The sequence below is a fragment of the Panicum virgatum genome, chromosome 5N (assembly GCF_016808335.1).
Source record: "Panicum virgatum strain AP13 chromosome 5N, P.virgatum_v5, whole genome shotgun sequence".
Taxonomy (NCBI): Eukaryota; Viridiplantae; Streptophyta; class Magnoliopsida; order Poales; family Poaceae; genus Panicum; species Panicum virgatum.
Window position 1 is genome coordinate 36,456,366 of NC_053149.1, and position 71,147 is coordinate 36,527,512.

The window sequence follows — 71,147 nt, forward strand, 5'->3', positions numbered from 1 at the left end:
AGGCTATGGGCATTAAGGAAAGACAATGAGTTTCTCTGGATCGTTAAGAAGGCTGCAAACATATAATTATACTATCATGTTCCTAAGCCCTAATAGCATTGTTATATAATATTATTTTGTGCCTATGTGATTTTGTATCTCAAACACACCAATCATGGAAGAACAGTGATTAAAACCTGAAAAGTATATGGCTAAGCTAATTATACATATGCCTAAAGCATTTTGTGTTCACCATAGGACATGTCACTTTCAATGAACATAGCAGCAATTAGATTCTTGTCTCCAGACATGAAATGTCATTTCAAGTGAACTCGATATCAATTGGCTTCTACAAGTGAATAGTAATATCAAATGTTCATGTAGTGACATATCAGTGACATCTCGAGAGGTGTTGGAGCTGTCTCTTGATAACTCGCTATAAAAATGGCCGGCACTAATGTCATTATAGTTATCTACCTAATAGGGAAGTTGTCTCTTCTAAAGGTTAGCATCACTTTCGAAAAAGAAATGTTGTCCTAGCATTTCAAGTACCAATACATCTAGGTGGGCATGGTTTTCATTTTCCCACATTATTAATAATCATAAATATGTGCCTCAGAAACACTATATTGTTTCGCATTAGTATGTGCCTCTTAGATATATAAACACTATTCTGCTACACATTTTTTTTAGCATACTATTCTGCTACACATTAGTAAATGCCTCAAACAAATTGTCCTGCTAAAAGTTTCGCCTTTTAAACATTAATTCTTATAATGTTGCTGCCATATATGTTGCTTTCGGAGCAAAATGAGCAGGGAAGCATTGATACATCAGTTCCAATATGCATTCGCAATATTGTTTAGTCTATGCTTGGAGCAAAGAGGTGCATGATAAGTCATTGTCAGCACACAGGAAAGAAAAGCAGCACTAGGATCTAAGCTATACACACCATATCAGACGGAGTCAACAGAATAGACTAACGTGATCATGCGGAGAGGCCGCGGAGATGGTGCGGCCTTATACTTTTAGTTGTATTTTGATATCACAGATTAAAAAGGAAGTGAAAAAATCTTGCCATGAAGAAAATGTCAAGGGATTTTATTTCGGTGAAATATGAAACATGCTCATGATTTGTATGACTCGAACCAGTAACCTAATTCTTCAAATGAAGCCTCGGTACCGTGTCTCCTAACAACATTGCTGATGCAGTGCAAGCTGTTGCAGTAGGCTGCTACAGCCGTTCCAGGCAGCCTGCAGCCAACAACGGGAGGCTGCTGCTGCATCAATCGAACTGCTGTCTAGCTTCAGCCTAAGCAGCTGCAAGAAGCACAAGCAGCGGCGGATCCAACGGCCGGGCTAGGGGCTGGAGCCCCCCTAGAGCAGCAAATCTTCATGCAAATCACTGTAGCAAGATTTTAAAATCACCATTGAATCTTCGTGCAAATCAATATCTCTATTGTTTTAGCTCCCATTGTCCCTAATCCTGCATGTGCCACTGAGCACAAGCAAATATGTTTGTATAAACATGCAAACCAACATGTTCCATTGACGCAAGGGATCGGATCCCGCGTCAGGAACTTAAATTCGAAGGAACTGACGTCAGAAGATATTTCTGTCAACACGAACACACGTCATCATCATCAAGCCTTTTTAATAATGCTAACGGTAACAAACGTTTAAACCAGTTGTAAAAATGCCAATGGCTCAAAATGTAAACTAATGGATAAGCCTCAATCTACGGACAGAAATGCAGGGTGCCACTAGTTTTGCTGATGACTCCAAACGAAGTGGAAAAAGCTGGAGACCACGAAACGAAATCACGTCAACATTGTTTCACGTCTTCTTTTGAAAATAAGGCGTTCCCCCTTTGACAAAACGCAACCGAGTCTTGATGTGATTGTAAACTCGTGACGCTAGGCGATGCATTCTTTCTTTTCGACAAGACAATGAATTCCGTCGCGTCTCAATGACTCAATCGATTTGCTTTTTCTAACCCAGCGCAAAAAACTTCCGCCCACCAGAAATATTGGTCTTAGTTCCCAAAAATTTTCAAGATTCACCGTCATATCAAATTTTTGGACACATGCATGAAGTATTAAATGTAGTTTTAAAAAATAAACTAATTGCACAGTTTAGCTGGAAATGATGAGATGAATCTTTTGAGTCTAATTAGTACATGATTGGACACTAATTACCAAATAAAAATGAAAATGCTACAGTAACAAAACCTAAAATTTTTCACCAACTAAACACACTCATAATCGATTTATATATATTTCCCGATTCAGTTCCCTGCTTTTTCCTCGCAAAAGTTTTTTTCCCCAAAAAGAAGCGGGCCGTACGAACGCACCTAGACCGCGAAAGGCGAAAACACCCCTCCGCCCTCGGATTTTCCTCCGAAAGCCAAGTCATCTCAACTCCCACTAGAAAACTTCAAGGGTACCAGCTGCCTTCCTGCCTGCCCACAGAAATTGGAAATTCCCCATTCAGAAAGGAGGCTGCTCCGCTTCACACGCGGGCTTTGCTCTGCCCGAAATCTCTCGCTCCCATCAATGGCGTCGCCGACGGCCTGAGCAGCTCCCCAGCTCCGTCGGCGGCGGCGCGACTCCGCACCGGGCTCGCTAGTCTTCGCCGCAGGGAGGAGGAAGTGGAGGAGGAAGGGAGGCCGCGGAGATGGTGGGGGGAGGCGGCGGCGGCGGCGGGGCGCTGCGGCGGGTGGGCAAGTACGAGGTCGGCCGGACCATTGGGGAGGGCACCTTCGCCAAGGTCAAGTTCGCGCAGAACACCGAGACCGGGGAGAGCGTCGCCATGAAGGTGCTCGACCGCTCCTCCATCCTCAAGCACAAGATGGCCGAACAGGTGACCCACCCGAGCTCCATTCAGTTGTATTCCCTCGTGCTCTAGGTCCGGTGTCGGATTATTCGGTCCCCATCACTAGCCTTATCCAGTTGATTGGGGGTTGGTCGAGGATAAGGAGCTCCTGCTCTTGATTCCCCAAAAATGTTGTCGGGATGGCTCGGCATTCCGTTGCTCGGTGGTTCCGCGCTCGGTAGGTTCGTGTTGTGGATTTGGTTAGCGTTTAAGACGTCCAATTCGTTTTTCTTCTGTATCAAAGGATAATAGCTCAATGGATCGAGTTATTGCTAGGTTGATCCTTGCCATTCCATTTACATGGATGAATTTCTCCTTTGCGTTCAAAGGATGTGCGATCCAAGCTTCGTTAACTGTTTCTACCATGGCTTCTTCTTTCAATGAATAAATAAATAAATAAATTGCTGTGCCAAGTTTCATGTTTTGGAAACATGCAATAGTTGTACTAGCTTTGTGATGTACAGCTGCACAGGCTAGCTGAAATGATAGATATCCTTGGGTGACTAACCTGCGTACACATAATCCTTTTTTGCAGATTAAAAGGGAGATATCCATAATGAAGCTTGTCAGGCATCCCAATGTTGTTAGGCTACACGAGGCGCGCTTATCTTTCTCTTCCTATAAACCACTGTTTAACTTCTTTCCTCACCACTTGTCGTCTTTAAAGTACCCGTGCTGTTCATTCTGTTATGTGCAGGTTCTGGCAAGCCGGAAGAAGATATTTATAATCCTGGAGTTCATCACTGGTGGTGAACTATTTGATAAAATTGTAAGACTGCTGTTGTTATTGATAACTGTCTTTTTCACACTTTGACTTTCGGATATGACATATGCAAAATAAACATGATCCATATGTTTGCTGTTTAGATTATATGCCTGTCACATTCCTTCTTGGATGTTCAATCAGTCCCTTGTGCTTTCTCTGTAAGACTAAGAGGAGTACATGTCTTGGACACGGGGAAAAAACATCAAGATGACATGCATTTCCCTTAAGAATCTTTGTATTTTAATTTATAATTGCAGAAAAGAACATGTCATTGTAGTTCACTATGTCCATCGATTCTGGATGGTATTTATGGCTTCAGTTCTAATTCCATTTGAATGTGTTACCCGTACCCTTACATATATGTAGTAATCTAAGGAGTTCGATTTGTATGCACACTTTCTGTATGTACTTTAATCTCAGGTTCAGGTGAAACAATACATTTACATGAAACAGAAACCTAATGATACTGAAAACATACCGTTTCCAGATTCGTCATGGGAGACTTAATGAAGCAGATGCACGCAGATACTTTCAGCAGCTTATTGATGGTGTCGATTTTTGTCACAACAAAGGAGTCTACCATCGAGATCTGAAGGTGATCATTCAATTGGAAAAATGATTAACTCTTCATTTTTCTAACTCATGGACTTGTTAATCACATTTTGCACACATGCAGCCCGAAAATCTCCTCCTTGATTCCCAGGGCAATCTTAAAATTTCAGACTTTGGATTGAGTGCATGGCCTGCCCAGGTGTATATCTTTCTGAAGCTTCATCATACCTTCTCTTTTTGATCACTTCTTAAGCTGCTTTTTTGGTCAACTGCAGGGATCTTCCCTCCTACGTACGACATGTGGAACGCCGAATTATGTTGCCCCAGAGGTACATTATCTGAATTATACAGTTTGAGTTCTTTTGACAATTGCTAAACTTACCCTTGCAACGAAGTGGTAGCTTTGAGATATAACTTCTCTGTCTTAGATGTTTGTAGCTCTCATGCGTGGATACTGAATGCTAATAGTGAAAAACCTTCATTATGCATTTCATTACACACACAAAAAAAGGAAAAAAACTATGGCACTTGAATTGAATACTCAAACATTTAAGGACCATGCATGATGAAATGCCATTCTGCTTTGTAACATGTCATGATAGTTTTATTTCAATCATATCACCTGCAAGTATGGAGTTCCAGTGATGATTCACCGAAATAACAAAAGCCATACCTGTATCTATATACTGAACTAACCAAATAAAGGAGAGCATGAGAATTTCTATTCCGCTGGCAATTTCTGTGTAGAACTTGTACCTTTGCTCAATTGCACATGCCTTTGCACCAAACTTGACTCTTTCAAATATGAATAACTAATTACTTTTTACCCTTTTCATGATAAACTCAGCTCCTATACATGACAAACATTCCCTTGTGTATTTACGGTGCCAACATGTTCATTTCATCTATTGGACCAGGTTCTCAGTCATAAAGGATATAATGGAGCACTTGCTGATACATGGTCATGTGGAGTTATTTTATATGTACTGTTAGCAGGTTTTCTTCCATTCGATGAAGTGGACTTGACTACCCTTTATGGAAAGGTTTGGCCCAAATCAACAACTCTCTTGAGATGAAATACATATGGGTTAGGAACTACAAACAGGAATTGTATACATTCTTTTTGTTAATGCTGCATGGAATCTTTATATGCCAAATCTCATGATGTTTTCTTTTAGTTTTCTCTTTATGCTCTTTAGAAGAGATGCTTTTATAAGAGTATTTGTTGCCTTTTGAAGCTGAACTGTATATTGCCATTTGTTACTTTCATCCTTTGTAGTTTGTATTCAGTTCCAGATATATATTTCGGTCGTGGTTATAACAAGAAATTTCTTAGGTAATTGGCAGTTTGTGGAATGGAATTCCTATATCTTACTGTCTTCTTTTCTTAACACAGATTGAGAGTGCAGAATATTCATTCCCACCCTGGTTTACAGGTGGTGCAAAGTCACTGATTCGTAGAATTCTTGATCCAAATCCAGATATAGTAAGTTGAGCTTGACAATTATTTAGATCTCTGTTCTCAAGGCGTCGCCTAGGCGTCCATGCGCAGTCCACCGATTTGCGCCTTGCTCGCCTAGGCGCCCGCCTTGCTCGCCTAGGCGTCCAGCCGCCCCACCTTGCTAGGCGTCCGCCTTACCGCCTTGAGAACAGAGATTTAGATGGAAGAAACTTTGCTGAGACTGCAGTGCTCTAATATATCCCTTCAGATGTTAAAATATAAAGTTGTAAATATAACAATTCTATGTTAAAGTTGTAATTTTTTACATGTTAGCACTGTGGCATAAGGTTTGCTCAAGTAAATGTGCAACTGCAGTTTGGTATGTCATATGCTGCCAATTTTTTTTCAAATCAGGCATTTATAGAGTTCACATCATTAAAGATACATATTTATGTACTCCATTTATAGAGTAGTTGACAAACTGAACTACTAACCAAATTCTTGGTTTTTCGTACTACTGTTAAGCTAGATCTAATTGACAGATATTGTTCGGTACTTCATCTTAATTGTGTCAATTTATAATTGCTTCGGTTTCATTCCACTAAAGATATGTAATATGTTTTTACTGGATTCAGTTAAGATAGCGGTTGGGAGATATATAAAAGAGAACTATAAGTTAAATGAAAAGGGATGATGTTCCATATAACATACAACTATACAAGTACACCAAATCTTTGATAGTTGCTATCATCATTGGTGTTTGTTGACTAGATATGCTTTCTGACTTGGAACAGCGAATCAGGATAGAAGAGATCAGAAATGACGAATGGTTTCAGAAGAATTACGAGCCTATCAAAGAAATAGAAAGTGAAGAAGTCAACCTTGATGATGTTAATGCAGCTTTTGATAATCCTGAGGTATATACCTTCACCTCGAATTCATTTGGCTGGGAATAGATTTCATTTAGGCATAGTATGCAGTGTACTCAAATATCATCACTTGGTTCCAGTAGTACCCTGGCAAAATGTTTCACTTGCAATCCTACTCATAAGATAAAGGCTATATGATACAATACATATTTATCCTTTCGCTCCAGTGCTTTCTTGAGATCTCTGTACTTATGTACTTTATTTAGTCATAGAGAATTATTAGATGATGCAGTAATCAATCAGATAGTTGTTTTGTGTTTGTTGTTCACAATTATTGAGTTAGAAGACCAAAATACATTGTCAGATATTCTGCCCACAGGCTGTCATCCTTGTCACAATATATATTGCTAAAAGAATGGAAGATAACCTTGAAAGAGAAACAGTTTGAGACAAATTGGGCTTATTTTTAGCAACCCTACCTGTGCAGAAATGTGTCTTTGCTCTGTCTTGCTCATAAAGAAATAAACCTCAATACCCTTAATTTCTGATTATTCAGTAGTTGGTATATTCCATTATCGATAAGCCTTTATATAGCCTCTTTTCATTAGTTTTTTTTATGAGAAGTGTAGCGGTTTTAACTTTTTGTCTAATGTCTATATGTTATGCTTGGGTAAGGAATAGCTTTCATTTTCTGGTAAATTATTGCAGAATATTTTTGTCCTATGCCCAGCTGCCATTCATATGTCTAAGTAGTCATCTCTCTTTCTTTCTTATTTCCATATGTCATTAGCAAATATGCGTAATAGTTCTACCATCTGCAATGTCAGCTCCCTCCCATCCCATTCATTTCTTAAATTGATATTTTCTGGGGACAGAGTCAAAATCTTGAGTTCATAAGCTAAGTAACTGGAGCAGTGTTTTAAAGGCATCGCCAAGGCGTCCAGGCGTACCCAGCTCGCCTTGGGCAACAGCACGCCTTGTCGCCTAGGTGCCGCCTAGGCGTCCAGGCCTACCCGCCTTAGATCGCCTTGTCGCCTTTAAAACAATGACTGGAGGAAGTAACACCTAAACGACATCTTCATTTCTTTACCATGGTGTAGTTGTTCGTAATAGCATTTTGAAACAAGGCTTTGTGTTTCCATACACATGTCACAATTAATAGCCCTCCTCTACCCCTCAAAGCAGCCAAATGGAACACCCAATCACACTGCAAAAGAAAGATCCCATGTAGGGGAAAACTTCCTACTCCATCTGAGCATATATGTGTGTTTGGAATCACCTTGCACATTATTGACTGTAATCTTCCTTGCCTGGTTTGCCACTGTCATCCTGATAGCTACGGTAGGCAGAATTCCTGTCAGAACTTGCCAGATCATTCTTTCCCGTTGTTTAGTTATGGATAAATTATCTGATTGAAATACAAATGTGGGGTGACTTTACTACTGGAATTATGTTCCATTTTGCTACTTAGTAAACTGATAAGAAAGCAGTGTTTTGAGGTTAACTCTGGTGTACTTTGTACTTATTAGTACATATTTATATCTTTTTGCCAATTTGTTTTCTATGATTTCAGGAGGATAATGAGGATGCTTTTGATGATGAAGCAGGTCCTCTAACACTTAATGCATTTGACCTAATCATTCTTTCACGAGGATTGAATCTTGCAGCCCTCTTTGATCGCAGACAGGTAGGATGCTTATTTTATGCTGATTAATGTTTTGACAAAGAAATATTAGTTGTCATATAAAGTGTTGGAGTGTGTGTGTGTTGGCCCATACAGGAGGCCCAGGCCCATCTATGAGGCCCATGTATTGTATACTATATACCCACCCTTCTAGGGTTTGGAGGAATTAATGGAGTTTATTCCTCTAGCATGGTATCAGCCTAGGTTTAGCTTCTCTCCCCTCCTCCTGCCGTCGCCGCCGCCGCCGCCGCCATGGCCGGCCGGCCGTCGACGCCCCTCCCCTCTCCTCTTTCCCTCCTCTCTCCTCTCCCGCCGCTGCCCCTGCCCCTGCAGGCGCGCGAGGCCCCTGGCGGCCCACCGCCGCCCTTGCTGCTGCCGCAGGGGCGCCGGGCCTCGGCGCCGCAGCGGAGGGCGGGCTGGCCCCGACCGCCGCCATCGCGGATCCGCCGCCGCACCCGCCGTCCTGCCCGCCGCCGCGGCTGCAGCCGGCTTGGCCGCTGCGGGCGCCGCCGGCCTGGCCGCCGAAGGCGCCGCGGGCGTGGCCGGCCCGGCCGCCGCGGGCGCCTTGCCCACCGCCGCTGCCCTGCCTGGCGCGGCCGGCCTGAGCGTCGCCCCCCTTCCCCACGCTGGCGCCGCTCCTTCTCGCGGTGGCCCCTTCCTCCGGGATGCCCACCAGGCCGCTGCCATCGTTGCGGGCAAGCAGCCCCTTCCCGCCGGGGTCGCTACGGCCGACTCCGCCATTGCGCAGCCCTCCTCGCCGCCAAGACTGAGGCTGCAACGGCCTATGATACGCGGATACTTCGCAAAACTCACGTACCGGTATCGGATACCGTATCGGATATCCGTACTCCACGGATACTCCCGGATACGTATCCCGTAAGTATCGGACTATTTAGGTATTTTCAAATAATAAAAATAAATCGGATACTCGTGGGATACCTATGGATATCTGTCCGATACCTTCAAACCCTAACAACACCACTCAATCGCTTTGTATAAAGGTCCTCTGTTCAGTTGTGCCACCCTCTCATCCCCACCCGCGCAGCCGCAGGCCCGCAGCAGCCTCGCACGGCTCCCTTGCTGTCACCGCCGCTCGGCCACCCGCCCACGCCTCCTCCTGCTCCTTCCCCGCTGCTCATCGCTCCTTTGCCGTCACCGCCGCCCGGCCACCCGCTCGTGCCTCCTCCTGCTCCTTCCCCATCGCTCGTCGCTCCCTTGCCGTCACCTCCACACGCCCACCCGTCCGTGCCTCCTACTGCTCCAGCGGCTGCGCGGCCTGTCCAGACAGAGGCCCGCACATCTGTTAAATCACTATTTATGGTGGTGCTGCGCTGCTGGAGCTCGCCGCTGGCGAGCCGCCACGACCGCCGGAGCGCGTCCCTGGACGGCCCGCGCGGCCGCCAGAGAGGGAGAGGATGAGCCGCGGCCTCCGGAGAGGGAGAGGAGGAGCCGCGGTAGCCGGAGTTGGCCGCTACACAGAGAAAGAGAGAGAGTGTGCCGGAGGTTGGGGAAGAAGACGACCGACATCCATTCGTGGAACAGACGAACAGATAAGAATAAGATAAGGTTGGTTCTTTTTTACTTTGCCCCTTTCCTTTTTTAATAATTATAGAACATATGAATATATGAGTTTATGACGCATTATAGTCCCTGGAGCTTCTATTTTCTCACATTCTAGTTCCTGAAACTTTTATTTATTTTTATTTTTTATATATATTGGCGTATCCCCGTATCCTTGTTTTTGGAAAAATGGCGTATCGGAGTATCCCCGTATCGCGTACCGGTATCCGCGTATCCGGGCAACATATGCAGCGGCCCAGGAGCGTGTACGCGCGGCCGCACTCGCTTGGGAACGTGAGCGTGCTGCGGCAGATGCTCTTGCTCACCAGGTCGCCGAGGCGGAGAACTACCTCTTCGTCTCCTCCGACCGGCAGCCGATCGTCGACTTCACCGACACTGTCGCCTCCTCCCACCAGGCCCCGTCAGCTATGACAGGCCCTCGGCCCGACCCGACCGATTCGATGGTCGCCCAGCTCCACCTCCAGGCCGCTGGGGTCCAGAACATCCGGGCCCTGATTTCCGTCGTCCTTGACCTTGCGTCGTCCTCCTATGGGCGCTGGTGGGATCAGGTCCTCCTCAGCCTCCGTCGCTACGCCCTCGACGATCACATCCTCCTCGACACGCCGGTTGCGGTGCGGGACACGGCGTGGCTACGCCGCGACAGTGTTGTCATGTCTTGGATCTTTGGGACCCTCTCCCTAGATCTCCAGGACATTGTCAGGACTCACGGCGGCACCGCGCGCCAGGCCTGGCTGGCACTCGAGGGCTAGTTCCTTGGCAACGCCGAGGCCCGCGCTCTTCAGGTCGATGCGTCCTTCCGCACCTTCGAGCAAGGGGACCTCTCCGTTGGTGAGTACTGCCGGCGGATGAAGGGTATGGCTGATGCCCTTCATGACCTCGGCTGCCCGATGGGAGACGCATCTTGGTGCTCAATGTCCTGCGGGGTCTCAACGACACCTATGGCCACCTGCGGACATGGATCACCAGGCAGCGGCCTTTCCCCTCCTTCCTGCAGGTTCGGGACGACCTCGTCCTGGAGGAGATCACAAAGGGGCCCATGACAGGATCGTCCTCCTCCGCCTCCTCCACTGCGCTCGTTGCTACTCCACCGAGCTCCTCTGCCCCGCCTGCCACCTCTTTTGGTGCTCCCCCTCGGGCCAAGCGGGGGTGGGGGGGGGGTGTCGTCGGCGAGAGGGGCGTGGTGGTGGTACCGGTCATTGGAGCACACCCACACCTCCTGCTCCTGCTAGTGTGCCCTAGCCATCCATCAACAACCCATGGTCAGGGCGCATCTCGATGTGGCCATTCCAGGGCCAGGGGGGCTCCTCGTCCTCAGCACCAGCCAGCGGCCATGTTCACGGGCGCCGCTCCGCTCATGCCGCCCTGGACTCCACCCGCGCAGCCCAGCCCGTCTCAGCCCTGGTCTGGCGGATGGGACTAGGCTGCTCTGGCACAGTCCTTCAGTACCATGGGGCTGACACCGCCAGTCAGTACCGACTGGATTGCTGACTTGGGGGCTTCGTTCCACACCACGCCTGATGTTGGTATTCTTTTTTCTGTCCGACTCATCCTTCTTGCCCCTCTTCTATCATGGTTGGTGATGAGTCTTGTCTTCCTGTCACCTCCGTGGGTACTGCTCCTGGTTCTTTTCGTATTCCTTGTTCTTGTTGCTCCCAACATGGTCCATAATTTTCTTTCCATTCGCCAATTTACAGCTGACAATTGCTGTTCTGTCGAATTTGACTCTTTTGGTCTTACTGTGAAGGATTTGGCTTCCCGGCGTCCACTTCTCCGATGTGACAGCACGGGGTCCCTTTACACCCTCCGTCTTCCTGCTTCCGCTCCCCCACCTTCGACTTCCCCTTCGTCAGCTGCATTCACCGCGACTTCATCTTCTACTACTTGGCATCGCCGGCTTAGTCATCTCGGCTGCGACGTTTTTGCTCGCCTCAGTTGTAGTGCAGATGTGCCTTGTACTAGGGCTCCTGATGAGCATCTTTATCATGCGTGCCAGTTAGGTCGTCATGTTAGATTTTCTTTTTATACTTCTCATGTAGCTCATGCTTTTGATCTTGTTCACTGTGACCTGTGGACCTCTCCTGTACTCAGTATTTTTGGCTATAAGTACTATTTGGTGGTGGCTGATGATTTTTCTCACTATTCATGGACTTTTCCTTTGCGCACTAAGTCTGAGACGTTTCCCACCCTCCTCCACTTCTTTGCCTGGGTGTCCACCCAGTTCGGCCTCACCATTAAGGCCGTCCAGTGCGACAATGGCTGTGAGTTCGATAACAACACCTCTCGTTCCTTCTTCCTCTCTCGAGGTGTTCAGCTGCGTATGTCTTGTCCGTATGCCTCTCCTCAGAACGGCAAGACTGAGCGGATGATTTGCACCACTAATGATGTCATGCGCACCCTTCTGCTCCAGCCTCTCTTCCTCCACGCTTTTGGGCTGAGAGCCTTCACACTGCCACCTACTTGCTCAATCGCCTTCCTTCCACTGCTTCCCCTGCTCCCACTCCGCATCACGCTCTTTTCGGTACCCCTCCTCGATATGACCACCTTCGTGTCTTCGGGTGTGCGTGTTACCCTAACCTCTCCGCCACTGCTTCTCATAAGTTGGCGCCTCGGTCGACTCGTTTTGTGTTTTTTGGTTACTCCCCGGACCACAAGGGGTACTGCTGCTTTGACCTCACCTCCCGCCGGATCATTATCTCCCGACACGTGTTTGACGAGTCGGATTTCCCTTTCTCCACCTCCTCTACACCCACCTCCGACCACGAGTTGGACTCCATGTTTCCGACTGACCTGGTGGTTGAGCCACCTTTGCTTGCTTGTCCGTGTCCAGTAGGTTTCCCAGGTGCACCGGCACCGTTTCCGACGGTCTCTGCTGTGCCACGCGCGGCACCGGAGTCCCCCGCTGCGCCACGCGCGGCCCCGGAGTCCCCTACTGCGCCACGCGCGGCACCGGCGCCGTTAGTCGCGTCTGGCGCGGCTCTGGCGGGGCCGGTTTGAAAGAGCATCTAGGCCCCTAGTGGGTTTTGGTGTATTGATTGACAATACGATTAAAGGACTAACTTGTTTGCATGAGATTATGAGCAAGTATTTAATTTGTGGAATGATATAGCTCATGTATTGCAAGCAAATGTGTATGTCCCATTGACAATCATTATATGTGACAAGCTAGAATGAGAAAGAAAAATGGAGGAACAAGATATTCATGTTTGATATGAAAGGCTCTAAAATATTGTTGAAGTTTTGTTAGTTAATATGGGACTCAAAGTGGCAAGCAAAGTTGTAAAAGAAAATTGAGAGCAAGGTACTCATGATTGACATGAAGGCTCCAATATCAATTAAAGGCTTGTTCGACTTTTGATGGAATTCATATGACAAGTAAAGGTTATGAGAATGAGACATAATATGTTGTTGCATAGTCTCAAATTAGAAAGAATTGTCATATGAGATGAATAATTATTGTCAAGGGAAGCAAGCAAGAAGAAAGTGAACGAAACATGAGTTGATGTGCATATGTTGTCTCAAATTGGAAAGCTTACATATGAAAATTAAATGGTGAATTTATTTTGGTAAAGAAGATTTCATGCATGACACAAATCAATGTGAAGTTCAAAATGAACGGCTAGGATGAAGGTAGAGAGGACCGAAAGGCGTGTTTCAAGAGGCTACGCAAGCGTTGGCTTGGGGGGAGCAAGGAAACCGATACGGGTCAAAATACCGGAGATCCTAGAGTCATGGAGAGCTCTATGTTGAAGAGTGTCATTATTAAAGAAAAGAAGGTGACTTGTGAATCAAGGTGGATTCCATTCCTATGCAATACAAAGATTCAAAGTCACTAGCTCAAAGCGGGTATGCTCAAAAGAAAGAAGATGTTGATGCCCTCATGATCTTGATCGAAGAAAAGTCGGCATGATCATATTATGAAGAAGCTCAAGTAATTGTGGAAATTGTATATTTCTTTTATGCACTTGAGTATAGGTATGCCGTACTATTAAGAGGGATGCAACATCAGTAGGTTAGACAATACCAATAGTGCTCAAACCAGTCCCTAGAGAGTTTAGCCTAAGGAGTGAGAGCTAACTGCAGAAAACATAGTGGGACCGGTCTGACCGGTCCAGGGGACCGGTCTGACCGGTCTGAGCAGGGTGAGCCTCCAACGGCTAGTTTTCAAAACCGACCGGCCTGACCGGTCTAACACTGACAGGGCAACGGCTAGTTTTGTGAGAAGGGGTATTTATACCCCATGACTTCATCCATTCGTGGGTGCTGATGCTAGAACATTTCAGAACATCTTTAGAGCCTTGTGAGCACTTGGAGAGTCCTCCCCAACCTCTCTTTGTGAGAGTTGCTTGATTCAAGGTGAATCTTTGAGTTGGGTTGAGTGAATCCATTCCTTGAGAGTCCTTTGAGCAAGAGAGAAACATCCCAAGCTTTGAGCACTTGAGGTTGCGTCGGCCAACTCGATTGAAGCATTTGTTACTCTTGGAGCATCGGCTCCTAGACGGCTAGGCGTCGCCGGCTAGCTCCCAAGGTTGTGGTGAGCAGCGGCAAATTTGTTGCGGCTTCGATCGTGTGCCAAGAGGGCGCATGGTCATATAGTGGAGAAGAGGAGATAGCTTGACCTTGGGGTCACTACGAGCTTCCTCAACGGAGAGTAGGATTCACACGTGGGTGCACGGGGTGAATCCGAACTTCGGTCAAATAAATCACCGTGTCTTCATTACATCATCTCTATTTCGGTTTGATTTACTTACCTTGCATTTATAGTTTTGAGTTTGAATTGTGCTTCCGCTCGATCTACTTGGGTGTGCTCTACTTGTGTGTAGGGACTTGTTTCTATAGTTAGAAATATTCTGCAAGTCACATATCCCAAGTTTGTTATAGGTTCAAGCTTGAGAGGGGACTTGTTCCTGCTGACCGGGCTGTCTGCCTGCATAGACCGGTCTGACCGGTCCAGGCAGTCCCAGCAGGGATTAAGCGCTAATTTTTGAAGAAACGCCTATTCACCCCCCTCTAGGCTACAACATCGCGTGATCAAGATCTTTTCACAGTTCCTGCACCTCCCGCGCGGTACGCCCAGCCCGTGCGGGTCTACCAGCGCCGTGTGGTGCCGGCCCCTGCGCCGGATCCAGAACTTCCGTCTCCGCTCCCGGTGGTTCTCGCGCGGTACGTGGCATGTGGATCTAGACACATAAGCGGATCTGGACACATAAGCGGCGTGCTGATGGTACCCTGGATCGCCACAAGGCTCGCTGGGTTCTCCGGGGTTTCACCCAGCGGTCTGGTGTGGACTATGATGAGACTTTCAGCCTAGTGGTGAAGCCTGTTACAGTTCGCACAGTCCTCTCGCTAGCTCTCTCTCGCTCCTGGCCTGTGCACCAGCTGGACGTGAAGAATGCTTTTCTTCATGGCACTCTGACTGAGACAGTCTACTGCAGTCAGTTAGCGGGTTTTGTGGATTCCAGTCGCCTTAGATGGTCTGCCGGCTCAACAAGTCTCTCTACGGCCTGAAGCAGGCTCCTTGGGTTTGGTACTCTCGGTTTGCCACGTTGCTGACTTTGGGGTTCACGGAGGCCAAGTCAGACACTTCTCTGTTCATTTACCGCCATGGGTCTGAGACTGTCTATCTGCTCCTCTATGTGGATGATATTGTTCTCACAGCTTTCAGTCAGCCCTTGCTTCAGCGCATCATCATGTCCCTGCAGCAGGAGTTTGCTATAAAGGACCTTGGTGTGCTCCACCACTTCTTGGGTGTCACCGTTGAGCGCCGTCCTTCTAGCATGTTTCTTCACCAGCGGCAGTATACTCTTGATATACTGGAGCGGGCAGGGATGACTGATTGCAATCCCTGTTCAACCCCTGTCGACACTCAGGCGAAGCTGTCTGCGGATATGGGCGCCCCTGTCGCTGATCCTACTGCCTACCGAAGTCTTGCTGGTGCTCTGCAGTACCTCACTTTCACCAGGCCGGATCTCACATATGCTATTCAGCAGGTCTGCCTTCATATGCATGACTCTCGGGAGTCACATCTCACTGCTCTGAAGCGTCTTCTCCGATATGTCCGTGGCACTATCGACTACGGCCTGCTCCTTCACCCGTTTTCCTCCTCTGAGCTCGTCGTCTACACCGATGCTGACTGGGCGGGGTGTCCGGACACTCGTCGGAGCACTTCCGGCTATGCCGTTTTCCTCGGTGGCAACCTTGTCTCCTGGTTGTCCAAGCGGCAACCGATTGTCTCCCGCTCCAGTGCAAAGGCGGAGTACCGGGTTGTTGCTAACGGTGTGGCGGAAGCATCCTGGTTCCGACAGCTCTTGGCTAAACTTCACAGCCCGCTCGCCAAGAGCACTCTCGTCTACTGCGACAACGTCAGCGCCGTGTATCTCTCCACAAACCCGGTTCAGCATCAGCGGACAAAGCATGTGGAGATCGACTTGCATTTTGTTCGTGACCGGGTTGCTGTCAGAGATGTTCGGGTTCTCCATGTTCCGATCACCTCCTAGTTCGCCGACATCTTCACCAAGGGTCTCCCCTCCTCGACATTCTCTGAGTTTCGCTCCAGTCTCAACGTCACCTATGGCTAGGTAAGGCTGGGGGGGTACTGTGTACTTCTTTCTTTCTTGTTCAGTCTCGAACTCCGCTGCGCCGGCAGTTCAGACTGCGGGGGGGGGGGGGGGGGGGGGGGGGTGTTGAAGTGTGTGTGTCGGCCCATAAAGTAGGCCCAGGCTTATCTATGAGGCCCATGTATTGTATACTATATATCCACCCTTCTAGGGTTTGGAGGAATTAATGGAGTTTATTCCTCTAGCATAAAGTCCCAGATACAAGTTGTTCTCTTACTATCATGCATTTATGTTGTTTGCACATGGCTATGTGGTTGCTTATTGTTAGTAAAAGTGAATTGTTGAAAAAGTGAAGACTGGATTTAACTCGAATTTGTATCTTCTGAATTGTCGTGTTGTAGACATAGCACAAATTACAATTCATTTTATTCAAATAATATTTACTTGTTGGTGTAAAATGTCATAAACATTGGCTCATCTGACCAAGAGCAAGAAATATGGCTTCCACTGTCCACTTCGCCTTTTGAGTTGTTTCACCTCATCATGTTCCAAATCCAAATCTTTTAAAAGATATTGATTGTCAAAGATTCAAAAGTTCGACTGCATAAACGAGGGAGTAAATACTCTTTCAAATGGTGTTGCACCCAAGGTAATTCATAGTATCCTAAGTGGGGGTAGAGTACGTGGGTAACACTAATGTTTAAGAATCATGTACACTGATGGTTCTATACTTCTATACATACCATGGTCATCGGTGGCGAATCTAGGATGTGATCCTGGGGGGGGTGCGTCTCATTTTCCCCTTCTCTCTTTTTCTTCTTCCTCCTCTTGTTCATTGATGGTTGAAAATTATTGGTTGGGGGGAGGGGGTGCTTTGGGGCGACTCCATGGGAGTAGGGTGGGGCTGGAGCTCCCCCACCATACCCCCCCCCCCCTACACCTCTGGATTCGCCCTTGACGGTAATTGCTGCGAGCATTTTACAGTATTGATTTTGTGTGTTTTCTTCTCAGCCTTAATAATTGCTTGACCTACAGGACTATGACAAGCTTCGGAATAGATTCTTATCGCGCAAACCAGCTAAGGTCATCTTGTCAAGTATGGAGGTTGTTGCACAATCAATGGGATTTAAGACGCACATCCGCAATTACAAGGTAAAGTTTGTTTTCCCTTGACATGCAAATCTTCTAGCATTATACCTCAGCAGGCAAGGCTATTGTTCCGTTCATCTCTGTAATTGCCTACAGCTGACTATGTTCTGGTTTTAAAGCTTGGCTTGATTCCCCTTCAGTTTTGTTGTGGTCTATAAATGGAATTACTTCGGTTTCTTGAAAAGTGATGCTATGTTTTCTCCAATGTGACAATAAACAACATAAATAACAATATCCGCCCACAAATTATATTAAACTCAGCAAAACATATGTAACTTCATCTTTCATACCACTGGTTTAACGGTGTTGAATTGTATTGTCAGTGATATAACTCTTCACTTTGTTATTTGACCAGTTGCATTATTGTTTTTGTTTTGCATAGTGCAGGAAGTTACAAATGTTTTGATGAAAAAATGTAGGTTCAGGTTATTTCCATGTAACATAATTTTCAGGAGATTTTTCTTTTGATATTATATGTTACAAGTTAACTCCGCCTATGCTGACTGAAAGACTCTCTCTCCTGAGTCGTCTCAGCATAGCCGGTCCCAAGCCCGGATAAAGGAGGAGGGTTGCGTTAGGTTTTGGCAAACCAGCATAAAAATAGCCACTCTAATGGATTTGAAACCCACAAGAAACTCGTTGGGGCGTAACCCTCTTAGCGACGCGCTACATCGGAACCCGGGTGGTGATAAATGGGCAAGGACCGGCTCGCCATCCCCCCCAAGGGCGCGTCGTATCATGACCTGGGTACGATGATAAGTGAGTAAGGGTCGGGTCGTCACCTGAATGGCGCGCTACATCTACGCCCGGGTGTAGTGAAAAATGAGCAAGGGTCTTCGCACTTCTCTCGATGGGTGCGAAGGGTAAGGAAGCTAGCCGAGCCAATTAGGATTCGTATAGGTAGCTGGAACGTAGGGTCCCTAACGGGTAAGTTGCGAGAGCTAGTTGATGTAGCAATTAGGAGGCGTGTAAATATTCTATGCGTTCAGGAGACTAAATGGAAGGGCCAGAAGGCGAAGGAGGTTGAGGATACTGGCTTCAAGCTTTGGTACACGGGAGCAACTCCGGGTAGGAATGGTGTAGGCATCTTGATTGATAGGAGCCTTAAGGATGGAGTCGTAGAGGTCAGAAGGCAAGGCGACCGGATTATCCTAATCCGGTTGGTAGTTGGAGATTCGGTTTTGAATGTGATCAGTGCCTATGCCCCTCAGGTAGGCCTTAGTGAGAGCACCAAGATGCAGTTCTGGGAAGATCTAGATAGCATGGTTAGTACCGTGCCTACCAGCGAGAAACTCTTCATAGGAGGAGACCTCAACGGTCATGTGGGTGCGACTAATGTAGGGTTTGAGCGAGTGCACGGGGGTTTTGGGCACGGTAGCAGGAGTCAAGAGGGGGAGGATGTGTTGAACTTCGCGTTAGGCTATGACTTGTTGATAGCGAATACCGTGTTTAAGAAGAGGGAATCCCATCTTGTGACGTTTCGTAGTGGACAACACTCGAGCCAGATCGACTTTATCCTTGCTAGGAGGGAGGATAGACGTGATTGCTTAGATTGTAAGGTGATACCTGGGGAGGGTGTTGTCCCTCAACACAAGCTTGTGGTGGCGGAGTTTCGTCTTCGGGTACGTGTCCACCGGGACAAACGTGCCAAGATTGCGAGAACAAAGTGGTGGAAGCTTAGAGGGGAAGCGGCACAAGCGTTTAAGGAAAGGATGCTAGGTGAGGGGCCTTGGGAAGAAGGAGAAGACGCAGATGATATGTGGCTAAAGATGGCCACATGTGTTCGGAAGGTGGCCTCAGAGGTGTTTGGCGTGAGTAGGGGAGGCAAACAGGAGGGGAAAGACACCTGGTGGTGGAATGACGAGGTGCAAAGGGCTATTAAGGAGAAGGAGTGTTTCAAGCGCCTCCACCTTGACAAGAGTGCAACCAACATCGAGGGCTATAAATTAGCGAAGAGGGTTGCAAAGCGAGCTGTGAATGTAGCAAAAGGTAAGACGTATGATGACCTGTATCAGCGGCTAGGCACGAAAGAAGGGGAGAAGGACATTTATAGGATGGCTAGGATCCGCGAGCGGAAGACAAGGGACATCAACCAAATCAAATGCATTAAGGATGGGACAGATCGACTGCTAGTGAAGGATGAGGAGATCATGGATAGATGGAGAGAGTACTTCGACAAGTTGTTTAATGGGGAGAGTGAGGGCCCTACCCTTGAGTTAGATGACTCTTTTGACGATACCAACAGACGTTTTGTGAGGAGAATTCAGGAGGTAGAGATCGGGGAGGCTTTGAAGAGAATGAAGCGAGGTAAATCGATGGGCTCTGATGGTATACCCATTGAGGTGTGGAGATGCCTAGGAGATAGAGCAATAGTATGGTTAACTAAGCTTTTTAATCTCATTTTTCGGTCAAACAAGATGCCGAAAGAATGGAGGAGAAGTATATTAGTACCTATCTTCAAAAACAAGGGTGATGTTCAAAGTTGTACTAACTACCGTGGGATTAAGCTGATGAGCCATACGATGAAAATTTGGGAGAGGGTTATCGAGCATCGCCTAAGAAGAGTGACAAGTGTGACCCAAAACCAATTTGGGTTCATGCCTGGAAGGTCAACCATGGAGGCGATTTTCTTAATACGACAATTGATGGAGAGATATAGGGAACAGAAGAAGGACTTGTACATGGTCTTCATTGACCTTGAGAAGGCATATGACAAAGTACCGAGAAATGTCATGTGGTGGGCTTTGGAGAAGCACAAAGTCCCAACTAAGTACATTACCCTCATTAAGGATATGTACAAGGATGCGACGACGTTTGTCCGTACATGTGATGGCAACACCACTGACTTTCCTATTAACATAGGCCTACACCAGGGGTCAGCATTGAGCCCTTATTTATTTGCTTTAGTGATGGATGAGGTCACAAGGGATATACAAGGTGAGATCCCTTGGTGTATGCTCTTTGCTGATGATGTGGTGCTAGTTGACGAGAGTAGGGCAGGGGTTAACAGGAAGTTAGAGCTGTGGAGACGCACGTTAGAGTTGAAAGAGTTCAGACTTAGTAGGACCAAGACCGAGTACATGATGTGCGATTTCAGCGCGACTAGGCATGAGGGGGGAGACGTTAGTCTAGATGGACAAGTGGTGGTCCAAAAGGATACTTTTCGGTATTTAGGATCGGTGCTACAAAAGGATGGCGACATTGATGAAGATGTTAGGCATAGAATTTCAGCTGCCTGGTTGAAATGGCGGCAAGCTTCTGGCATCTTTTGTGACAAGAGGGTGCCACAAAAGTTAAAAGGCAAATTCTATAGAACAGCAATTCGTCTGGTGATGCTATACGGTGCTGAATATTGGCCTACAAAAAGGCGACATGTCCAGCAACTGAGTGTAGCAGAGATGCGGATGTTGCGGTGGTTTTGCGGGCACACAAGGAGGGATAGAGTCCGGAACGAAGTTATTCGGGATAGGGTCGGAGTGGCACCAATTGAGGAGAAACTTACTCAGCATCGGCTGAGATGGTTTGGACATGTCCAACGAAGGCCTCCTGAGGCGCCGGTGCGTAATGGGGTTCTTGAGCGGGTCGATAATGTAAAGAGGGGTAGAGGTAGACCTAAACTGACGTGGGATGGGTCGGTTAAGAGAGACCTTAAGGATTGGAATATCTCTAAAGAGATAGCTTTGGATAGGAGCGTTTGGAGACTAGCTATCAATGTGCCTGAACCTTGAACTTATTTCTTTCGGGTTTCATCTTTAGCCTACCCCAACTTGCTTGGGAAAAAAGGCTATGTTGTTGTTGTTGTTGTATGTTACAAGTTACTTTTAGTTGCTAGTCAGCTGGCATTACTGTGGGAGTATTTTGTTTTCTGGCTAATTGCATTACCATAATATTCAGATGAGGGTGGAAGGTCTAAATGCAGACAAGACTAGTCATCTCTCAATCATGGTTGAGGTGAGTCTTATTCTCTTTCTTGTGCTCAAGTATATTTCTTGTTTTATTGCTTTCTAATGTACTTTACCCCATTTTTCTCATTTTCTCTGGTTTTAGGTTTTCGAAGTTGCTCCATCAATCTTCATGGTAGAACTACAAAGAGCAGCCGGAGATACTTCAGAGTATAACATGGTCAGAGCATTTCTTTTACACCTCACATGATTGCAATCAATTATATTACTTAGGTACAAATACACATAGGACAGCAATAACTGTAATTGTGTGACAGATGCTTCATGCTTGTCGGCTGACACACATATTAGTCTGTAAAAATGTAAAATGTGAAAGTACAAATTGACCTGTTTGATTACTTTTGAACCAGGAATACGCTCAGCTAACACTGCAACTTTTGTTATATCACAGTTTGTAAATAACTACTGCAGCAAATTAGATGATATCATCTGGAAATATCCAACAGAAAAGGGCAAGTCAAGGATATCCCGGTTATCAAAGTGCTGATTTGTTCTCAACCTCCATCATACGTATGTAATTTTCCTGCTTCATTTTCAACTTTTAATGCCATAATTTTTCATCTGACATCCACATACTTGTATCATCTATCAATAACTACATTGTGTTCTCCAATTGTTTCAGGTCTCATGCATAGTCTAGTGCTTTGTTGTATCAAGTATCAACTTGATGTATCTGTGTATCACACTTGATCTCTAATATTCTAGTTTTAGGAGTTGATCTTCGAGTAGTATGCCATCATTGTATATTGAGAGTACCCTTGTACAAAGAGGCCACATCCTGTAGGGGTTTCGGTACCTCAGTTTGTCTGTACAAAATTTCAAGCAATGTGTTCGATTCTGTAGATTTAGTCGAAAACATTGCTTGGTTGTAAACATTTCTCTAATGTATCATGTGTGTCTATCGAATGTCAGATACCTATTTATTCATGTTGATAGAACAGTGTTTATTCCTAGCGCACAATGATGCTGTTGCTGGATCCTGCTCTGTTTCTACTTGCAATCAGTAATCAACAAAGTTGTACGCCTACTACTACAATGAATTTCAGGCAAATGCCCACTCCGAGACACTCCTGATGCAGTAGCCGCGGGCTATGTACCCAATATCTGGTTCACGGCTCAGTGCCCCTGCCCGTTTTGGTTAATCAAAGCTTGTACTACAGGAGAATACATTGCACCAGTAGCCGAATCTAAAGGCTTCGCATCCTGAAAAGAATTCCAGCACCAAACCTGCTGTTGGCTGATTTTATATGCCAATTTGGTAGGGCTAGAATATGGAACTTGTGATACACAAGCGCACAGTTTCTATTCCCGCAAACTCAAAAGTTTTCTGTCCAAACTGGGCAATCTTTGATAGTTTCTTTATAGAAATCAAATGAACTGAATCTACTGAGATGGTTTCAATTCAATCATCATGATCAAGAGGCATATATTACCAAGTCTTGCACACAAGAATGTATAATAACTGGTAGCTATCTAGCATGATACCAATACAGCAAACAGTGATCCAGTTCCAGTTAGCTTGGAGGGGGCAGCTTCACTGGCAAAAATGCTTAGGATTCCACATCCATATACTTGCAACAGAAGAAACTAAAAGATCTACAACTCTGTTTCGAACAAAACAGATCTGCAACTCAAAAACAAACTTAATGTGACATGGTCTGACCTTTCCTTTTCTATATTAAACTCATGGTACATGACCTGAGTGAGCCATGTTTGCAATCCTACTGTACACCAAATAGCCTCATCTGGATTGCCTCTAGAAATTGTAGGCCAACCAATCTCCGGTGAGTGACTCCCAGACCTGAATGCTGGAACAGACACTAGCCGATGCCAAACACCATAAGCATAGTTTGATGTAACAAACGAACTGCCTTGCCAATTGTCATCCTCACCAAGCATTGACTAATGACTAATCTGACTCATCGCATCAGGTGAACAATGATGAGGATCTGCACTGCTGTACTGTCAGAAGTATAATGCAGCTTGATGCAGTAAAGGACACTTAATTTAGAAATAGGCTGGTGGTGACAACAAAAAATGGTTGTTGTGATGCATGATTCAAGCAGGAAGACATAAGCCGTAACTGCTTTGACAACTTCTGCAGCTGATGATCCGATGAAACATTAGTGAGAAGCATCTCTAATCTTTTGGTACATCCTCCTGTATATAGTGGCACCTTCTAGCTCCGCATGGATTTCTCTTTCTGTCCGGATTCCCATTGGGTTGTCCAGAAGCCATCCTTCATTGTCACAATGAAGATCTTTATCGACACGATCAACATGGGCCAAAATGTCAAAGTACCCATCAAATCTTTTTCTCATGTCTGCAGCTACTTCGAGTATATCTGATTGAATGAGAACCTAGTACATCACATACACTAAGATGTCAAAACGATGAAATAGAGAACATATGCCTGCAGACATTATACACAAATGGAAGATCTCAACTGCAAAAATCAAAATGAGGCACACAATGAAAAATACTCTTAGTTTAATGTAAACAAGCATATTGGTCTGAAAAGATAGTTATGAATTGTGTTATCTTAATTTTAGTTCGTGCCGTGCAATGCATAGAGCACGCATTATTACTATGAGTGGAGAAGTAATAGTTGAGTCAGATAAACTTATGATGCCTCATGCCGACATTAGCAAGGCAAAGCTTGACTACTAAGTTGAGATGAAAAATACGTTGGATAACATTAAGATGATCTTACAATAAAACCATGCCTGGTTTAGTTGCTCGATGGAACTCATGCTTCCCCTTGGCTTATAAGTGGTTAAATTATACTCATAAGAAATCATGAGAATATAGTTTTCAACAAAGGCCTCTTTTGCAAATGACTGATATTTGACTTACCTTTTACGAAAATGCAGGGAACTTACTCTGGATTTTTAATAACATTTTCTCAAGGTGAAATAAAATGAAATCACACCTACAAATATCCACTAGTATGCTAGAAGTCTAAAACTGACAAATTGGTATTAGTCTACAACTGAACAAGACCAGTCATCTCAGGATCTAAGGGAGTTCATTTTTGGAAAAGACTGATGCATAGAGAAGCACCCTAACCTTAATGCAGCTTAGTAAACAGAAAAAAGAATAAATTTTCCATGAAGGAAACCATATTGATGGTGTCAAGCTTCTAGTGTCCTCTGTGACAGGAGGGTGCCACAAAAGCTAAAAGGTAAGTTCTACAGGACAGCGATTCGCCCGGCGATGTTATACGGTGCTGAATGTTGGCCTACAAAAAAGGCGACATGTCCAACAACTGAGTGTAGCAGAGATGCGGATGTTGCGGTGGTTTTGTGGGCACACAAGGAGGGATAGAGTCCGGAACGAAGTTATTCGGAAAAGGGTAAGGGTGGCACCAATTGAGGAGAAACTTACCCAACATCGGTTCAGATGGTTTGGACATGTCCAACGGAGGCATCCGGAGGCGCCGGTGCGTAGTGGGGTGCTTAAACGTGTCGATAAGGTAAAGAGGGGTAGAGGTAGACCTAAACTGACTTGGGATGAGTCGGTTAAGAGAGACCTTAAAGGTTGGAATATCTCTTAGGAGGTAGCTTTAGATAGGAGCGCTTGTAGACTAGCTATCAACATGCCTGAACCGTGACCTTTGTGTCTTGTGGGTTTCATCTCTAGCCTACCCCAACTCGCTTGGGATAAAAGACTATATTGAACTATGTACAGAACTGCCATACCTGTCCGCCTAAACAGAGGTTCTTGGTGATTGAATCAACCAATGGTGGCTGTAGAACTCTTCTTTTATGATGTCTCTTCTTAAAGTGTGGATCAGGACACTACAAAACCAGCAGATAGACATTTCAAATCTCACTTCCATAATATTGAACATAGCTATCATTGAGCTGACAGACATAACTAAAAAGACTCCAATGCTGCACCCAACTACACTTACCAGTATTGAAACAAGTGACAAGGGACCAGGGTACGATGATATGATTTGCTCAAAAGACACCGTTGCATTTGCGTACATAAAATAGCTGTAAAAAAAGAATAGTCCCAAATGATATTACATTATTGCATTGATAAGCAAAAGCAAATGCCTAATTTAGATGTAAGGAAACTTACACATTCCGAAGCCCCAATTCATTCACCCAAAATTGTGTTCGCTCCACCAACTATACAAACAGAAGAAGAAGCAGAACATCATCAAACTACAGAATTCAACAATGCATCATCAATTCCAAAAGAAAACAAGCAGATTCAACAATGCATCATCCATTCCAAAAGAAAACAAGCAGAAACCATAGAACCACTAAAAGTCTAAAACCTTTTGCCGGATTTCCAGGCCAAGGTAGTTCCGCCTCTGGTCGGAGTTCTTTGCGAGCCAAATCAAGAACCTGCCACTCCCTAAACGTCAACATTCCTTAATAACTTTTCTTTAGGCAATACATTGTCACAATGAATAAAACCAAATTGCGCACCGCAGCCGATGTCGATCATGAGGGGCAGCAGGGGGTCCTCGAACACTTCCTTCCACTCTGGCGGCTCCGTGGGCTCCTACACACCGCGCAACAGAGAACAAATTAGAGGAATGCGAAGGGCCTGTGCTCGCTTGGCAATCGTAAAATATCGGTGGAATTGGGAGGACTTTACGGAGAAGGATGAGCTGAGAGGGTTCACGTGCTGCCGGATGCGCAGATGCTGGCCCCTCTGCGTAGAGAGACGGATGAGCGGTGGGATTGGTACAGCAGTGGGATAGGGACAAAGGGAAGAAGGGTGGAGTGCATACAATGGGGTAGAGCGGCCGGAGGTTGAGGTCGGCGTACTCTATGTCCACCGCGTCGGGGCTGCGCGCAGCAGAGGTCGCAGAGCACCGGGCCAGGGACGGGGGAGGGCAGCGGGCGGAGGGGAGGCGGATGAGGCGGCAGCACAGCGTGCTGGTAGCCGTCCAAGCCATACTGCGCTACGTCCCTGGCTCTCGGCCGCCGCCGCCGCCGCCGCTGCCTGTTGGAGCTCCACTCAAGGTGTTTATGTTTATCCGTAAGGTTGTCAAGTGAATTTTTTTGCCAGCCACCAATTTGAGTAAATTTTTTTTTGTTAAAATGACTTCAGCTTGACAACCCGCCGCTTGCCGGGATTCGTCGCTGCCGAGACGCGCCGCTGCCGGGACGCTGTCGGGCTCCTCCGCCGCGAGCGCTGCCATCGGGATGCGCTGTGCCACTCTGTTGCGAGCGCCTTCGTTGTTCCGTGCTCCTCTAGGTAGTCGTGCTCCCCTGCTGCACGCTCCACCCGTGCAGCCGCATTGGCTGCTCCTGCATACCCTCTGCATCTTGTGCGATCGCACAGAATAGATAATAGAAATTTGGATCCTTACCATTAATAGAATCAATCTTTAGCTATTTACCATCAAAAGATTCATGTTTAGATATTTAGCATCAAAGATCACAAGTTACAGATATGTAGCACTCTGATCCCTTCCAGTTGTTGGTACTGTCTGTTTTCCTTCTTTTACCGATTAGCAATTTGGCAGCTTCCAATTTTACCCTCACCGCACCACGGTGCTCAAGTCCCCACACAGGATATGGTCATATGTGTCTCAGTTTGTGAAGTTATATATTTCTCAGTTTGTTGCATGCAGGATATGATTGGATGAGGATGCTCTGCTATTCTTGCTGCTAGTATGTTCTTGCTGCTAGTATGGAGGAGCGCATTTCTTCAAATATTGTTATTTTTGACCGCACATATCAGGTGTGGGCTTTTCTTCTTGAGCATTGTGAGCCCACTGGTCAGTCTACCTATATTGCTGCTCTACGTCAAGAATAGCTATTGTGCTATGGTGATTCTTCAGTTGATGATTTCTATGCTTAGATGTCTGCAGTGTGGTGTCAGCTTGATTCCATTGGTCTTTCACTGGCACCCGGCACTTGAGACTCGTGTAAGGCTCAGAAGGTTGCTCTGGAGACTAGCGCACTCATGACTTCTTGACCCATCTTCGTGATGAGTTTGAGTAGCTTCGAGCTCAGCTGGTTTCTCGTTAGCCCTGTGTTTTTCTGATGGAGGCTCTTGCTGCTATTCGTAACGAGGAGCTGTGTCTTCATAATGTTAGTCTATTGCAGTATTTGTCTTCTTCAGTATTGGTTGCTCGGTTTCTTCGTCTAAAGCTATCGCCCCTCCACCTAAGGCGCCTCTTCCAGCAGCGCCTTCTTATGGGGGGGAGGGGGTGATTGTCTTCATCATGACTATTGTGGTAAGAACACTCATGTGGAGACATATTGCTTCATGAAGAAGAAGACTCAGTCTCACTGAGGTTGTAGTGGTCGTGCTTCACAGGGTACAGGTGATGCTAGTGGTTTTGATACTGGAGGCTCTCAGCGGAGTTCTGCTGGTTCTGAGACATAGGAGATGCTCATATTGCTTCATCCCCTAGCACATATCTCAAAATAAAGAGTCATGCAGAAAGGAGTGCGAGTTCCTTCTAGAAATTCCACACAACTGCACATCTTGATTTGATTGTATGACTTGTTTTCTCTATTGGATCTGGTTTTTGACTTTGCAAAATATATAGTACAAGTATGCTTCCTCTTCATCTTCTACCTTGAGCTCTAGTTAGAAATAGTGAGGAAACAGGCGGTCCAATGCCTTGGTGAGGATCATACACATTGAGTGATGCGAGAGAATTATTTGAGGAGCAAAAGTTATATTTGTATTTTGTCGGGTACCATGATTAGGGGCACCCTAACCAGGGGACCAAACCGCCTTGAAAACACAAAACATGTGTTAAAGCAATCAGGCCCACGAAGGCCTACAGTCTCCTTCTGATCCAAAGGAAAGGAAAGGACTAAAAAAGGCCCAATACGCAGCCCACCTCCACAGTACGGCCCATTCGAAACCCCCTCGAACCCGCGGAGCGATCTCCGCTTCGCTCGAGGCCTCCCCGCCGAGACCCTCGACGGCGCACCGCAGCTCCGCTTCGCTCGAGGGTAGCAAACCTACCCTCGGGAGAGCAGACCAACTCCGCTTCGCTCGAGGATACCCCTCGGCAGACGGAGTTAGCGATCCGCCGGCTCACCATCCGCCTGACAGAAGCCATAAATGCCAACCACTCCGCCGCTGTTATCGCCATAAATTAACAGGATTAATTTATGGGCCGAAATCAAGATGGGCTTAAAGCAGAAGACTGAAGAAGACTTGTAAATCGGCTCCTGCGTGAGCATCTGGGCCACATGGGCCATGTATCTTTAGATTTAGTTCAAGGTTAGAGATAGAGTCCGATCGGGACAAGATTAGTTTAGATTGTTTCCCAAGTCTCCGGACTATAAATATGTATCCTTTGTTATTCATGAAGGAGAGCGTCATCACGTCTCGCAAACAACAACTCTCGGCGCATCGCCACCCCTAATCCTAGGGTTTCATCCAAGTAAGTGCCATGCTGCCCTGATCGCTCCTTGCGATCAGGGCAGTATTGTTCTTACTTTTACCTTGGTATTACTCATACTGAAGCATTTTTGATGGCGAGTAGTACTAGTTATCTTGATGTTCGTAGCATGGCTTTTAGTAGATTTGTTGTGCTTCATTGCTTATCATCTACGAATATCATGTTGTCTCTGTGCAGTCACGTTTCAATCTCATGCTAGTTCTTGTCGCATAGAATTAGTTGCACAGAGGCAACACCCTGCTTCTTTTATGTCTAGTAGATTTGATCTGTTATGGTTTGCTCTTATCTTAAGAGTTGGCGTAATATCTGCTAGGTTAGGCCTTGCAAACGGATTGGATGATCCGGTGGTGTAATAGATGCTTTATCCTAGCCCAGATAGGGATTGTTCCGGGAATCGGCTCTTGCTAGTTCTTAGGCCTCTGTTTTGGGTTGTGGTTTAGTTGTCTGTTATGTTCATTAGGCCTAGTCACGTGTAGGATGTTCCGATCTAGCAGTGAAGCTGTTACCATCGGGGATTAGATCAGTTAGATTTAATTGAAGCAGCTTTATATTTATTTGCTTTATTCATCAATATCTGGATGCGACAGATCCAATCTGACACCGGGACTCGATCGGCTCTTTAAAGCCGATGCAAGAGTCGTCCCGGGGAGCCGACCATGGCTTGGACTTACATTTACACGTGTCTTTGTATGCAGGAAACTGTTCGGAGCACGTCTACACCTTCCTGATCGGGTATAGGTCAGGTGGCACGCCCGGCTTTCACACAACCTCCGGGCGCGTGACGGAATTGCGGGCCGTCGACGAGGGAGCAGTGCCTGCCAGCACCCCAGCAACCTCCCGGCTCTTCGTGTTGCCCGTCGCTGCTCGCCGGTGGGTTTCGACTGACAACACATTCTGGCACGCCCAGTGGAACACTTGTCAACAGCAACGCCCACCGTAGAGATGATTGGAGCTCAAGAGCAAGAACCCGTTCCCAAGCCCGTCACGTATGAAGAGCTCTCTTCTGAACACAAGAAGAAGTATGATGAGATCAAAGCTCTGCTGGAAGCCGATCTCATCGGCTCTTTTGAGAGGACCCACAACCATGGCATCAGGTGGAAGGGGTTCTCGCCTAAAGGCGCTCTCGACAACGTGGACTTGTCTGTACCATCAGAGGAGCGCACCAGGGCCCTGCGTCAGGAGATGAACTACATGGTGGCCCATGCACTTCATCGGCACTCTCAGAGCCTGATGAACGAGCTTGAGCGCATGGCGCATCGCGTCATCCAGGAGATAATCAAGAACCAGTACTCTCCATCGGGGCCGGCCCTGGGGAGTCACACAGAGGAAGCTACATTGCATTCTATACCGGTGCTTCCGTTCTCGTTTGTTGTCCTAAGACCACAAAACTCGCCGATCTACGTCGTCCATAAGATCGGTGGCGATCCTGGAGAAGGCCAATTCCTCACCGAGCCACCCAAGGAGATCCCGCACGGCTACACGTGCGCCTACATCCCTGACAGCGTCAGTCCAACACGCTCGGTGCAGATGGTAAACCCAGGAGCTTCTGGAGCAGACGCGGAGAAACAAGCATGGCTGGCAAAGTACGCTACTGGGCCGAGTGCTGAGCCATCGGCCCCAGGAATTCTTAGTGTGGAGCAGGTCAGTGCAATACTGAGGGACCAGTTCGGCATCCTGCCCAAGAGGAAAGCGATCGGCTATTCCAAGCCGTATCCAAGCGACTATGACTTGATCCCACTGCCACCCAAGTATCGGCTTCCTGAGTTCACCAAGTTCAACGGGTCAGAGGGAGCCAGCTCCATCGAGCATGTGAGCCGATACTTAACGCAGCTTGGGATGATCTCAGTGTCGGATCCGTTGAGGGTCCGGTTCTTCGGCCAATCCCTTACAGGCCCAGCTTTTGGATGGTATGCATCACTGGCTCCGGATTCGATTCGGACTTGGAGGCAGCTTGAAGATCAATTCCATACCCAGTACCATTCGGAGGCTGCTGAAGCTGGAATTGCCGACCTCGCCCAGGTCAGGCAAAAGCGAGGGGAGACTGTGTCGGAGTATATACAGCGCTTCAGAGAAGTCAAGAACCGATGCTACTCATCGCTCATCACAGAGAAGGAGGCAGTCGATCTGGCTGTCCTCGGGCTTGCTAAGCCGATCAAGGATGCGGCTTTTCAGTTGGAGTTCACATCTCTGGCGCACCTAGTGCAGAAGCTTACGGCATACGAGCATTATCATCCTGAGCTGTACCAGGACAAGTTCAAGCGCCATGTAAACATGGCCCAGGCGGATGAATCTGATGACTCTGGTGAAGAGCAAGAAGTGGCCGTGGTAGAGTGGACTCGGGGGGCAAACCCTGTCCCGTGCAAGTGGGTCAAACAGCAGGGGCTTGTGAAGGGCTTCGACTTCGATGTGACCAAGGTAGAGCAGATATTTGATCTGCTCCTCAAAGAAAAACAGCTGAAGCTCCCAGAAAATCACAAGCTACCAACGCCACAAGAGTTGCAGGGAAGACTGTACTGCAAATGGCACCACTCGTTCACTCATTCCACGGGTGAATGCAAGGAGTTACGTCGTCAGATACAATCGGCTATCGAGAAGGCCGATTAATTTTGGCTCAACACACGATGAAGGTCGACACGAAGCCTTTCCCACAAGCCAATGTGGTAGAGTTGTCGGACTTCACTCCTACGGGTCAAAATTTTTCATTCCAGATCAACATGGTGGGACCCACGCGCCGCCATGACAAGCAGAGGAGAGAGGCCGCTTCTGGCAAACGGCCGCAGGATGAACGTGAGCTGGAACAGCGACATGTAACTGAAAAGCAAGTGCGTCACATCCGCAACCAGCTTCCAGCTTCTAATCGGCTTATGGAAAAGTACCAGTACCAGTACAAGTTGCGCCGCCGATACGAATCGGAGGAGGACGAGTATGAACACCGCATAGGGAGGACACTGGGGAGACGCCAGGCTATACGCGACCACTGGCACTGCCCGTTCTTCAGATATTGCTGGAATTCCGGCATGAGCCGATTGCCTACTATAGATGATTGCTTGGAGTGCAGGCCTCGAGGACGCCAGCAGGACGAGACATCGGTGTTCCGGCGCTTGGGGCCCGGAACGCATCAGGATGACCACGTGAGGCGCCCATCCAGGGGTGATTCCGAGCCAGAGGAAGAAGACAGGTACCATCACCACGGTGGTGTCCTGATGGGCTCAATCGCTCGTAGAAGTGCAGGGTGCAGCGCTTGCGCAATCTGAAAGAGGCAGAAGCAAAGTATCTTGACGTGCTGAGGAAAGCGCGTCCGGATCTCGCGGAGCAAGTCAGACGACCGCGAAGGGAGGAAAGGCGCCCTCCGAGAAAAGAGTGGTGCCCCAAGCAGACAAAAGCCGATGAGAAGCCATCGGCTGATGTGAACATGGTGTTCGTGCTCCCATCGGAGTTTCGAGCACCCCAACCGGAGGAATTGGCCATCGCGCAGCTGGATCTCGGCCCACGGCCAATCATTTTCGAGAAGCCCAAGGAGAAGAGCTACAAGCACCTGAAGGGGTTATGTCTCAAGGGCTTCATCAACGGCAAGCCTATGAACAGGATGTTGGTCGACACTGGTGCCGCAGTCAACCTGATGCCATACTCTGTGCCGCGCCGATTGGGTCGTTCTTCTGCCGATCTGATCAAGACCAATGTGATACTTAATGACTTTAATGGACAGCCATCAGAGGCGATGGGGGTTCTTAATGTGGAACTGACAGTGGGCCGCAAGACTGTACCAACATCGTTCTTCATCGTTAACAGCAAGAGTACATACACAGTGCTGCTTGGAAGGGACTGGATTCATGCCAACTGTTGTATCCCTTCCACAATGCATCAATACCTCGTCCAATGGGATGGCAATGAAGTAGAAGTGGTCCCTACAGACGATTCCAGCGAGGTCTCGGTCGCAGATATGAACGCCTGGGATGCGGAAGGACAAGAGCCGATCTCAGGGGTCGCCCTGGAAGACTGTGATCGGATCGAGGCGACAAAAAACGGACTGAGGCTGGTCTTATCCACTGGCCTCACAGAATAGATGCATCCTGGCAAGCCACGGGGTGTAATAGAAATAGAGAGGCCGGTACCAGCGATCGGCACCAAAAAATAGAAAAATTCTGTTTGTGGTCGGAATTGTTACATCATGTACACATGATGGCCTGCTCTGGCAGTTGGCCACTCATTGACTATTTGGCTCTGAATGATAATAGAAGTATAGAAGCGGCCAGCCCGTGCGGTTGGCCAAATAATTTTTCTTGTCATCTCCCTGTGTTTGCCGCTGATCTTGTGGATAGTGAAGACTCGCTTGCGTTCGCATCTGATTTTTCAGACGACGGCAAACTCGGATACGGGTTCACATCAGCTGATGATTTGGAAGAGGTTGACATCGGTCCTGGGGATAAGCCACGGCCGACATTTATCAGCAAGAAGTTGGATCCGGCTTTGCGAGAGGAGATGATTGCACTGCTAAAAGAATATCGGGATTGCTTTGCATGGGACTACACCGAGATGCCCGGACTGGATAGAAGCATAGTCGAGCATCGGCTCCCGCTCAAGAAAGGGTTTCGGCCGTTTCAGCAACGAGCACGTCAGATGAAGGCCGAAGTCCTAGAAGAAGTTAAGAAAGAGGTGGAGAAGATGCTGGATGATGGGTTCATCAGGCCATGCCGATATGCAGAATGGATCTCTAGCGTGGTACCGGTACAAAAGAAGGATGGCCGATGGCGTGTTTGTGTCGATTTTAGAGATCTCAACAGAGCAACACCAAAGGACGAATACCCGATGCCTGTTGCAGAAACATTGATCAACGCAGCTGCTGGCCACAAAATGATGAGTTTTGTGGATGGCAATGCTGGTTACAACCAGATCTTCATGGCCCCAGAGGACGTGAACAAGACTGCGTTCAGAGTACCAGGTGCAGTTGGCTTGTTCGAGTACTTGGTTATGACCTTCGGGTTGAAAAATGCCGGTGCAACGTACCAACGTGCTATGAATTACATTTTTCATGATCTCATCGGCAAGCTGGTAGAGATTTATATTGATGATGTCGTGGTCAAGTCCAAATCAGCTGCGGGGCATTTAGAAGATCTACGTCAAGTTTTGGAGCGGACTCGGAGGTTTGGGCTCAAAATGAACCCAAAGAAGTGCGCTTTTGGTGTGTCGGCCGGTCAGTTTCTGGGATTCCTGGTGCACGAACGGGGAATCGAGATCGGCCTAAAGAGTCAAGAAGCTATAAAGACGATGAAGCCACCTACTACAAAGAAGGAGTTGCAGAAACTCATCGGTAAAATTAATTTTGTCAGTCGATTTATTTCTAATCTGTCCGGACGCATTGAGCCGTTTATGGGGTTAGTAAAGATCAAATCCGATGATGAGTTTTGCTGGGGGGCAGAACAGCAACAAGCTTTCGATGAAATCAAGGAATATTTGTCAAAGCCTCCAGTATTGGTTCCTCCTCAGCAAGATAGGCCGTTCTATGTGTACCTATCCGTGGGTGACACTTCAATTGCTTCGGTGCTAGTCCAGAAGCATGACGGCCAAGAAAGGGTGGTTTTCTACCTCAGCAGACGCATGTTAGACGCCGAGACCAGGTATCCTGAAATCGAGAAGCTTTGTCTTTGCTTATACTTTACATGTACGAAGCTTCGCCATATTTTGCTCTCGGCGGAAACAATTGTCATATGCAAATCGGATGTCATAAAGCATATGCTGTCGGCCCCTGTCCTTAAAGGCCGACTTGGAAAATAGATGTTTGCATTGTCAGAATTCGATATTCGGTACCAGCCTGCAAAAGCAGTCAAAGGACAAGCACTGGCGAATCTTGTTGCGGACAGGATCAACACTGATATTGCCGCATTATTTATTCATGCTTGGGCTATGTTCTTTGACGGATCGGCTTGTGATGATGGGTGCGGTGTGAGAATTCTGTTGGTGTCGCCTCGTGGGGCGACTTACTCCTTCTCCATCAGAATGACTGCCCCGTGCACCAATAATCTGGTGGAATATGAAGCCGTTCGCAAAGGGATGGAATTGCTTCTCGAAGCCGGTGCAGAAGCGGTGGAAATTTTTGGAGATTCGAAGCTGGTGATTTCTCAGCTCACGGAGGAATATAGGTGTGAGAGCGAGGCTCTTTTCCCGATATGGATGCAGTGCCGTGAGTTGATGTCACGATTCAGGTACATCAATTTCCACTGGATACGCACAACTCTGAACAATGAAGCCAATGATTTGGCACAGATGGCTTCTGGCTACAAGGAGACAGCCGGTGGAGTCGAGGTGGAGGTTCAGTTTCTAGAACCCGGAGACTGGAGAGCCGATATCTTCAATTACTTGAAGGATTCGGCTCGGGGGGCACCCAGAAGGATAAGGCTCAAGGCCATGAAGTATGTTCTGATAGGGGATGACATGTTCTACAGGACCTTGGAAGGACTACTATTTAAATGTCTGGGACCTTCAGAGTCAAATCGGCTCTTGCATGAGGTTCATGAAGGAGCCTGCGGTACTCACTAATCGGCTCATAAGATGAAGTGGCTGATTAGGCGATCGGGTTATTACTAGCCCAGTATGCTGGAAGATTGTTTCAAATATTATAAAGGATGTCAGGCATGTCAGAAGTTTGGCAAAATTCAGATAGTGCCGGCGTCAGTGATGAATCCGATCATCAAACCGTGGCCATTCAGAGGTTGGGGCATGGACATGATCGGACAAATCAACCCGTCGTCCAGCAAGGGTCACCAATGGGTTTTAGCTGCCACAGATTATTTCACAAAGTGGGTAGAGGCAGTGCCCATGAGGTCGGTAGCATCGAGAGATGTGATCAGCTTTGTCAAAGAGCACATCATTCACAGATTTGGGATCCCTCAGACCATTACGACCGATGGAGGATCGGTCTTTATATCAGAGGAATTCAGAAAGTTTGCCGATGACATGGGGATTAAGCTGATCAGATCATCTCCATATTATGCCCAAGCTAATGGACAGGCTGAAGCATCCAACCAGAGCCTCATTAAGCTCATAAAAAGAAAGATCGATGAATATCCTAGGCGCTGGCATGAGGTGTTGTCAGAAGCTTTGTGGGCTTATCGTATTTTGTGTCATGGGTCCACCAAGACGTCACCGTACCATCTAGTCTACGGCCAGGATGCTGTGCTACCGTGGGAGATCACGGCCGGATCAAGGCGTGTTGAGTTTCAGAATGGTCTATCTGCTGAACAGTAAGCAGCCTTGATGAATGACAACGTGGAGGACCTAACGGAACTAAGACTTTGGTCGTTGGAAAAGATCAAAGAAAATAAGGCTAAAGTCGCCCGTGCATACAACAAGAAGGTCAAGCCTAAGGATTTCCAGGTGGGAGACTTGGTTTGGGAGGCAGTATTGCTGTTGGGAACTAAAGATAAAAAGTTCGGTAAATGGTCTCCAACTTGGCATGGGCCGTACAAGGTTGATCAGGTTTTGCCTGGGAATGCGTACATGCTCGAGGAATTGGACGGCGTCAAGTTTCCTGTTGCTGTCAATGGATAACATCTGAAGAAGTATTTCCCGAGCATGTGGAAAGGCGAGTAACGAAAAGCCGATGAGATCCATCTGGCTGCAGTGTAATTGGCCAACACGTTGAGTTGGCCGGTAAAAAAAATAAATAATGATGATAGGCCAACACGTTGAGTTGGCCGGTAAAAAAAAAGGGGATGATGATGACAGGCCAACACGTTGAGTTGGCCGGTAAAAAAAAATTGATGATAGGCCAACACATTGAGTTGGCCGGTAAAGAAAAAATGCATATGAGAAGTAAGATAGCCGATGTGTAACCATCGACTTAAGATGTTTTTAAACAAGTACAAGTTTCAGGTTAAAAGGCAGTACTGATTGTCTCTTGAGCCTATCTACTGGTTCAGGAATTCTTCTATGGCGTGGATGGCTTCAGTACGGACGGCATCTGCTCGTGCTACAATCGCTTCGTCATCCTTGTCATTGCCTGAAACTATCTGCCGACTCAAGGTGCTGATCTCTGCAAACTCTGCTTGTATCTGCTCAAATCTTTTTTGGGCTTCTTGTTTGGAGTTTGCAATGGAAGTTTCCTCGGCCTGGATGAGTTCCTTAGTAGTGCGGACCTTTTCTTCGAGTTCCGACAGTTCTTTCTTCTGGAGGTCGAGTCGATTCATGTTGGCAGACACATCAGCTTTGATATCTAGAGTTGCTTTCTTCTGGTTAAGGGCCTTGCACTTTTGGGTAATGTCAGCTTTCAGAGAAGCTTGGGAGCGACGTGCTTCCATTCTTTGTTGTGCTTTACTCACTTCTATCCGAAAGAATGAAAGGTTGCTGGCTGACCAGAGCTTGATTTGCAATGGCTCCGGGAGTTGGGATTCTATTTGCTCGAAGATGTTCTTTGTCTTGCTAGAGTTATTAACTAGAGCAGTGATCGGAGCAGATAGAAGATCCTTGATAAGTTGAAGCTGATGTGCCAAGTTAGCCGATTGTTGCAGAGAAGATGTTTCTGCTCCAGGGGTAGTCAGGCCCATTGATGCAGGGTCAAAGGAAAGCAAACTTGAAATATCGAAACTCTATGGGCATATCTGGAGTTAGTGCAAGATGCATTTATGGAGTTATCGGCTGGTTCAGAATTGGTTTTGTAATGTTACCTGTTCTGAAGAAGAAGTGTTGGGCGGTTCAGGAGCAATCGTCCTATCAGAGCTGGTGTTGACGTCAAGAGCATCTACTGCATCGGCTTGTTCCTCGCTTGCATCCGACAGTGCATCAGGAGTTGCAGCCATCTCATGTTGATCCGGGCTTTCTACATTGGGGATGTCTTCAGCTGCATCCTGAACATAGAACTACAGTCAACCGGAGTATACGTATACGAAATAAAAAAGGGGTTTTAGAAAGATGAGTTACCTGGTTGGTGTTGGACTCTGATGGACTTGGGGATGCTGGTGCTGGTTTCTTGACCACTCGCCTTGTGATCATCTTCCTTTTCTTGGTCAAGACTCGGGGGGCAACGCTTGCAGAAGTTTATCTTCGCTTGGAAGCCGACTGAAGTAAGTCTGGCTGAACAGTCATTATCACTTTCTTCATTGGTGGTGATCCTTTGCAAAAGAGTACATCAGGAGCAGTTGGAAGAAAGTGGAATGGCTCCCCAGTGCTGGTCATAGGTTCTGGACCATCTTGTCGCTGCAAACAGGGTGGGTTAGAATTAGACAGATGCAAAGGATGGAGGACTTAGAAGGATGAATGCATAAATTTAGTACCTCTTCCTCGGGAATTTCATATTCAAGGTCGATTTGCTGCAGTCGAGGACCTAGAGCTTTTCTGAAGACATGAGTTTTCCACATGTTCCACCAGGTATCAAAGCCGATTGATGAAGAAGTGAAGGACAGATCGGCTGGTATTGGAATGTGGAGATTGTCAAACATGTTGTAGCATCTCGAGCTGGTGAGACCATCAGGCAGATCGGCTCTGCTCTCCACCAAGTGGTGAATATGGAAGTGGGGAGGGACCTGTCCTAGGCCAAATTGCCGAGCTGCTATAACTGGTTGGTAAGATTCGTAACCTGGCTTGATAATTCTGTTAGAAGTGCTGATGCCAACAGGAAGGAAACCGAGTCGAATCATCAAAGAATATAGATGACGAGTGCTGTCGTCATCGGCAAAGTTATCTAATCTGAAGGCAGTTGGGTTCTCAAAGGATTCAGATTCAGTAAACGGGAAGTAGAGAGGATTGTCTAGTCCTTTGTAGAAGACTCTAAACCAGTTTGCTGCATCTGTTGAATTCAGTTTACTGCCAGGGAGACTGAACAAAGCTTAGCTGTAACTAGTACATCTGATTGGTTTGCCACTTTCATCGGGGAAAGAGTTCTTGGTCAGGCCTTGGAAGTTGGGAATATGATGTTGGAAGTACAGTTGTGCCCACAACTGAATGAACCACCAAGGGCCTCCAGTTCTCAGTTTCTTTTTATTAAGCAAGTTAGATGTCATCAAATGGAGATATCTGTAAATTTCTCCAAGGAAGAGTTTGCCTAGGCCGGTGTGATTACCATGGGCCAGGTGATAGGCCAAGGGGAGATAGTTCTTAGTTGGAGCTAAGGAAGGGCCACAGAAGATGAAGTGCTCTAGCCAAAGATTTAAGAAGGCTGTGTGTTCCTTCTCAGTCACTGGACCTTTTGTTTTCATGTGCTGACTCATGTAAGTACCCCAGTTTGTGCAGTTGACTTTGGAAGAAAGTTTAAAGGGGACTTCTGCCATTTTGTGAGCAGCAGGATTAGGAGAGCTAATGTCTAGTCCAGTGATCATGGTGATGTCTAGCAAAGTAGGGGTCATGGGTCCATGGCCAAAAAGGAAACAATTCAGAGCATCAGACCAGAAATAGCCGATGGTTTTCAGAAGATTTTCATCTTTGTCAAGGGGTGACAGTGATAGGCTAAGTGCATCGGCTATGTTCAAACCTTGCCACAAGGGCATGTAGGCTTTTGTTACTCTGTTGTACCATGTAATCCAGCTCTCAGGTGGATTAGGCCAGGCTCTTAAGCAGTCGGCCCAGAGGTTCAGGTCGATGTTTTGACTCACAAAAGGGATCCTATTTGCTTCACAAGAGATCAAATCTATGGGGTTTTCATGGGTTTGTGGGCCAAGACAGAAAGATTTTGGATCGAAAGGATGCGGCAGAAGGATGTTTGACACCTGAAGTTCAGAGATTCAGAAGCATACGTATGGTGTCATGTTTCGGAATTTTAGTTTCAGAAGCTTAATAAGCTGAAGCAAACTAAAGGATTAGGCCGAATATTACCTTCAGGCCGTGGATTGCCGCATCGTTGATTGCAGAGCTTGTCGTTTGAGCTGCAGAATCTGCAATGGTTAGATCTATTGACTTAGGGTTTGATTGCTGGAGATTCTGATTCGAATTCTGGCTACTTGGGGAGTTATTGCTCGGATTTGTAGAGCTTGGTTTTCGAATTGTGGTCGGATTCAAGAGTTCGTTTCAAGTTGGAAGTGTTGCTCTATTCCTGTGCGGGTTGCTTCTGGTTTGAATTTCGTCGGCTCTTGGATATTTATGGAAGCCTGATGCGTTGCCATCGGCTTTTGGGAAAGCAAATATCAGACATACATAATTTAGGGGAGTTGATTTCATTAATGAGAAGTTCATTACAAGGAAAGCCGATTTTTACAAAGGAATCGATCCTTCGGCTTTGTGATCCTACCCCTACGATACTCCTACTGTTCGTAGGTACCTAGTACCTACGACGCTTGGGGCTTCGGGCCGGCACATCCCCGTTGCCGTCGTCGTCGCTGCCGTCGCCGTCATCGTCGCTGCTGAAGGCGCTGCTGCCGCCTTCAGACCCAGAGTCGCTCCAGCCGTCGCCGTCGCCGTTGTTCTCCTCCTCGCTGTCCTCCTCGGAGGACCCGAGGAACCGGAAGGGCTTTCCGCGCATTGGCTCGTCGTCATCGGAGGGGGAGTCGATCTGCTCTTCTGAGGAAGAGTCGACTCCTTCCGAAGAGGGGTCTTCTTCCTCGTCCTTCTCCGACTCCTCTTGGAACAGGAGCCGGAGGTCTTCTCCTTCAGTTTCGGGCTCGTCCTCCTCGGAGGTGACCCCGAAGTCGAACTCCTCTGCATCCCAGTGCAGAGGAGCCAGCGCTTTGTACGCTGCGGTTTGGTCCCACTCTGGCGTCGGCTCCCGACTTTCTAGGATGGAGTCGACGGAAGAAGCAGGAAGGGGGGAAGAAGAAGGGGAAGAGGAAGAAGAAGGAGAGTCTCCGAAGGAGTTGGAGTCGGAGGAGGAAGAAATCGCCATTGCTGGTGCTGGAGGATTGGGATTTCTGCGCTACTGGCTGTGGGAGGAAGAAGGAGTTTTGATGTGAAGAAGAGCCGATTCGGGGTGAAGTTAAATAGTAAAGGATGGGAGGCGGATCGGCAGTTTCACATTCTACGAGGAGCCAGTTGCAGAGACATTGCGTCTTCCATGGTGGTTACAGTGTGTTTAATGAGCATTAACGGGAAGATGAAGCGACGAATTGGTTTTGGAACTATCATTGCCAAAACCAGGGGGCATGTGTTATCGCCATAAATTAACAGGATTAATTTATGGGCCGAAATCAAGATGGGCTTAAAGCAGAAGACTGAAGAAGACTTGTAAATCGGCTCCTGCGTGAGCATCTGGGCCACATGGGCCATGTATCTTTAGATTTAGTTCAAGGTTAGAGATAGAGTCCGATCGGGACAAGATTAGTTTAGATTGTTTCCCAAGTCTCCGGACTATAAATATGTATCCTTTGTTATTCATGAAGGAGAGCGTCATCACGTCTCGCAAACAACAACTCTCGGCGCATCGCCAGCCCTAATCCTAGGATTTCATCCAAGTAAGTGCCATGCTGCCCTGATCGCTCCTTGAGATCAGGGCAGTATTGTTCTTGCTTTTACCTTGGTATTACTCGTACTAAAGCGTTTTTGATGGCGAGTAGTACTAGTTATCTTGATGTTCGTAGCATGTCTTTTAGTAGATCTGTTGTGCTTCGTTGCTTATCATCTACGAATATCATGTTGTCTCTGTGCAGTCACGTTTCAATCTCATGCTAGTTCTTGTCGCATAGAATTAGTTGCACAGAGGCAACACCCTGCTTCTTTTATGTCTAGTAGATTTGATCTGTTATGGTTTGCTCTTATCTTAAGTGTTGGCGTAATATCTGCTAGGTTAGGCCTTGCAAACGGATTGGATGATCCGGTGGTGTAATAGATGCTTTATCTTAGCCCAGATAGGGATTGTTCCGGGAATCGGCTCTTGCTAGTTCTTAGGCCTCTATTTTGGGTTGTGGTTTAGTTGTCTGTTATGTTCATTAGGCCTAGTCACGTGTAGGATGTTCCGATCTAGCAGTGAAGCTGTTACCATCGGGGATTAGATCAGTTAGATTTAATTGAAGTAGCTTTATATTTATTTGCTTTATTCATCAATATCTGGATGCGACAGATCCAATCTGACACCGAGACTCGATCGGCTCTTTAAAGCCAATGCAAGAGTCATCCCGGGGAGCCGACCACGGCTCGGACTTACATTTACACGTGTCTTTGTATGCAGGAAACTGTTCGGAGCACGTCTACACCTTCCTGATCGGGTATAGGTCAGGTGGCACGCCCGGCTTTCACACATCCTCCGGGCGCGTGACGGAATTGCGGGCCGTCGACGAGGGAGCAGTGCCTGCCAGCGCCCCAGCAACCTCCCGGCTCTTCGTGTTGCCCGTCGCTGCTCGCCGGTGGGTTTCGACTGACAACAGCCGCGGAGTGGGAGGTCAGGCGGCGTCAGGCCACCATGCCGCATAGCGGCTGTGACCGGAATCCCATCCGCCAACTCCGGTCACTGCTCAGCCATCCCCAGCACTGTGGCGCCTTTGTGGGAACCTGCGACGCCCTATGCGAGCGTGCCCAGCACTGCTCCCACCGTTGTGCTGCCAATTCCCTGTACTACCCCATGTACTTTTTCCCTACGGAACCCTCGACCGGCATGGGTGCGACTCTTGAATGCGGCCCGGGTCTTGACCAGAGCAAGACCCTCGCCCGCAGGACCCTCGGCGTCCCGCCACGTCGAGCACAGAGGACGGTACCTTCCACAGCAATCACCACGACGCGCGATCTCCGCAAGGCTAAGGACGATGCTCAGGACAACCGCACGCCCGGCGCCATGATCCCTAGTGTCCCACTGTGTACTATCTACAGTAGTTGTTCGCTGTGCGCCCCCGATTCGGGGAGAAAATGACGACTTCTTCTCCCTCCCGTACATGTACACCGCCCCTCCTTGTGTCTATAAAAGGGGAGGCAGGCTCTATCTTCTCCATCATCTCTCTCTCGCCTCCACGCTCTCATACGACCAACTCCTAAGCTACGCCCGCCCGTTCTCTTGATATTGGCACTTGCCTCAATCATCTAGCAGAGACTTGGGAGCTTCCCTCCCTCTCTCGCCTCACTTGTACCCCCTACTACAGGCACCCCCGGTGCAAGACAGTACAGTGCACTCGCACATATTTGCTGGACATATGGCACCGCGGCCAGAACCAGGATAAAATCGTGCGTTCCTGTGCTGCCTCTTGCATCAACCATCCAGGGTGAGAGACCACGCAACATCTTTACTAGTTGGTGCCGAACCGCCGGGTCAGGACACCGACAGTTGGCGCGCCAGGTAGGGGTAGGGCTGTGTGACTTTTGTCTTCGTTCTCTCTTGTTCTCTGGATGGCAGACGGGCCACGCCTGATCTCGGCAGGCACGATGCTCCGGTTCGGGACACTCGACTTCGTCGCGACCGGCAACGGTTACGACATGGAGCTTCTCCCGGCCGGGGCCAACCCCGACACTCCGACTCCACCGCCCCAGCGCAGGAGGTGCTCGGGCCAGCGCGCGCGGCAGGCGTGCATGGAGCGGCATAGAGCGACCCGCCTTGCCACCCCTACTTGGGTCGAGGTCGGCGCCTCGCAACCTGCAGCCGCGGCGGGGAATGTCACGGCACCACCACCACCACCGAGCACAACCTTGGTGCCTCCCAAGGAGTTTGCGACTGCGCCGTCGCCCTTTCCCTTCGGGATGCGCAACGCTGCTATGACATACTCCTCGTTAGTCAGCACCAACATGAGCATGTACGAGGATCTGCCGGGTCATCACCTCCTCTCGATCCGCAATCTCATCGCGTCATCACCCGACGACTCCTACCCCGACACTGCCGGCATTAATGCCGACGACATTAACTTCTTCATGGACAACTTCACGGCCCCAGAGTGGGATTACTCTGGGGTCCATGACCTCGATGCTTTCCGGTCGTTTCAACTCGCGGCGGACTACTGCCTCACCTGCTCTGAGGACTCCAGCGAGGGGGATTACGATCCCACTCGGGAGTGCTTCATGGTCGAGCTGGCGGATGGGGCTATCGACGACGCACCGAGCGACGGCGGAAACAACGAGGAGCCCCCCCCACCAGCAAACCAAGTGGTGCTGTCTGCCGTGAACCCAGCTGCATCGGCAAGATCGGTGGCACGACAGGCACAGCTAGCGCAACTCAAGGAGCTCGAGACCAGGCTCGACGAGGAGCGTCGGCAGACCCGACTTCTACGTACCGCGCTCGAGCAGGAGCGCACCGCACGTGGTGCACATGCTCAGGCGGCGGGACGTGTCGCCCAGGAGCGGATCCTGGCCGATGACAACGTCGACAACCCGCTGGACCTGAAAAGGGCCAGCCAAAAACTCGTCGCTGCGGCTTACCTACTCCAAGCAATGCCCGAGCCCTCTACGCCCGAGGGTTGCAATCTGCGCAACGAGGCACGAGTGCTCATCGAGCAGGCTGCGGTGCAGCAGGCTGAGAGCTCTGCGTCTCGAATGCGCTCAATGGCATTGGCAAAGGCCGGTGGGATTGCACAGCAGGACCACGAGGCCTCGGTGCATGTTCCACCAGGAGGAAAGGGCAAAGCAGCCGCGGCGGACGACGCAAGAGCACCCTCGGTGCATTATCGCATCAAGAGGCCTCCTGGAAAGGAGCACATTCACGACGCACGCAGACACGCTGACGATGGCGACACCCGCAACATCATCAACGGGAGGAAGTACACCCCTCGGCGGGGTGTCCGCTTCGACCTCGAGCACGACAGGGGCGTGTCACCGGAGCCTCCGGGCACCCGTGTGTTCAGTCGGGAGATTTGCACCGCTCCCTTTCCCCCACGCTTTCGCCAACCCACTACCCTCGTCAAGTACTCAGGAGAGACCGACCCCACGGTCTGGCTTAATGACTACCGCCTGGCATGCCAGCTAGGCGGTGCGACGGACAACGAGGTCATCATCCGCAACCTTCCCCTTCACCTCGCCGACTCCACACGAAATTGGCTCGAGCATCTGCCCGCGGATTAGATTCACAATTGGGCCGACCTAGTCAAGGTCTTCGTGGGCAACTTCCAGGGCACCTACGTGCGCCCTGGGAACTCCTGGGATCTCCGAGGGTGTCGGCAGAAGCCCAACGAATCCCTGTGCGACTATGTGCGATGCTTCTCCAAGCAATGCACCGAGCTCCCTAGCGTCACCAACGTCGAGGTCATCAACGCCTTCCTCGAAGGCACGACGTGCAGGAACCTGGTGCACGAGCTCGCACGAAGCCGTCCCGCCATCACCAATGAGTTGTTCAATGCCGCCACCAACTTCACTTCCGGAGAGGAGGCAGTACGTGCCATCTTCGACAACAAGACGAGCAAGCGCAAGGAAGATGCGCCCGCGGAGGGCAGCAATAGCAAGACCAAGGCCCCCGCCAAGAAGCAGAAGCAGGGGAAGAAGGGAAAGAAGCCGGCCCCACCGAACCAGCACGGACAGGGGCAAGCAGAGGACTCCGACGAGGCCTTCGTTGCATCCCGAGATCGCAAGGGCCCTCGAGGCCCCCCTCAAGGCGGTGGCGGCCTATTCGACGACATGCTCAAGAAGCCGTGCCCTTACCACAAGGGCTCAGTCAATCAAACCCTCGAGCAGTGTGAGATGCTCCGCAAGTACTACCACCCCGACTACGTACCGAACCCAGAACAGTATCCACTCGTTGTGGATCCCATCATCGGCAACACTCGCTTCTCCAAGGTTCTCATGGACGGAGGCAGCAGCCTCAACATCATGTACGCACACACCTTGAGCTCATGGGGATCGGCTTGGACAAGCTCCGCCCCAGCAAGTCGCCGTTCCACGGTGTTGCGTGTAACACTCTAATTTAAATTTCAGCAATTAATAATAAATTTAATTGGTTTATTTAATTTTCTAAGGTTTATATGCATAACCTTGCATTTAAATTAATTTTCTTTCACAAGTAACTAAAATTTATTTTAAGTTAAACTTGTTTGTGATTTCATGCTGGTGCATAATTTCATTTGATTGAGTGTGGTTTGAATTCAAATTCAAATTTGGATTCAAATAGGTTTAGTTTGGTTTGAATAAGGAATAGAAAAGGAAAAGAAATAGGAAACCCAACCCAGCCGGCCCGTTCCTTTCCCTACGGCCCGTTTTCTTTTTCTTCTTTTCCTCGGCCTAGCTCGCCACCGCAGCCCAGCCCAGCATCCACTCATGCCTCCCTGCTCCAGCCCATTCTCTCCTCGCCTCACCAGCCCGCGTCGCGCTCGTGTGCGACTGACAGGAATGGCCCACCTGTCAGCTGCGTTCCCCAGCGCCCGCGTGTGCCTCCTTTCCTCTGGCCGTCTGGGCCCGCGCATCAACACCCGTGTAAGGATCACCGGGGTGTTTGACCCTAGAGGGGGAGGGGGTGAATAGGGTCACTAATCGCTTTCTATCCTAGGGCTCAATCTATTTGCATGAGATAAGCCTAACATGTCCTACACATGCTAGTTATGACTAAGGTTTATCTATGCTACTCTCTACTTACCCCTTAAAGACTTGCAACCTATAGCCAATCCTAATCAAACTAACTAGGAAAGTAAAGGCACGCAAGATAGAGTAAATGCGGAAATGTAATACGGTAAGTAAAGAGGTAAGGGAGAGAATATGCAAACTCCCGTGAAGACACCAAGACACACGATTTAACGTGGTTCGGTTAGGACACCAAGTCCCTCCCTACATCCACGGCCACTTGTCCAACACGAACAAGTGTGACGCCGAGTCTCTCCGCTTGATCACCATCTTGCATTCGCCACCAAGGCTCCTGGCAAGCAAAGGCTAAGTGACCCCAAGTCACCAAGACAAGGCCATCGCCACCGTCTCTCTCGAAGCGTCACCCACGGCACCGTCTTCACTATCGGAGCTTCTCACCAAGAGGGGTCTCCTTTCCCGCACAAAGTGTCGTTGCCTCTCCACACCAAGTCGGAGGGTCACACGATGAGTACACAAGATGCTTGCCGCAGCAAGACTTTCACTCAAGCTAGTTCTCTCAAGAACTAAGCCTAATCAAGTACTAAGCACTCTCACAAGTGTGCTTAAGCCTATATGATGTACAATGAAGCTCTATGGTGGTTGGAGGTGTTCTTCAAGTGTAGTAAGCTTTCAGCAACTCCAGCACTCTCAAATGACCTGGCTTTGGGGGTATATATAGGCAGCACAAGCAAATATAGCCGTTGAAGAAAAGCTGCCAGAAAAATACTTAACGCCGGTTAATCCGACGCACCTCCAATAGCCATCGTCGGTTCAACCGGTGATACTAAACTGCCTGCCTCAAAAACTAGCCATTACGTGTACGGGCAATCAACCGATGCTGCGTCGGTTTAACCGGTGAGTGTAGTTGTCCTGTGAACTCTGAAAAAACCAACTCTCTGGACAACTGCACCGACGTTCACCAAGACCAAATCATCGGTTCATCCGGTGTATAGACCTTGCCTCAGCTTCTGGGTCCATTGCACCGACGTATTCAACTTCCCTAACGTCGGTTCAACCGGTGAACCCAAAGTTCCGGGTGTGCTCCAAGTCAATGCACCGACGTATGTGATTTTCTCAACGTCGGTTCAACCGGTGATACTAAAGTATCTCCGTCTTGATTTCTTTGTATTGGATTTCTTCACGGTCTCATCAAATCTTGTCCTTCGGGCCTAGCTACGCCTATCTTCTCTTTGTCATCACTTGAACCTAAAAGCCAGAGAATGTTCATCTTAACAATCATATTAGTCTAAGTGTTGTGTTGTCTATATCAATCAACAAAACATTATATTGAAATATGGCATGAGAGGCCATTTTCGCTACAACCCGCCCCCACGCGCCCGCGCCGCACCGCGCGCTCAGCCCGGTTCGCCTCGCCTCAGCCGCTCGCTCTCTCTCTCTCTCTCTGACGAATGGGGCCCACTCATCAGCGTCTCCCTCCTCCTTTCCTTCTTCTTCCCCGCGCCGGCTTCCTCTGCTCCACTCCACTCGGCCGCCCGCGCCTCGCCGCGCCTGCCCGTGGGCCGTCCCGCCTCTGCAGGTGCACCAGTCAGCCACCACGCGCCCAAACCTTTCTAGAAACTTCCCCCACACGAGCACGGATCGAGCCAGAGCCGTTGCCGTGATCCGGTTTCTCCGCTAACGTGATTGCCGCCGCGGATATCTCGGGCACGCACGCCGAGATCCCCAGTACCCACCTTTAAACGCCCTCGCACCCCTCTGCGCCCTCATCTCCACCCCGCAGCCGCCACCCAAACCGTAGCGCCGCCGTCGCCACGCTCCGCATCCACCGAGCTCTGCCACGCCGAGGCCTTGTTCCGCCGCGGACCGGCCGCTCCGCTGTAGCTCCACCCCTGCAGGTCCCCGCTTTAGCTCCGCCTCGACGCCCCTTGCTCGCGACTCCGAGGCCCGCACGCACTGGATTTTCCCCGAGACTCCGCGTCGGTGAGCTCACTGCGCCGCCGCGATTATTCGCCACCGGCGATCCCCGACATCCCCAGACCCCTGGAACATCCTCGCAGATCGACGTCGAAGCATTGCGAGGGATCCAGGAGTCTGGAGACGCCCAGCAGTGGCCGGACCTCGAGCTCCGCCCAGCGCCGCCACGCAACCTCGTCGCCGGCCTCCCTGCGACAACCCTCCGACCGATCCAGTGCACGGTGAGCATCACCAAGCCCCCACCGTCCTTTTATGCTAGATGTTTTCGCTTGTGGCGCACCCTAGGAGCCCCGGCACCACTCGCCGGTGATGTCCCGTCTCGTAGACCCGCCGCTGCAGCTGCTAGCTGCGCCACATACCCCCCCGTGCCCCGTTTGGTGCCCAGTTGGGTTACGCACGTCGCGCACTCCAGCCACGGCCAAACCACAGCCCGAACGGACTCCTGGAGCGCTGGATTGGCGAACTCCGGCGACCCCGCTGCCGTGCGCCGCCGCGCGCCAGCGATTCCGCCACCGCTCCCGCGCCAAACGTTTCCTGGCCGCGCGATCCAGATCGAACGGTCCAAAACACCCAAGCCCGAGTCAACCGAGGGGATACCGGTCAGTGCCTGGTGTTCTTGCAAAAGAGACCCCGGGTTTCTCTGGAATCAACCCGCGGTCCTTTTCAGTTTTAAAGTAATTACGGATAGGTCCTGTTTTTAATGTTTTGGCCCCTTATCTTTCCAGAAATAGTGCCCGCCATCCAGTCCATGTGTTTTCACGCATTAGCCCTTGGATCTAACCGTTAATTATGTATAGGTCCCTGATTTTTGCAGAAAACCACTAGAAACTTAGTTTTTCATGCAGAAAAGCCCCTAGACCTTGTTTTAAGCCTAGTTTTCGCGTTCTAGCTCTGTTTTAGGCGTTCTTTATGTCCACGCGATCGTTGCAACGCGTAGAATAGTTCTAGATTAGTTTTGTTTGCTTTTTTATGTATTGTTGTACTGTTTCTTAGTGTTTGCCTTTGTTTGCATGTAATTGCATGTGCTGGACTTGTTTGGGCGTTGCGATCGTGAGTAGACGTTGATCCTTCGGAGGAGTACTAGTACCCGGAGCAGCCACCATCTTCACAGCAGTTTGAGCAGCAGGAGAACTTTGAGGAAGGCAAGTATAATATGAACAACACCTATCACTTTTAAATACATTTTCATACTGCATTTTAATATTGTATGTCTATAAGGATTTCCTAGCCACTTTATTACCTTATAAATATCCCTTGGGTTTGCATTTTGGTTAGTTGTGCTAGGTTTGCTGCGCTCTCACACATAATGGTCCTTTTTAATTAATTTGATTAATGGTATATTGCAACTTAAATCTGGGAGTGGCCCTCTGTGCTCCGTGCTTGAGTGGCTCATGTCTCGTTAAAATTGGTTTTTCTAGAAACATGGTTTAGGGGGCCAGCACGTTGCTTACTGCTTGGTTGGCCACTCTCCATAAGGACTGGTTCATAGAGCGACAACCTGGGACAACATCGCTACCACATGATTGGAATGAGACAGTCTTGGCTTACTAATTTGGTCTTTCTGGTTTGGAGTACCTTACCTGCGGGGCAAGGGTGGTAAGCTTCTATGGTCCCTGCTCCTCCAGCTTGGTCTGTGCTGTGTGCTTATACCCCCGTGAGGTGGGCCCCATCGTCGCTAATCTAACTCTTCGCGGTTACGCCTTACCAACGAGATTCTTTGTAACGGCCTCGTAGTGTGCTTGCTAGCCATCTCACCTAAGGAAGTGTGATGAACAACTAGCGTAGCTCACGACTTGTGGGTAAAGATGTGCAACCTCTGCAGAGTGTAAAACTGGTATACTAGCCGTGCTCACGGTCATGAGCGGCCCAGATCCTCCTTTTGATTAGTGGGGTTATCTTCCTTTGATTAGGAGGGTTCCCCGGGTGTTGGTTTGGTTTGGTTCTCAGTAGTTCTTAATTAATTTTGATTAATTACTATGTAACTGGGTTTATGGTAATTCATCAACTTGTAGTAATTAGCTTTAAATTTTTTTTTGCCAAGACTTAAAAGCTAATGCAGTTGAGTCAGCCAACCTTAGAGCCTCATAGTTTGTGTTATACTTGTTGAGTACGAGTTGTGTACTCACACTTGCCTCCTCTACTCTTTTCCTCTTGTTCTTTTTGGGATACTCTCTTGCTGCTCAGTTCCTGCCGACACGAGGGAGTTCACCCAGAGCTACCAGGAGTACGAGGACTTCTAGGTGTTCGTCTTCCAGTCGACGTCCCTGTGGTGCCTAGCTTCGACGAGAGTTTACGTATATGCTTTTACGTTTCCGCTGTATCAGACATTTTTTATCATTCATGTAATAAATAACATTCGTACTCGTTTTATTATATCTTTTTACGTTATATGTGCTGTGATATATTGTTCATTCTGTTGTATATACGTGTGACTTGATCCTGGCACGTATATGATTGCTCGGTTTATGTCCTTTTATAAACCGGGTGTTACTGAGTGGTATCAGAGCCATATCGACTGTAGAACGAAAGCCTAGATAGAACTAGTCGAGTTTTAGGTCCTCTTCTCTCTAAGACTTGTCTGCTGAAATTATTTTGCTATTATATTCCTTGAATTCTAAGATTTTTACTCGTCTTACCTTGATTTTTCTCTATAGAATTAGTTTTAGTTTCCATAGCTTTAGCCCTGAAGTATCTCACCAAACCTTTTTAGTCTAGGATTGCCTGAGCTCAGCACGATAGACTGTTTTGCGACGCGTTGTGTTAGTCGAGTGGTGTTAAACTCGGCTAAAGTGTAAAATTTGTATGCTTGTTATTATGCAAATGTTTGATTTGGATATTTTGTTGATTGCATAGTTTAGTAGTTAAATTTGTTTAATGAAAATCAGTCTTAAGTTAAAGTTAATTAATTAATAAAATGAGTTAGATCGTTGGGGTTAAAACCATGCACTCTATCCTGTCCACTTTATCATGCGTAAGTATTCCTTGCAGAAAGATATCATATCCGCCTGAAATTTTTTTCTGCAATATCTTTGCTCATACATCTTTTGTTCAAATCAGATGGTGAACACCAGGAGCACCGATTCCGGTTCTGGCCAGCAGGGGCAGAACAACCAGGGTATCGGGATACCGATGCCTCCATCCTTGACTCCGGAGCAGTACTTCCAGCTCCAGATGCAGATGATGGCTACCCTGAACAACACTGTTCAGGCACTGCAGCAGGTTCACGCGCAGCCTCCACCTCCTCCACCACCGCAGGCCCGTGATAGGCGTGCGGAGTTTCTGAGGGGTCACCCACCGACGTTCTCCCACACGTCTAACCCACTCCAGGCGGACGACTGGCTCCGTGCAGTGGAGCGTCAGTTGGACATCGCCCAGTACGATGATTGGGAGCGTGTCTTGTACGCAGCAGGACAGCTGCGAGGGGCAGCTTTGGACTGGTGGGAGTCCCACCGGGTTCAGGACCGCGAGGCTTTCACCTGGATCCAGTTTCGGGAGCGGTTCCGCAGCCACAACGTCCTCGCGGGTGTGATGAACACAAAGAAGAAGGAGTTCCTTGCACTTAAGCAGGTAAACTCAGATATAATCCGTCAGCATTTCCTTTTTTGAGCTAAGATCTCCCTTGTTCTATCTTTCTGAAACAGGAAAAGTTAAGCTAATTATTCGTCATACATCTTTCTTTTTCCACTTCAGGGGACTATGACGGTCACGGAGTATCGTGATCATTTCCTTCAGCTCGCTCACTACGCCCCTGCCGAGGTCGCGGATGACCGCAACAAGCAGGAGCACTTCATGGAGGGTCTCGAGGACTACATCCAGTACGCACTGCTCAACCTCCACTTCGATGACTTCAACCATCTGGTTGACAGCACGCTCAACACGGAGCGCAAGCACTGGGAGATGGAGGATAAGAAGAGGAAGATCACTCCAGTTGCTTCCGGCAGCCACACCCGTCCTCGCCTCCAGCCGCCCCAGCAGTACCAGCAGCAGCAGCAGTACCGGCCTCCCCAGCAGTACCAGTAGCGGCCACAGCAGTACCCGCCTCGACAGCAGCAGCAGGCGGGCCAGGGCCAGAGGTTTCCGGCACCTCCGGCTCGTGCCGCTCCACCAGCTCCGCCAGCACCTCAGGCTCCACGGCAGGCAGCTCCTCCTGCCGGACAGCAGGCTCCAGCACTCCCTCGCACCTGCTATCACTGCGGCCAGCCGGGGCACTATGCCAACTCTTGCCCCCGGAAGGCGTAGGCGGGACAGCAGGGGCGCCCAGCTCAGCCCAGGGCGCCACTTCAGGGGAAGGTGAACCACGTTACGGCCGAGTCAGCGGCCGAGGCTCCCAATGTGGTTATTGGTACGTTCATGGTCAATTCATATCCAGCTACAGTGCTTTTCGATACTGGTGCTACGCATTCCTTCATTACACAGTCTTTTGTTGAGCATCATGGTATTCGTACTAGCACATTAAAGAGGTGCCTTTTAGTATCTTCACCGGGAAGACAATTGAGGTCTCATACCTTCTGCCCCAGAGTCTGTGTATCCTTAAGGGGGGTAGAATTCAGTATAGATCTGATGGTGCTAGACACCAAGGGCATCAATGTCATTATGGGGATGGAGACTCTTGCTAAGTGGGGAGTAAGGATAGATTGTGCCCAGAGGACAGTCTTGTTATCGACTTCCAGTGGTCAGGAGGTTACTATCAGTGCAGTGGAACCTTTTGGATTTCTTCATCAGATGGAGGCTAGACCCACGGATGGTATTTGCGTGGTGTCTGAATTCCCGGATGTCTTTCCGGATGATTTGCATGGTATGCCGCCTGAACGCGACATTGAGTTTTCTATTGATCTCTTGCCTGGCACAGCTCCTATTGCGAAGCGGCCCTACCGTATGGCACCTATCGAGCGTGAGGAAGTTAAGAAGACTATAGATGAGTTGCTAGCCAAGGGCTATATCTGTCGCAGCTTTTCTCCTTGGGCTTTTCCATTGCTGTTAGTAGATAAGAAGGATGGTTCGAAGAGAATGTGCGTCGATTATCGGGATCTGAACACAGTTACCATCAAGAACAAGCATCCACTGCCCCGTATTGAGGAACTTTTTGATCTGCTTCAAGGTGCTTGTGTATTCTCGAAGATTGATCTGCGTTCGGGTTATTTCCAGCTGAGGATCCGTCCCGAGGATATTTCGAAGACGACATTCACCTGCAAGTACGGGCTGTATGAGTACACAGTCATGTCTTTCGGCTTGACTAATGCCCCGGCTTTCTTCATGTACCTGATGAACATGGTTTTCATGGATTATCTGGATGTATTCGTGATGATCTTCATTGATTATATTCTGATCTTTTCCAAGTCAGAGGCAGAGCATGAAGTTCATCTGAAGCTAGTGCTACAGAGATTGAGGGAGCATCAGCTGTATGCTAAGTTCAGCAAGTGTGAGTTCTGGATTGACGAGGTTCCATACCTCGGTCATATCATCTTCAAGGGAGGCATTGCAGTTGATCCGAGCAAGGTGAAGGATGTGCTCGAGTGGGAGACACCGCAGACGGTGAAGGAAGTCCGGTCATTCTTGGGCTTAGCAGGATATTATCGGAGGTTCATTGAGAATTTCTCCAAGATCGCGAAGCCCTTGACTTCTTTGCTAGAGAAGAATGCGGATTTCATATGGACTGATGAGCGTCAGATGGCATTTGATGAGATGAAGAAGAGGTTGACTACGGCGCCAGTCCTTACTCTACCAGACTAGAGCAAGAGGTTCACAGTGTATTGTGATGCTTCAAAAGATGGTCTTGGTTGTGTTCTGATGCAGGAGGGCAGAGTGATTGCTTATGCTTCACAGCAGTTACATCGTCATGAGCTGAACTATCCCACTCATGACCTTGAGTTAGCCGCAATTGTGCATGCTCTGAAGATTTGGAGGCATTACTTGTACGGGCAGCAATGTGATATCTACACTGATCACAAGAGCCTCAAGTATATTTTCACACAGAATGAGCTAAACATGCGGCAGAGGAGATGGTTAGAGCTGGTCAAGGAATATGACCTGGAGATTCACTATCATCCGGGTAAGGCCAATGTGGTGGCAGATGCTCTGAGCAGAAGAAGCTATGTCAACATGGCCGTTGCTTTCCAGATGCCTCCAGAGTTATGCGAGGAGTTTGAGCAGTTGAGTCTGCGTTTCTTGCATCATACTTCGAGTGCAGCATTCGAGGCAGTACCCACTCTAGAGGTAGAGATCCGGCAGCATCAGAAGGAAGATGAGAAGCTGCAGGAGATTCGTGAGTTGCTCAAGAAAGGCAAGGCCCCTCATTTCAGAGAGGATGATCAAGGTACCTTGTGGTACAAGAACCGGATCTGTGTGCCAGATGTGAAGGATCTCAGGAAGTTGATTTTGAGTGAGGTTCATGATACAGCTTACTCTATTCATCCGGGCAGTACCAAGATGTACTATGATCTTAAGGAACGATTCTGGTGGTATGGGATGAAGCGTTCCGTTGCAGAGTACGTGGCTATTTGCGACACCTGTCAGCGTGTCAAGGCTGAGCATCAGAGGCCAGCATGTCTGTTACAGCCATTGAAGATTCCAGAGTGGAAATGGGAGGAAATCACCATGGACTTCATTGTTGGGTTGCCTCGTACTCAGAAAGGGTACAACTCTATATGGGTAGTAGTGGATCGTTTGACGAAGGTTGCTCACTTCATTCCCGTGAACACTACCTACTCCGGTGCCATACTGGCAGAGTTGTACATCTCCCGGATTGTCTGTTTACATGGTGTGCCCAAGAAGATCATATCCGATAGAGGATCTCAGTTCACTTCATGGTTCTGGGAGCAGCTCCATGATTCGTTGGATACGAAGCTGCGTTTCAGTATCGCCTATCATCCTCAGACAAATGGACAGACCGAGAGAACCAACCAAGTGTTGGAGGATATGCTGAGAGCTTGTGCTATTCAGTATGGTAGTAGTTGGGATAAGTGCCTGTCGTATGCTGAGTTTTCCTACAACAACAGCTACCAGGCCAGTCTGAAGAAGTCCCCCTTTGAGGCATTGTATGGCAGAAAGTGCAGGACTCCTCTTTATTGGGATCAGATTGGTGAGAAGCGGCTCTTTAGCCCTGACATTATAGAAGATGCAGAGCAGATGGTACAGACAGTGCGGGAGAATCTAAGGATTGCACAGACTAGGCAGAAGAGCTATGCAGACGGCAAACGAAGGGACCTAACCTTCAGCATTGATGATTATGTATATCTAAAGGTGTCCCCGATGCGAGGAGTCCACAGATTTAACGTCAAGGTGAAGCTAGCACCTCGGTATATTGGTCCATTCAAGGTGCTAGAGAGGAAAGGCGAAGTCGCTTATCGCCTAGAGTTGCCTACCAACCTCTCTGGAGTTCATGATGTCTTCCATATTTCTCAGCTGAAGAAGTGTCTAAGAGTTCCTGAGGAGCAGGCACCACTGGATGGGTTAGATGTGCAGAAAGATCTGACCTATACTGAGCATCCGGTAAAGATTCTGGAGACATCAGAGAGGGTTACATGGAACAAGCGCATCAAGATGTGCAGAGTTCAGTGGAGTCATCACAGTGAAGCTGAGGCTACATGGGAGCGAGAAGATGAGCTGAAGAAGACATATCCAGATCTCTTTGCTAGCCAGTCTAGCTGAATCTCGGGGACGAGATTCCTATAAGGGGGTAGGGTTTGTAACACTCTAATTTAAATTTCAGCAATTAATAATAAATTTAATTGGTTTATTTAATTTTCTAAGGTTTATATGCATAGCCTTGCATTTGAATTAATTTTCTTTCACAAGTAACTAAAATTTATTTTAAGTTAAACTTGTTTGTACATTCGTGCTGGTGCTTAATTTCATTTGATTGAGTGTGGTTTGAATTCAAATTCAAATTTGAATTCAAATAGGTTTAGTTTGGTTTGAAATAAGGAATAGAAAAGGAAAAGAAATAGGAAACCCAACCCAGCCGGCCCGTTCCTTTCCCTGCGGCCCGTTTTCTTTTTCTTCTTTTCCGCGGCCTAGCTCGCCACCGCGGCCCAGCCCAGCATCCGCTCATGCCTCCCTGCTCCAGCCCGTTCTCTCCCCGCTTCACCAGCCCGCGTTGCGCTCGCGTGCGACTGACAGGGATGGCCCACCTGTCAGCCGCGTTCCCCAGCGCCCGCGCGTGCCTCCTTTCCTCTGGCCGTCTGGGCCCGCGCGACAGCACACGCCCCCACGCGTCCGCGCCGCACCGCGCGCTCAGCCCGGTTCGCATCGCCTCAGCCGCTCGCTCTCTCTCTCTCTCTCTGACGAATGGGGCCCACTCGTCAGCGTCTCCCTCCTCCTTTCCTTCTTCTTCCTCGCGCCGGCTTCCTCTGCTCCACTCCACTCGGCCGCCCGCGCCTCGCCTCGCCTGCCCGTGGGCCGTCCCACCTCTGCAGGTGCACCAGTCAGCCACCGCGCGCCGAAACCTTTCTAGAAGCTTCCCCCACAAGAGCACGGATCGAGCTAGAGCCGTTGCTGTGATCCGGTTTCTCCGCTGCCGTGATTGCCGCCGCGGATATCTCGGGCATGCACGCCGAGATCCCCGGTACCCTCCTTTAAACGCCCCCGCGCCCCTCTGCGCCCTCATCTCCAACCCACAGCCGCCACCCAAACCCTAGTGCCGCCCTCACCACGCTCCGCATCCACCGAGCTCCGCCACGCCAAGGCCCTGTTCCGCCGTGGACCTGCCGCTCCGCTGTAGCTCCACCCCTGCAGGTCCCCGCTTTAGCTCCGCCTCGATGCCCCGAACCACGCCAAGCCCCTTGCTCGCGACTCCGAGGCCCGCACGCACGGGATTTTCCCTGAGACTCTGCGCCGGTGAGCTCGCTGCGCCGCCGCGATTATTCGCCACCGGCGATCCCCGACGTCCCCTGACCCCTGGAACATCCTCGCAGATCGACGTCGAAGCTTTGCGAGGGATCCAGGAGCCTGGAGACACCCAGCAGCGGCCGGACCTTGAGCTCTGCCCAGCGCCGCCGCGCAACCTCGTCGCCGGCCTCCCTGCGACATCCCTCCGACCGATTCAGTGCATGGTGAGCATCCCCACGCCCCCACCGTCCTTTTGCGCTAGATGTTTTCGGGAGCCCCGGCACCGCTCACCGGCGATGTCCCGCCACGCAGACCCGCCGTTGCAGCTACTAGCGCCGCCACATACCCCCCCCCCGAGCCCCGTTTGGTGCCTAGTTGGGTTACGCACGTCGCGCACTCCAGCCGCGGCCAAACCACAGCCCGAACGGACTCCTGGAGCGCTGGATTGGCGATTCCGCCGCCGCTCCCGCGGCCAACGTTTCCTGGCCGCGCGATCCAGATCGAACGGTCCAAAACACCCAAGCCCGAGTCAACCGAGGGGATACTGGTCAGCGCCTGGCGTTCTTGCAAAAGAGACCCCGGGTTTCTCTGGAATCAACCCGCGGTCCTTTTCAGTTTTAGGCCCCTTATCTTTCCAAAAATAGTGCCCGCGATCCAGTCCATGTGTTTTCACGCATTAGCCCTTGGATCTAACTGTTAATTATGTATAGGTCCCTGGTTTTTGCAGAAACCCCCTAGAAACTTAGTTTTTCTTACAGAAAAGCCCCTAGACCTTGTTTTAAGCCTAGTTTTCGCGTTCTAGCTCCGTTTTAGGCGTTCTTTATGTCCACGCGATCGTTGCAACGCGTAGAACAGTTCTAGCTTAGTTTTGTTTGCTATTTTTATGTATTGTTGTACTGTTTCTTAGTGTTTGCCTTTGTTTGCATGTATGTGCATGTGCTGGACTTGTTTGGGCGTTGCGATCGAGAGTAGACGTTGATCCTTCGGAGGAGTATCAGTACCCGGAGCAGTCACCGTCTTCACAGCAGTTTGAGCAGCAGGAGAACTTTGAGGAAGACAAGTATAACATGAACAACACCTATCACTTTTAAATACATTTTCATACTGCATTTTAATACTGTATGCATATAAGGATTTCCTAGCCACATTATTACCCTATAAATATCCCTTGGGTTTGCATTTTGGTTAGTTGTGCTAGGTTGCTGCGCTCTCACACATAATAGTCCTTTTTAATTAATTGGATTAATGGTATATTGCAACTTAAATCTGGGAGTGGCCCTCTGTGCTCCGTGCTTGAGTGGCTCACGTCTCGTTAAAATTGTTTTTTCTAGAAACATGGTTTAGGGGGCCCGCGCGGTGCTTACTGCTTGGTTGGCCACTCTCCATAAGGACTGGTTCATAGAGCGACAACCTGGGACAACAGCGCTACCACAAGATTGGAATGAGACAGTCTTGGCTTACTAATTTGGTCTTTTTGGTTTGGAGTAACTTACCTGCGGGGCAAGGATGGTAAGCTTCTATGGTCCCTGCTCCTCCGGCTTGGTCTGTGCTGTGTGCTTGTACCCCCGTGAGGTGGGCCCCATCGTCGCTGATCGAACTCTTCGCGGTTTCGCCTTACCAACGAGATTCTTTGTAACGACCTCGTAGTGTGCTTGCTAGCCTTCTCACCTAAGGAAGTGTGATGAACAACTAGCGTAGGTCACGACTTGTGGGTAAAGGTGTGCAACCTCTATCGAGTGTAAAACTGGTATACTAGCCGTGCTCACGGTCATGAGCGGCCTATATCCTCCTTTTGATTAGTGGGGTTATCTTCCTTTGATTAGGAGGGTTCCCCGGGTGTTGGTTTGGTTTGGTTCTCAGTAGTTCTTAATTAATTTTGATTAATTACTATGTAACTGGGTTTATGGTAATTCATCAACTTGTAGTAATTAGCTTAAAATTTTTTTTTGCCAAGACTTAAAAGCTAATGCAGTTGAGTCAGCCAACCTTGGAGCCTCATAGTTTGTGTTATACTTGTTGAGTACGAGTTGTGTACTCACACTTGCCTCCCCTACTCTTTTCCTCTTGTTCTTTTTGGGATACTCTCTTGCTGTTCAGTTCCTGCCGATGCGAGGGAGTTCACCTAGAGCTACCAGGAGTACGAGGACTTCTAGGCATTCGTCTCCCAGTCGACATCCCTGTGGTGCCCAGCTTCGACGAGAGTTTACGTATATGCTTTTACGCTTCCGCTGTATCAGACATTTTTTGTCATTCATGTAATAAATAACATTCGTACTTGTTTAATTATATCTTTTTACGTGATATGTGTTGTGATATATTAGTCATTCTGTTGTATATATGTGTGACTTGATCCTGGCTCGTATATGATTGCTCGGTTTATGTCCTTTTATAAACCGGGTGTTACATTGCGCCGGGGAAGCGAGTCCAACCCCTCGGCCAGATCGACCTACCCGTCTGCTTCGGCACGGCAGCCAACTTCCGCAAGGAGGTGCTCACCTTCGAGGTGGTGGGGTTTCGGGGGGTATACCACGCCATCCTTGGGCATCCATGCTACACCAAATTCATGGCGATCCCCAACTACACCTACTTCAAGATAAAGATGCTGGGCCCGAAGGGTGTCATTACCATCGGCTCTTCATTCGAGCACACCTACGAGTGCGACGTCGAGTGCGTCGAGCACGCTGAGGCTCTGGCGTTCGACTAAGCCAGCACCGTGCAGCTACAGGAGATGGCCAAGGAGGCCATAGACTCCAAGCAGCGGCACGCGGACAACTTCGAGCCTGCCGAGGGTACCAAGGACGTCCCCCCTCGACCCAAGACCACCGACGGCAAGGCGCTGCAGATCAGCGCTACCCTCGACAGCAAATAGGAAGTGGTGCTCGTCGACTTTCTCCGCGCCAAAGCCGACATCTTCGCGTGGAGCCCCTCGGACATGCCTGGCATCCCGAGGGAGGTTGCCGAGCATTCCCTTGATATCCTGCCGAACTCCAAGCTGGTCAAGCAATGCCTGCGGCGCTTCGACGAGCTCAAGCGACGGGCGATCGGCGAGGAGGTGCACAAACTTCTAGAGGCCGGATTCATCAAGGAGGTATTCCATCCCAAGTGGTTAGCTAATCCTGTACTGGTTAAGAAAAAGAGTGAGAAATGGAGGATGTGTGTAGACTACACTAGTTTAAATAAAGTATGTCCTAAGGTTCCCTTTCCGTGGTATGATCAAATAGTCGATTCAACTGCGGGATGCAATCTTTTATCCTTTCTTGATGCATATTCCGGTTATCATCAAATCAAAATGAAAGAGTCCGACCAGCTCGCGACTTCTTTTAGCACACCTTTCGGCATGTACTGCTTCATCATGATGCCCTTTGGCCTTAGAAACGCCGGAGCCACATACCAGCGATGTATGCTCCACGTGTTTGGAGACCATATCGGGTGAACCGTAGAGGCGTATGTTGACGACATCGTCGTAAAATCCAGGAAGGCGGACGACCTGGTAGCCGATCTCAGGATCGTATTCGATTGCCTTAGGCTAAGGGGGTAAAGCTCAACCCCGAGAAGTGCGTGTTCGGAGTCCCTCGAGGCATGCTCTTGGGCTTCATTGTCTCCCAGCGAGGCATCGAACCCAACCCTGAGAAAGTCTCGGCCATCACTCGGATGGGACCGATCCGAGACCTAAAGGGGGTACAGAAGGTCATGGGTTGCCAGCAGCCCTCAGCCGCTTTATCTCACGCCTCGGTGAGAAAGGCTTACCTCTGTATCGACTCCTGAGGAAATCCGAATGCTTCTCATGGACCCCCGAGGCCCAAGAGGCCCTCGACAAACTCAAGGCGTCGCTCACAAGCGCTCCAACCTTAACACCGCCAATGGACAGCAAGCCCCTCTACCTAAACATGGTAGCCACGACTCAGGTCGTCAGCGCAGCCATCGTTGTGGAACGACAAGAGGAGGGGCACGCTTTGCCCGTCCAAAGGCCGGTGTACTTCATCAGTGAAGTGCTATCCAAAACCAAGACATGGTATCCACAGATCCAGAAGCTGCTCTACGTAGTAATCTTGGCTTGGCGCAAGATGCGCCACTACTTCGAGGCTCATCCCGTCACTGTGGTCTCGTCTTTCCCCATCGGGGAGATAGTCCACAACCGGGAGGTCATGGGTAGGATTGCCAAGTGGTCAATGGAGCTGATGGGAGAGACTCTCACCTACGCCCCTCAAAAGGCAGTCAAATCCCAGATCTTAGCAAACTTCATTGCCGAGTGGACCGACACTCAGCTGCCCCCACCCCAGATTCAAGCCGAATGCTGGCTCATGTACTTCGACGGGTCGGTGCTGAAGACCGGTGCGGGCGCGGGCCTACTATTCATCTCACCCCTCAGAGAGCACATGCTATACATGGTGCACTTGCACTTCCCGGCGTCGAACAACATGGCGGAGTATGAGGCCCTCCTCAGCGGCCTCCGCATCGCCGTCGAGCTCGGCATCAAGCGCCTCGACGTCCGGGGAGACTCCCAACTCATCATCGATCAGGTGATGAAGGAAGCCATCTGCCACAACGAGAAGATGGAGGCGTACTGCAATGCTGTACATCGCCTCGAGGGCAAATTCGATGGGCTCGAGCTCAACCACATCGTGCGCAAGTACAATGAGGAAGCGGATGAACTGGCTAAGATTGCGTCTGGGCAGACCACCGTTCCCCCGAACGTCTTCCCCCGCGACCTCACCAAGCCATCCGTCGACTTCAGGAACCCTGCGGAAGCCATTAGAGCAGCACCCGAACCCTCGGGGGCTGCGACCGTCGAGCGAGGACCCCTCGGCGGAGGGGCCCGAGGCCATGGACATTGATATCAAGACCTCCTCGGCGGACGAGGCTGAAGCAATGGAGATCGATGAGGCCCCGCCTCCGCGAGATTGGCACGCCCAGTACCTTGACTGGATGATTCGAGGGGTCCTACCCTCGAACCGTGCTCAGGCACGGCGCATCGCTAGGCGGGCCAAGTCCTTCATCTTGATCGATGATGAACTATACAAGCGCAGTCCCTCGGGCATTCTGCAATGTTGCATCCCTATCCCCGAGGGCAAGGAGCTGATTCGAGACATCCACACTGGCATCTGCGGTCACCATGCTGCGCCGCGCACCCTCGTGGGCAACGTGTTTCGGCAGGGCTTCTACTGGCCCACCACGGTCGCCGACGCCACCGACGTCGTGCGGACCTGCGAGGGCTGCCAGTTTTACGCCCGGAAGTCACACTTCCCGGCTCACGCTATGCAGACCATCCCCATCACATGGCCGTTCGCCGTGTGGGGACTGGACCTCGTTGGGCCACTGCAGAAGGCGCTGGGGGCTTCACTCACTTGTTGGTAGCAATCGACAAGTTCTCCAAGTGGATCGAGGCTCGTCCCATCGGCAAGATCAAGTCTGAGCAGGCCGTGCTGTTCTTCACCGACATAGTCTTCAGATTTGGGGTTCCGAACTCGATCATTACCGACAACGGCACCCAGTTCACGGGCAAGAAATTCTTGGCGTTCTGCGACAACTACCACATATGCGTGGATTGGTCAGCTGTGGCACACCCACAGACAAATGGCCAAGTGGAGCGTGCCAATGGCATGATTCTTCACCAACGCTTGGAACATTCAGCAGCTACGTCGCTTCTATTCTTGAAATTCCAAGCTAGTTGTACATAGTTTGTACTTGTACTTAAAATTGCCTGAAGCAATAAAAAGTATGCTTTACTTATTTATTTTTTGGGAACCTTCCGAACCCTCGGGGGCTCAAATGCGCACGAATGCTGAGCTAGGCTCGGCTTTACCCTCGGCAAAGCCAAGCCTCCCTCGGGGGCTATTACAGGGGGAACCCCCGAACGTCCCCAAAATCGCCAATGTTTTTTCGAAAAATTTCCGTACCTAAGTTTCTCGTATACTTAGAAAAGTAGACGCAAGGCATAAACAACTATGGAATGGGATCAGTTGAGCCGTGGGACCGCCTATGCCTCCGAGATACAGCATCCCCACTCACCTCCCTATGCCTAAGTTGCTTATGAGCGCAAACTTCCTCGCTGAGACCTATCTAAGGCGCATACGAGAACACATAAATTAAAGTAAAGAAAATGAGGGCTCGAACGCACAAGGCCTCGATCGGCCACACTATCAATACATATCAACTAGTTTCCTTACCTAGAAATACAGTAACGACAAAATACTAACTCATTTACATGGGCTCCGAGGCCCAGACTTCCTACAGGTTGCCTTCTCCCCCCCCCCGAGGATCCTCAGTAGCATCGACTTCGGCTAGGGGGAGGACGTCATCCTCAAGCTTCTTGGACAAGGCAGCGGCGAAGCCCTCGACGACGGCGTCGGCCTCATCCATAGCAGCCGCTGCGGCATCCCTATCGACGCCGGGCGCGACGACGTACCCCGACAATACCAGTGCGAGGTCCATGTCATAGTGCGTCGATGCCATGCCAAGGGTCCTCTGAACGCCGAGGCGGAAGGCGCTCTTGATACGCTCGGCCACCCGACTGCCCAGCGATCACAGGCGGCTGGCCACCGAGCTACCGGATGAGGCTCCCTCTCCCTCGAGTTCCTGGCACACGGCCTCGGCGACCTGCTCCAGGTCTGTGTGTTCGGCCTGCGTCGCTGTGAGCATGATCTGGGCGGCTTCCTTCACCGTGGTCTCGTCCGCCACCGCTTTCCTCAGCTCTGAACGAGGGAATGGAGATAAGTTGCGGCAAACTAAAATCAAGTTAAACGAAATCTCGGACACTTACCCGCGATAGACCCTTGCGCCTCCTCCAGCTGAGCCCGTGCGGCGTCCAGAAGCGTGGACAAGGAGGTCTCCTTCAGCTTGAGGGTAGCTTCTGCGTTCCGAACGGCCACCTCCTTCTCCGCAAGAGCTGCGTCCTTCTCCACAAGAGTCGCAGTGAGCGTGGCGGCGGCCGTTTTCTCGCGTTGGAGCTCGGCCTCCTTGCATTGGAGCTCGGTCTCCTTCGCGTCGAGCACTTGATCCCTCTGCTCCAGCGCCGCTCTAGCTCGCAACAGCTCGGCCCCATGCGCCACGACCTCCTGGGCCTTCTGGTTAGCAGCGGCTCACTACGCATCGCGCTCGCTGTTGGCTCGGGCCAGCTCGCGTTCCAGCCCGTGGATCCGCGCCTCCAAGGGAGTCACCTGGTCGGCCCGAGCGTTGGCCTCATTGAGCTGCATGACCAAGGTGGCATTGTACGAATCAAGCCAGTGCACCCTGGAGTACAGCCACATCAGCCTATCGCTCTTGTCCCGCGACATGGACAACAGCTGCTATAGATAAAGAAATGTGAGTGGAAATCATATGCACGAAATCGGAAATAGGCAAACAGGACACTCACACTATTGACATCGCGATTCGCTCGAGAAAAGAGATTCAGAGCCCAGGAGAGGTCCTCCTCGATCTGGGTCCCGATGGCCATATGTGCTCGCCAGGCATCGCCCTCTTCCCACTCGGCGTGGGTGAAATCCGGGGGGATGATATGCGCTCACCAGTCGCCACCCTCTTCCCGCTCGGCGTGGGCGAAATATGAGGGGACCCTGGACTGAACAATCGCATAGTTGGCCCCGTGACCGGGCCCCTCGGATGTCCCCACGCTGAAGACAACCTCGGAGGCTGAGATGAACTCGGCGATCCGGGCTGTGGCGCTAGCCGCGGTGGCTGGGTCGATATCCTCCGAGTCCCCGTACTCTTCGCTCAGCGGCAGCTCCACCACTGGCACCACATTCTCCGGCGCCGTTTGCGCCATCGCCGCCGCAGCGGCACCCTCGTGCCTGGCCCTCGCGAGCTCTGGGACAAGGGTCTCTTCCACCACTGGCGCCGCTGGCGCCGACGCCACTGCAATGGGTCTCCCCCTCTTCCTGGCTAGCGGGGTGCTCCGGGGCATCCCCGCCGATCTCTCCACCTCCTATTCCCGCCCGGGCAGCGTCCTCCGTGACGCCTCGGCCGGCATCGTCCCCGGTTTCCGGCCGAGCGGCGATGTCCGCATCACCACGGCTGGGCTCGACTTCGACATCCGGCCGAGCAGCGTTCCCCGCGCCGCCCCGACCGACCTCCTCCTCGATGTCGGCCAGAGTGGCCGCCGCAGCGCCGCTCTGACCAGCGTCATTCCCGCCCTCCTGCGCTCGGGTCTGCTGGGCAAGCTGGGCCCCCCGAGCCATCGCCTCTCGGAGCTTTGCTGCCTCCGCCTCTAGGTACTGGTCCCCCCCCCGATCGAGGGTTGCGGCGCCGAATGCGGCGTCGCACTCGCCCCAATCTTGAGGGCCTTGGTCGGCGCGAGGCGGACCGGGCCCTTGGTAGTGGCCCTATGGCTGGACAAAGGGGGAGAGAACACCGGAGTCAGCAGGACCGAGAAGTTGAACGAACAAGTACAAAGAATGGATTCAAAACCACTTACTCCGACAGGGAACTCAGGCTGCGCTTGCCCGTGCCGCTCCTCCGGGCCCGCAGCACGCCGACGCCTCCTGACGACTGGCCTGGGGGCGTCGCCCTCGGGTCGACCTGACCCCTCGGGGCCGTCTGCCCCGACGTCTCCGTGCCCGCCGCGGACGTCCTGCCACCTGCCGGTGTCCCGGACGCAGGCGTCCGGCCCCCCGCCACTGGCGCGGGTGATCTCCCACTCACCGCAGGTGCGTGCAACCTCTGTCCTGTCACCGGCGTGGGTGAATCCCTTCCCGTGGCTGGAATGGGAGACCTCTGGCCCGTCGCCGACGCGGGCGACCTTCGCCCCGATGCTGGTGTGGGCGACCTCCACTCTGCCCTTGCTGCGAGCGTCACTATAAGCGTTGTTGGCACGAGCCTCCTCTCGCCCAGCATCATCGTCGAGGCCTCGACACCAGCCCCTCGCTGGGCTGGTGGGGGACTCGTGCCCGTCCCCGCCTCGAAGTCATCTGACTCCGAGAAATCGACCCCGCCAGTCGAGGAATCCTCCTCCTCGGTGGACTCAGGCGTCGGTGGTGGCGGGATGCCCTCCCTTCTCGCTCTGGCACACGCCTTATCGTGCTCCTCCTTCCTCTGCCTCTTCCTGGCAGCCTTCGCATTCGCCTCGTCCTTCCTCTTCTTGTACGCCTGCGCGTGCAGACAGTTCGCTTCGCGGACTTTGGGGAGCGGGGGCTTCGAGACATAGCCTTTATGGCTCACTCCCTGCGCGCACGAACCGGATCAAAGACAAAAATAAGGAGAAAGGACGGCACGAAATCGACAATAATCAAAAGCCGGACTCACCAGGCTGTTGTACCCCTCCTTGGGGCGCATCTTGATCTTCCAAAGATCCTCGAGGTTGGAGGGGAAATGTGACACCGCACTCTTCGCCCTCAGGGCAGCGGCGTCGAGCGAAAGCAACACACTCGACATACTCGAGCCCTCGGCCGCGGCCTTGGGAGTCAGCTCGAAGATTGCCAACCTCCTCTCCATGAGGGGAATCACCCTCTATCGGTGAAAATTTGTGATTACGGCAGGCGCCGTCAGCCCCTTCTTCGCCAAGCGTTGCAGCGCATCGGTGAGCACCTTGAACCTGGGCTGGTGCTCGTGGGTCACCCCCCACTTCCACACGTTCAGTTTCTCCCAGAGCACCTTGTCAGTGAACGCCGGAAGCCGCTTGTCGTCGTTGCGCAGGTAAAACCACCCTCGGGTCCACCCGGCGTTGTTCGTGGTCATCCTGCAGGGGATGTACAGATTCCCCCTATTCTCGCGCACCTGGAGCGTGAGGCCACCCGCGCGTGCGTATCTCCTCGCCTATCCCTGGACGTACTCGGTGTAGAGTTCGCCACGGAACAGATGCGCCCATAGGTCCCAGTGCGCCTCCACCCCCAAAAATCCCTCGCAAACGGCGATGAAGACCGCCGCCTGCGAGATGGAGTTGGGGGCGAAGTTGTGCAGCTCCACCCCATAGAGGTGGCAAAGTGTGCGGACGAACCTGCCGGTGGGACGCCAAATCTTCGCTTGTGGAGCCGCACGAGGCTCACGATGTATCCGCTAAGGGGTTCGGCTCCCTCTCCTCCGGCCCCGGGGCGATCCACACCGGCCGCGATGGCTCGGTGTTTGGCAACAAGATCCCCTAGTCGACCAGCGCCCCTAGGACCGCCTCGGTGGCGGTGGACTTACTCCATGGTGCCGGCTCCGCGAAATGCGCCATCACTTCAACCGATGGGGAACACGGGGAACAGGCTCGAACGAAGGCTAAGGTGCGCTCGCTCTTCTCTTCTTCCTCCTCTCACTTCTTGGCTCTGGATGCAGGGGAGACGAAGAAGGCAGGGGAGGCGAAAGCAAATGGCCAGGTGAGCCGAATAGATCCTGTCGCTGCGGGAAATGGGCGACTACAAAACTACGCGATTGCTTGATTGTTGTGCGCTTGATCGGATATGGTCTAGTACACAAAGACTCGAGGATTTAGACTGGTTCGGGCCTGAAATGCCCTACGTCCAGTACGGGGGTGGTGTTCTTGCTCTATTGCTCTCGAGTCCGGGTCCTCAAAGTTCAGAGGGGAGCTTACAAGTTGGTCTAGTAGTGTCGAACCCGTGAGAGTCCAACCCTTTCCTACGTGGGGGGCCTTCCCTTTTATAGTCTAAGGTGGGGCCCCTATTTATAGTGATCTAGCATTGTGCCTTTGCACCGTCGGGGCGCAAATCGTCCTTGTCAGCCGTCAGGGCCCACTCAGTCGGTCAAGAGTGGGCGAGCTTGATCCTGGCGATCTTCTGGCGCAAGGAATGATCCTGGCGATCTCCTTGAGCGGTGTGTCCCCCTGGCGCTATCCCATCTTGGCTCAGTCGGGGCGGCGCGACCACCCGGTCGGTCACTCGGGGGTCTCCTTCGGTCTTGTCTGCCGGAGCCTGGGTTTCTTACCTGGGGGGCTATCTTACATAGCTCTGTCACCAGACGGCGCGCCTGGTGAGGGGTGTCTTACCGAGGCCTGGCCAGGGGCGTCCGATCATGATCGCTGGTGTAATGGAGTGGCGCGCAAAGGCGACCATCATTACGGCAAGGGGAGGCAGCGTCTGTGGGCGCCCCCTCCCGTTGTGTCAAGAGGCCCGCGCAAGCGGCACTGTCCCCTTGTCAGGGAAGCCTGCTGGCTTGGCCTGTGGCACAAGATAGTGGGATCCAGTGCCTTGGGGCTCGCACGGAGGCTATCTTGGCCGGCACACCTGCCAGGGGGAGCGGCGCTGTTGGAGCGCATGTCTCGAGCCACCAGCCCGGCCTTGGCCCGGGTACCTAGGTCTGGGGGCCGCCACATGTCTGGGAGGTCGGGCTCCTAGACCCGTTCGCTTAGCAGCGAAGGCAGTCCCCCGCGCGGCTTACCGGGCTGTCCCGTCCTTGGCCCAATAAGTCTACTGGGCCTTGCGTCACATAAGTTGGGCCCGCTAGGGACCCCTGGTTTATTCCCCCGTCAGAGGCCTCTGAGCGGTTCTACGATTTTGAAATAATCATGGAGCCGCTGGTCTCGGCTTTGATGGTTCCTGAGCGGGATGTCCCATCCAACTGCTCGCGCTTTCAGCTTTCGGCGTGCGCAAGGCGAGGCATGACGGGGTCAGGCCCATCTTGATGGCCGGCTGACGGGTCGTGGAATCTCGAGGCCGATCATCACGTCTTATTATTGTACCTCGGACGTCTCGTTTTCCCCCGCTCGGGGCCGCCTCCCATTGGTGGGTCGTGCAGCGATCGTGCCCCGAGTGGCGTGGCAGTTGCTGGGCGCGTTGGCGCTGTTTCATCGGCATATTTAAGAGTGAGTTTGAATAGATGAGGGCTCTTGGTGTGCCCCGTTCTGGATGGCCCACTGACTGCTGGGACCGTTGGTGCCTTCGTTGGCCTATAAATAAGGGGATTGTGGATACATGGTTCCACACAAGTAGACGGATCATGGAGTTCCATTTAGCAATTCTCTTCCTCACACCGCACACCCGTCCTCCAGATGAGAGTGGGCATGGCTCATTTTTCTGGTGCTAGAAGAATGCTTGCGAACGGCAGGGGATCCTCCTCAGACACGCACCTGCTATTGTGTTCCTTCCGCTAGTCGTGTGCCGGCGTTGAGGAATCGGGACGCCATGGGGGGAGATTGTGCGAGCTGGACCACCGGTTCCCTTTCCAAGGGGCATGGTAAGCGACCATATCTCCCCTGTGGCTCCCTTTGTATTCCTTGGCGCTGGTCCGACCGGGGGATTGGTGCTGCAAGCAGAAGGTGGCGCTCTCGGAGCGCCTGACCTCGCGTCGGCTTTGGAGTCTCCCCACGTCGTGGCCTCTCGTATCGCCCACTGTTGCAGTTCTTCTGGCGAGGCGTGCCCCGGGGGGTAGGAGGCGGCGAATGCCCTGGAGAGGACCTTGTGGGTTTTCTTGAGCGTGTCCTCTGCTCCCTCCCTGGGGTGGTCGCTTCCCCAATCCTTTGCAGCTTGGGGGACGAGGCCATAGCTGGAGAAGGCATTCTTGGAGCGCCTTCCTGCCTTTTTCTTTTGGTTTCCCACCTTGTGAGAGACCTATGGATTTGATCCATTGTATTTTGTGTTTTTCCTAAGTTGGGATCGAACTGTCCCAGCTCGTTGTAATGGCTTTTGGCCAATCGTCTTAATAAATCCGATGTGGAAGTAAATTTGTTCTGCACGATCAAGCTTGGTTCCATCGTGTTCGTTGGATGATATTCTGACGCGCACCGCCTTGGGCGGGGGTCATCTTTTTAGCGAGTGACGGGCTCAAAAGAGAACCGTTGTCCTTGCTTTTGCTCCGTTCATCGTCCTTGGGTTCCGTGGAACTATGGGGTCTGTTGATGCCTGAGAAGAGGCCAGGAGCCGTACGGCTCTGGCGAATACGTAATAAGTGACCGGCCCATGGGGCCCTGTGGCAGAACCACCTTAATTATTCCGGCTCAAGTGCGCTGGCCATCACCATAAAGGCAACACTGACTCAAACGCACTTCAAACGGAACAATTCTTGGTTTGTCGGGTAACGTCCCGATACAACCACCGGTTCTCGGATCGAACAAGCATACCCCGTACGAAGGCGAGTCCAGAGATATTACAACCATATATCTTACAACACAGCAATAGCAGTTTTTACAATAAGTTCAAAGTATTATTACAGGTCCAAACTCAGTAAAACGTTATACAAGACATGAGTTTAAAGTTCAGAGTTTAAGCAGCGGAAAGAAAACACGATGGCTACAACACGTCGCAATTGGATACCAAGCTAGCCCAAGCAAGGTATCACTCGTCGGGGTCATTGCCGGTCAGAGACGGATCCCACTCTACGGACCAGCCAGGGGACAAAGAGTAGGGCCAGGTCAGACTAGCAGTCTGGTCCTCAAAACTCAAACCTGAAACAGGATTCAACAGCAAGGCTGAGTATACTAATACTCAGCAAGACTTAACCGTCAACGGATATACTTAGTCCGCTTAGCTAAACTATGCAGGATTCTGTAAGGCTCTGGTTTTCCTTTTGCTGAAAAGCAATAAAGAGTAGGTCCTTAATTTCATATTTTAGCTTTCAATATTCTAGTTGATTAACCATTCTATGTAAGCAACTAATTCTAATCAACCATGGTAGAACTTTAGTCAAACATCAAGATTGATCATAATAATATTACTCTTATTACTCTGTGTGGCAAAGGGATCAAGTAGTCTCAATATCCGCGAGAGACGGACGATTTGAATCGGATTTCCAACCTTGCGAGGTAAACCTAACACACACGTTTGGAACACCGTCGGGTCGTTCCCAAACAACCATTGACCTTTCATTCCGGCTTGTGGATAGGGTCACTCTCCCCGACTACAGGGCACCAACTTCCTCCCTGCACCCATGGTGTTGCGCAACATAAACATAAATAAAAATCTATCTCTAAGAGAGAGTGAAAGGTATATCTATTCACCGGTCCGATTAGCTACTAGGCTTACCGCGTACCATATTTACGGCATGTGGCTAGTACGTTCAAACACTTAACCACCGCTACCACACACCGCGACCTTAGTATAATTCATCAACACAGACGGGGTCTCACCCAAGGTCATGATATCGAACATGACCCCGTCTGACGTCCTTATAGTGATTGCAGAAAGTAGACAAGCAACTCCTATTAAACTCGCGAGTGACAGGCAATCACTCGACTTTTACCGGTCCTATAAGCATAGCAGTTACTAGAACTCAAGTCTAGTGTTCAGTACATAGGTTCCTAGGATCATGCATCTAGGGTTTTAATTCAAATCCTAAGAATTGT

At 50.0% G+C, this 71,147-nt stretch overlaps 2 protein-coding genes across 3 annotated transcripts; one reads left to right on the plus strand and one right to left on the minus strand.

The window, feature by feature from the left end:
- The first annotated feature begins 2,394 nt into the window (after positions 1-2,394).
- On the plus strand, positions 2,395-22,372 carry LOC120676050 (CBL-interacting protein kinase 8-like). Of its 2 annotated transcripts, XM_039957267.1 has the most exons (15): positions 2,395-2,841; positions 3,389-3,451; positions 3,551-3,622; positions 4,107-4,214; positions 4,296-4,370; positions 4,447-4,500; positions 5,089-5,214; positions 5,568-5,657; positions 6,407-6,529; positions 8,055-8,168; positions 17,336-17,452; positions 21,344-21,400; positions 21,497-21,571; positions 21,803-21,921; positions 22,034-22,372. In XM_039957267.1, exons 1-14 carry the CDS (start codon positions 2,656-2,658, stop codon positions 21,896-21,898), a joined length of 1,356 nt encoding a protein of 451 aa, XP_039813201.1. In that variant the 5' UTR covers positions 2,395-2,655; the 3' UTR covers positions 21,899-21,921; positions 22,034-22,372. The 2 variants fall into 2 exon arrangements, with proteins under 2 accessions (XP_039813201.1, XP_039813200.1); XM_039957266.1 differs by having other exon boundaries at positions 3,389-3,622.
- Positions 22,373-22,812: 440 nt separating this feature from the next.
- LOC120676051 (tRNA (guanine-N(7)-)-methyltransferase-like) lies at positions 22,813-26,442 on the minus strand. Its single transcript, XM_039957268.1, has 8 exons — positions 26,165-26,442; positions 26,029-26,085; positions 25,857-25,932; positions 25,703-25,782; positions 25,501-25,550; positions 25,328-25,412; positions 25,113-25,211; positions 22,813-23,771 (listed from the first exon to the last, which is right to left on the minus strand). Exons 1-8 carry the CDS (start codon positions 26,330-26,332, stop codon positions 23,535-23,537), a joined length of 852 nt encoding a protein of 283 aa, XP_039813202.1. The 5' UTR covers positions 26,333-26,442; the 3' UTR covers positions 22,813-23,534.
- Between the last annotated feature and the right edge of the window lie 44,705 nt (positions 26,443-71,147).

Coding starts and splice junctions, on each gene's coding strand:
- LOC120676051 (XM_039957268.1), bottom strand. CDS start 26,332: ATGGCTTGGACGGCTACCAGCACGCTGTGCTGCCGCCTCATCCGCCTC. Junction 26,086..26,164: donor TCCGGCCGCTCTACCCCATT/GTATGCACTCCA, acceptor CTCTCTACGCAG/AGGGGCCAGCATCTGCGCAT. Junction 25,933..26,028: donor CTCTCAGCTCATCCTTCTCC/GTAAAGTCCTCC, acceptor CGCGGTGTGTAG/GAGCCCACGGAGCCGCCAGA.
- LOC120676050 (XM_039957266.1), top strand. CDS start 2,656: ATGGTGGGGGGAGGCGGCGGCGGCGGCGGGGCGCTGCGGCGGGTGGGC. Junction 4,501..5,088: donor CGAATTATGTTGCCCCAGAG/GTACATTATCTG, acceptor CTATTGGACCAG/GTTCTCAGTCATAAAGGATA. Junction 8,169..17,335: donor CCCTCTTTGATCGCAGACAG/GTAGGATGCTTA, acceptor CTTGACCTACAG/GACTATGACAAGCTTCGGAA.